The following is a 60014-nucleotide window of genomic DNA, read 5'->3' on the forward strand; positions in this document are numbered from 1 at the left end:
CAAATGGGATATCTAAATTGGTTCGGATGGAGTATATTAATAAAGGGGTCAAAACCAAAATTACAAATATCACTATCTCGGCAAGAGGGTCAACCGGCCCTGGTGTGGATTCGCCTATGTATGCCACTAAATAACCTTCGCCTAGTCACAATGTCTAAACCCGACGATAAATCTTGGCTCCAAACAAACTCAAACTTCATCCATCACAAAAAAGATGGAGACAAAAAGAATGTGATTCCTCTTAATCTTGATCTGAATTTTCAAAAAGGTTCACTACTCCACTAAATGGGTTAACTTGGAATTCATTGTGATTGAAAATATTTAATCCATTTTTCTTTAAATGATTTATACAAGCAATACTAGAAATATATAATTAAAGATTCAGAAGAGCCGAACTATAATAAGTGTTATGAGAGGTGGCTTTGAAAATAGACTGTAAATTTCGGGTTCCTGTCAGCTTCTATATAGCTTCGTCACTGATTTATGCCTTGATAAACTAAGTGAGATGGGAGTTTTATTTTTATGATCTTTAATACGATTTTCTGTTTTACTTTATTAGCTACATATCTTTTTTTCGGGAAAGATTTTTAAGAAAATTGATTATAGTATTTTAAAAAAATTGATTATAGTATTTAAGTTTGTATTTGTATTTGTAAATGTGGATGCTCCTACATCATTCCCTCCTCCTAGGAATTGACCTCATCCTTAGGGATTTCATTTTCTAAATATGGATCTAAAGTACCCATGTTTTTTTTGTTATGATAGACTGAGAAAGGAGAAAGTTAGGTGAAAATCAAACTCATGACTTGTAAATTAAAAGTAATAAACGATATAAAAAGTGCTTAAAATCTTTGTTTTATAGCACTTGCAAAATCTTGGTTATGTCATATATGTATGTTTTGTACTCTTAAACAATATTTTGGCAGTTGGTTGTTTTGAATATTTGATCCTTCGATCAGACTTTTGAAATTCAAATAAAATTATCGTTTTTCAATTTTAGGATTTGTTTAACATTTGATGAATTCAAAATATTTTATTCATTCTTCTCCTTAAAAACCTATAAAACTTATCAATATAACGAGTTTAATATATAGAATTAAAATGATTATAATTCTAAAATAAATTAACAACCATTTGAATTGTTTGAACCACAATTACATCAATTATTATGTTGTTGTCTATTGTTGTTTGAATTTTAAAACAAATTATTGACTCATTCACATCTTTAATAAATAATATATCCATTAAATTATATCATTAACTAGTCCGAATAGCTAGAAAATAAACAAAGAATATGTATCAAATTACATCACACTCCTAGTATATATTCAAACAAATAGGCCTTAATTTATTGTTTTACTTTTTATAGAATATGGTAAACGCCTAACGTGATTAGGGTATTATATCTCACGTTCAAACTCGATTTCTAATTTTCCGTATTAAAATTTTACTAATTTTTATTTAACTTTCTATAAAAAATAGTTTTTATTTAATTTATTTTTTATTATTTACATTTATACTTAAGACTCTTTCTATTTTTACAATTTATCTTTATATTTATATTAAACAGATCAATTCTATACTTTTAAATTTTGACATTCATTTTATATTATATATTTTTAATAATATTTTTACATGATGAGTTGGCGGACCATTATTATTGGGCAAAGAAAAAATTATGAAACTTGCCTCATTTCAAGAATATTGCAAGATTAGTATTGTTCTAAAAACTTTAAATATAAGGGACTTAAGTTTTTTTAATATATTTGCAAGGAAGTACAGGGTTCAAGTGATCATGCTTTTTTTAAAAAAAAGTTTAATTTCAAATGATCATGCTTAGAGTATAATAATACACGAAAGTCGGTTCTAATTAGCTGATCGTCTAAAGCCTCCAGAAATAAGAGGTTTCAAATATTTTTTAAAGCATATAGCAATTGAAAGCCATATTTTGGAGGAAGTTAATGTTGAATGTGTTATGGATGATTTTGTTTTCAGACATGTGAAAAGAACAATACTTTTTAAGTGATTTGTTTGTAAATTAAACTTTTTTTATACTTTAAGTAATTTTATAATATAATATTACAATAAATTTTGTCTTAAAATATTTTTCTTAAAGGGAAAAGTTTTTATCTTTTAATATAATAAAGGGCTCCATTTAATTTTAAAACATAGCAAAAATAAATAGAACCTCCAAAATATTTACTCCACCACGTAATACACTAAAGCATGAGGGTTTAATATATAGTACTAATCATGTTATTATATTAATAAAGTGGAATTGAAGACAAATTAGAACATGCTACTTTATGTTATTCCATTCCATCCAATAGAGAATATGCTCTTCTTATTACATGTATTATTATTCAGGATTACTCCATAATAAGAGAATTTAATTTTAATTACTAATTAGTATAGTAAAAAGCTAATTATGTGTCAGAGATTACGGCATTCTTTTCCAAGTTCTCCAACCAATCAAATACTTGTAGTAGTTGCTGAGGATATTTTAACGTACGTGACACCAAACAAAGGGCTATTAAAAGAGAATAAACCTTAAAAGTCCTACTTTTTGAATTGTTCATTTTGATCTACACAATATTCATTATTAAATTCATTACACATAGGAGTTGGTATGTCATGATTACAAAAGACATTGAGTTCATACATACAAAGCTGGTTATTAGATTGAGTTTTGAATTGCGTTTTATTGGGTGTAAATATTTTCGAATTTGAGGTTTGCCGTCGAATCACGTCAATTTAGTTACATGTCAATTTGAATACGTGTCTATGTCAAGTCAATACCACACTGAATTAGATTCAATTTCGAGTCGTATCAAATTCAGTTCAAATTTGATCATGTGATAAAAAACATTTCAATAGAACTTCCTCCCAATATTTCTCGTTCGAGCATTTTACTACGCATTCGAGCAAAATGCCACTCAGAACACACTGCCTTCAACTGCTTTATTTTCTCGTTTGAGCATATCATATACTTCAAGCACATACCACTTAAGAGTTAAAAGCACCACTCAAAAGAGCCATATAATAATTTCCATCTTAACTTGAGTTTCATAAGCTGTATTTATATTCTCTTTGGCATCAAACACAATATATAAACAATTATCCACCAACACATACACATCCACCTTTACATGTATAAATTACATACACATTTCCACAACCCCAACAGCATTATATCATGTAAGGTGAAAGACTAAACAAGTTCAAATCATATTTGTTGGCAAAGTCTTAGTCATCATATATGTCAGATTTTCTTCTTTTATTATATTCACCAAGTTAAAACGCTTCATCTCAATTTCATTTCGAATAAAATGATACTCAATGTTTATATTTTTCGTTCTATGGAATGTAATGGAAAATTTGAAATGAATAAATGAAAAAATTAAAAAAATTAACAAAATAATCTAAGTTTCAAACTTATTCCAAAAGTAAGCGTGAAATTTTCAAACCCGAGGTTTGGGGTCGTTCGCAGTTACTAACTGCGAACAGGTCAAAAAAGACAAAATAACTGTTCCTAGTTAGTAACTGCGAATAACTATTTTGACTTGTTCGCAGTTAGTAACTGCGAACAGATAACTGCACAAATACACAGATAGTTGTTCGCAGTTAGTAACTGCGAACAGGTCAAAAAAGTCAAAGTTGTTCCCAGTTACTAAGTGGGAACAACTATTTTTGTCTTTTTTGACCTGTTCGCAGTTAGTAACTGCGAACAGCCCCAAACCTCAGATTTGAAAATTTCACGCTTACTTTTGAAATAAGTCTGAAACTTAGATTATTTTGTTAATTTTTTTTATTTTTTCACTTATTGATTTCAAATTTTCATTCATAATGCACAATTGCACATTCACCAAACTAAAGTTAGACACTATTCAACATATGGTCTTGTTCATGCTTAGACTAACTGCGGTCACGTATCGTTTGAGAGCTTAAATAAAAAACCTAGTGCGATGGACACAACTAATGTATTATCCATAGAGAAGAGTTACAACACCTTCTCAATGTATTTGCTTTGGCAAATATACAATATTGCCTCAATTCTTTCCCTTATTATCTCATATCCTATGCTCTTTCGAGCATGTGATAAAAAACAGTCCAATAACTTTTAGCCTAATATTGTGCGTTTGAATATTATACTACTCGTCTAAGAATAACATCTTCTCGTTTGAACACAACTGCTCGTTCAAGCAAATTGCTACTTGAACACATTGCCTCTAGATACTTTATTTTGTCGCATAGCTCGTGCTCGTAAAAAAGCCTCCTTCAAGCCTAAATATCCTTTCTTGGAGCCTACTACTTCATTAGACAAAGCACAACTCAAAACACCCACATAAATTAATTTACTTGATCCATTTCACTTAGTTTATGATGATATGCCTTAATTGAACATATTAGTTTGAAGTCTTTTATTAAAATTAAATAAATAAAAATAATAATCTAATTTTAAATACTTTTATCTCCTCTATTTCACTAAAATTACAATGTTATATTTTCAATGCTGACAAGTATTATAATTTTAAAGAGAAACTCAAACGACCTCTTTAAATTTTCTAAAAACATCATTTTAATAGATATCTATGATTTTTTGTTTTTTATTTTTTTTTTACATTTTTTAACAATTTTTTTTTTTGAAACGAGCATTTATTAAAAACTCAATAAATCAAAATAAGACTTACCCCATCAAAAATCGGCGGCTTGCACGATGGTATCATACGTTGGATGATTTAGATGTGGAAAAAAAGATAGAGGTGGAACTAAACAATTAAAGTAGAAAATTGCATAATAATTAATTAATTTAGTAGAAGTAAAACGGAAGTAATGTATAATTAAAGATAAGTTTAATGATTAAGCTTAAATTAATTAATGAATAAAAAAGTTGGTTCAAAGTGGAGAACCACGGCCATTAAGAATGAAAGACATTCATCCACGTGATATTTGGTGGAACTTCGCCTTCATTGTTTCCTTTTCATTCTTCTATTCAAACATTACGGCTTATGAACTCTTCATTTGTTTTTTTACTATTTTTTGCACTCTTAATTTTATATGTTTAGGCCTAAAAATAGCATAATATTTGTAGAAAAACAAGTTTAATTGTCAAAAATTCTTAAGTTGAGTTGGTTGACTTATTGTAAATGTCAGCATACAATCGAAAAATACGAGGTACATACACTTTATAAGCCAAGATGATATCATCCCAGAACCATATGACAATGAAAAGAAGAGCTCAAATGACTTATAAAGTGTATACACTATTTTTAATTTATCAATATGGGACAAAATATTTCAACACAGACACATATGAATTCAATAACTCAAGATAGTGATGGAATTGAATAGTCATACACTAGCAAAATAATTATAATCTAAGAAGTAACTAATAGCAAAATCATTATATAAAATTAAAAATCTAATGTTTTTAAATAGAAAATTAATTTTAGACTAAGTTCTATTATATTATTACACAATATTAAATATATACTCCCTCCGTTTCTTTTTTATCTTCCACATTACTATAATGGGTAGTTTTAAAAGTTCTTCCTCTTTAGAATACTTTCTATTTTTAGAAAGTTTTTATCCCACTTTTACCCCTTAAAACCCCACTTTTACCCCTTTTCTTTTATTTATAATTATTTTCTCTCTCATACTTTCAATCCAATTGTTACTTCACATTACTATTTAATTAAAATAATACCCACTACAACCTCATATTTCCAATACAATCATTACTTCCCACTATTATATAATTAAAATAATACCCACTACCACCAAAAATTCTCTTTTTCTTAATCTTTGTGAAATACCCAAATAGGAAGATCAAATAGAAACGGAGGGAGTAGTTTGTATAAATGTTTGAACTATACAAATTTAAAGGTTTCATATCTACTAATTTAACCCTTTAATTTTACTTAATTTTGTAATATTTATTCAATTTTTATATTATAGTGTTCATATATGGAGACGTTTTAAATTCAAAGGCATGACTAAAAGTGGGAGAACATTTCCACCTTATGTCCCGCTATTTATAGATAATTATTCCAAATAAAAATGATAGTTGGAGAATGTTACACCCGTTAAGTCATTGTGTTAAGCATAAACTAAGATCGAACGAGTTGATCAGTATATAATATAAAAATGAGACATTTTAGAAAGATGTTTAAAAATTAATTTGAGCTCAGTCCAAAGCGATAGTCATTAATTAATATTGGAGATTATTACAAGGATAACAAAAAAAAAAAGAATTTTATGGATTAAATTCGAATGCTTATACTTTTTTCTAAGCAATTGATCAGAACATTTCTTTAAGTTTTATTTCATTCCCTGGATGCTTGGAACAAAACGAGATAAGTACGAATTGTTAATACAAGTGGCAAAACATTTAATAATGATGATGGATTTGATCATTTAATCGAATATGTCTTAATATGTACTTTGGAGAGGAATGATGTGGATGTGTCATATGTGAGTGAATTAAGGTTTAAAACGATTGATGAGGTGCTTAATGTGAGGTAAATGAAGCTTCACTAAAGGGTGGAACCATGTCTTGAACAAGGCAAGATATGGTTTGAAGGTTGCTCGAACAAGGCTATATGAAAACTAAGTCAAAAGTGGGCTGGAGAGGTGTGCTCGTTCAAGGCACAATGTGCAGGTGGGTTTTGAACTAAGTGCTCATTCGAGCATTGTGCCTCGAATTCCTTTTTGGTCAGTTTGGCCACTTGAAAGACATTGAAAGGTTGTGTAACTCCTTGTTTATTGTGATGTTTATTGTCATATTTAATTGGTATGTTAATTGTGTGATGTAATTGTGCTTTATGGTGCATTGAAGTGTGACTCTAAGAATGACACTAAGTGCTCATTCGAGCATTGTGCCTCGAATTCCTTTTTGGTCAGTTTGGCCACTTGAAAGACATTGAAAGGTTGTGTAACTCCTTGTTTATTGTGATGTTTATTGTCATATTTAATTGGTATGTTAATTGTGTGATGTAATTGTGCTTTATGGTGCATTGAAGTGTGACTCTAAGAATGACACTCACCCTCCTCCATAAAAGGGAGTATCATTTATAGAGCAAAAGACATGACAAACACACTTTGAGAGAGAACTATTACTTTGATTGAAACTTGAGAGTGTTCATCTTTGTTTTAGCATTTTGTGATCTTGAGAGCACTGTTCTCAAGATAAGGGGATGTTTACTATACTTGTAATTATTGAATCCAATATAATAAACTACATTTGAGGGAAAGGTATCCAAGATACCTCATAAACACTGGTGTTCATCTTTGTTTATATTTTTCATTTGTTTTTCATTGTTAAACCTATTGGAGGCTTTCATTTCACGAATAATTTGAATAAGATCTATTCACAACCCTAAAGCAATCAAAATCATAGATTCTAGGTTCAAAATTTACAGACCCTAAAAATTCGAATATAATTAGTTGAACCTGATTAAAACCTTACACATAGAATAAATCAAATTATATACAAACAATATATATTGTTGGAATATATTAAAACTTTTGGTTATTTATTGCAAATTTAACTTTATTAATTATTATAACTAATTTTTATGGAAAAAATAAACTTAAGATGTTAAAGAGAGAAAATCAAATAGTACTACTAGAGAGTAGAGACTAGAGTACTAGTGTTATCTTTTCATTTCTTTTCTTTTTTTTTTTCAGAGTTCCCCCGGGGCTTTCTCTATGAAGAGTACAGAGTATAGACGCATTTATTGGAGTATTATGAGATAAGACTAAAAGGGAATAGAACCATTATAATTAGACCACGTGGCATTATATAAAATGTAATTTTCATTACTCACATAAAAAAATAATGGAGCATTACACGTAGGATTATCCTATTGGTTTTGAGACAGAGAATCGGTGCTCTAACGTGTCACGTCTTTGTCAATGCAGAAATTTTATAAGAACAACAATCCCACCGCTTCAACCAGTACATTATTCCCACTACTCTTTACTCCTTCCTTCTCTTCTCTTCCCTTCAGACTTTGGATAATAAAATCATATAAATGAGTACCCAATACATGTATTTTTTACATTTTAAAATACTTATAATTTTTTAATTTTTACGGTTAATTTATTTTTAAATATTTCTAATGTACTTTTGAAAAATCATAAAATTTAATATTAATAATTTTTGTATTGAAACGAATTAAATAAAATTACATTTAACTATGTTTTCACTTATAAATTATAGACTAATCACAAATTAAAGATTGTGAATAATGTTATTTTTTGTAAAATTGCAAATAATTTGAAACGGAGAAAGTATTAAACATACTCCTTACCTTAATTTCACCTATAATAAAGATGAAGATGTAAGTTATACTCCTATATAATAGATGAAAATAAGAGAAAAAACATTGAGTTATGACAAAAAATAGAAACAAAACAAATTCAAGAAAATAAACAAAAAATATGACTAATTTTTTGAGACATAAAAGTATTAACCATTGTAAATATAAATGGTCTCTATGACAAATTATTGGTTTGAACTATTACATCATTACTTAAAAGAAAAAGGAGTGATTTTGCAATCTTCTATCTATCTATATTCTTCTATATTATATGCTAATAAAGCATTTAATTTCAATTATATGTATTATATTTATAAATTTTTTTTCATCAAAAAAATTTATGATAAAATAATAAAATATTCAAAAATATTAACAAATATTTTTTATATACTGACATATGACCCAATTTTTGATTTTATGTGATAAATGTATATACTGACATATGACCTAATTTTGGATTTTATATCACTTATTTTAGGAAAAATAAATTCAAGCGAGTTCAATGAAATTCAAATGACTAGAAGAAAAAATTAGAAATGGGTTAATGAGATTAAAAATGAATTACTAAGTTAAGATTAATTCTAACACGTGTCAATGAATAAAAAAAATTGATCAAATAAATTAAATTAGACTAAAGTTAGGTCAAGTAAGCAATATTATAAAAAAACACTCATAATCGCCGTTTTCAAAACCTTTTCAACTAACCCAATTAAGATCATCAAAACTAGGAATTGAAAATTTAGTATGAAATGAGTGGGTATATTAGGCAAATAAACAAGACTTGAGAGGAAATTACCTAATTCCGTGTGCATTCTTAATTGTGAACTCAATGCCACCTTTTTTTTTTACATAAGTAAATAGTGTCCCCACATTGTTATTGGTTTTAATTTTTAATCTATAAATTAAAAATATAGTTAAGTGTGATTTTATTAAAATTATTATAATAAAATTTTATTACTAAGGTATTTGGCAAATAACTGATAGTTGATTGTAGTAGCTGATTTTAATAATTGATTTGACCAGCTAATTTTGAACCACCTGCTATGAGTAGATTGTTCAAAAACAGTTCATAACAATTAGCTGTTTTAATTAGTTCATTTATCAAACATTAGCATTAATTGGTTTGATTACCCAGCCTTTTAATTGTATCAAAAAAAAAAGTTAAAATTACTTAATAAGTTATTTTATCAAATATCTCCGATATTAGATTTCTTATTTTTTGATGGAATACAATCATAAATATTTTAAATAAAAATAACGTTAATAAATGTCTAAATTTAAATGGAATACTTATTTGATTGGAAAAAGAGGGGGAGTAGTAAAAGACAAAAGTTAAACACCGGCACCCAAATGTGGACTTTCTTCATGTTATTAGACACAAGTGTGTTTGTTGCAACTACATTCATGACCCCTTTTTTAAATATCATTGGTGGGCTTTTACCTTAATTCTTGAGATGACACACATACATATGACTTCTCATTCAAAAACATGCATCATTATATGTTTATTATAGACTTGAATGTGGGTTTTGTTATTCTATCACAAAAACATCCACCCATATGTACTTACTGACAAACTCAAAAATTGTAGTAAATGAAAGTACAAATTAATAGTAAATATAAAAATAATCTAAAACAATAATTTAAAATTTATTGTAAAAACATTTACAAGTTTATACGTTTTTGATATATCCCTCTATAATATACGGATTCAGATTCTAAAACACTAAAGCAAAGTAGCTACCATATTTTTAAGAACATTTCAATTAAAGAAATCACGAAATACAACAATTGTATTAATCGATGATCTCATATTCCTAGCTAAGTGATGTATTGCAGACAAGAAGAGGTGATTCTGGGCATGTGTAAGAATAGTATTCAATTGCATAGGGCCTTCTAAATGAAGGAGCCTCAAATATTAGTTAATCTTAGTTTACAGTTTACAATTTACACTACCTTTAATTTTGTCTAATTACTTTTTTTTAGACCCCAAAATTATGAAAAAATATAAAATAAATAGACCTATAAAATTATTATGTATTTTTGCTCCGTCTTGACAGACAAGAAAACATAGATAAATTCTTTGATTAATCGGTAAATATCACATTTTATTTTTATTACAAGCAAAGATAGTTACATTCGTTGATATAAAATAAATTTAAACAACATATTTCACTCAAAAAATCCTAGAAAAGAATATATAAATCAAAAGTGTTAAAACAAGTAGCTAATTTCTTTTTTAAAAAAAACAAGTAGCTAATTAGAATACATGAAACTCTTGAATTAAAGAGTTTTCAACGTTAGACTAGTAGTTAAACGTTACCATAAAATATATGGCATAGACTTTAAAAAACATTTTCTCGTGATATAAAAATGACTACTTGTAAAGATTCCGGTCGTTTGCATTATTTTTTAGGCATCAAAGTGAAGTGAGTTATATTAATAATGAATTTTAATACTTAATCAAGTCAAGCATACAAAAGAATTATTGGTAGTAAGTGTCAAGGAATCAACTCAACCAAAAGCTTCGGCTGATGTTTGAAGCTCCAGGATATGTTATATACTCTAACACGCCCCTTTACACAAGAGCCCTTTAGGCTAGAAGTGTGGATGCAGCATAGACTCTCCTCATACCTGGTGCTAAATATTCCACTTAAATAAGGGGTGATTGAGATTCGAACCCGTGACCTCTTGTCACGTTGGCTCTGATACCATGTCAAGGAACCAACTCAACCAAAAATTTAAGCTGATGTTTGAGGCTCCAGAATATGTTATATACTCTAACAATAAGTGGTGTAACTTTCTTTAAAGTTGTAGCACCTCTTTCTATGCATGCTAAACTCACCGGTGAAGAAGGAAATCTTTTAGATGATCCTAGTTTTTACAAAAGCATGGATGAAAATCTTAGTTACTTGACAAACACCAGGCTTGATCTGTCTTCATATAATGCAAATGATTCGTTTAGTTATTGGTATCAAATGAGTAGTGATGAAAATGACTTGCAGTATAAATTTTCGTGAAATGTACTATGTCATCCCCATGGTAAAGAAAAGTTGATTCATAAAAAAGTTTTTTTATTCACAATTTTTATTACGACCAAATATTATATCTCCAAATGATAACGTATTGAAATGAATTTTGTGAAAAATATGAAATGATTGAATTAGAAAAAAACTTGTAAAAAGAACTTTCCACCAAAATTACACTAAATTTTCATTACAATTTAAAACATATATTTATATGTATGTATGTATATATATATGATCCTATTTTTCATTGTAACTACAAAATAAACAACATAAACTAAAAGGGATTAACTGGATCGAAACTAGGTCTATTTGATCAGTTACAAATCAAGTCACGATTCAACCCAATTAAGTAAATGGGTTAGATTATATATAACCCAAATCCAAACTCGATCCTATCTAATCTGTTTGACAAGCTTACCTCTATATGGTGAGAATTGAACATTTATCACTAGAGTGAAAGGAAAACTGTCAATCACCAGCAAACCTATGATTCTTAATTCATTATTTTATAGTTATTTTTTGAAAAAATTGTCCTGAATAATTTCACATACTGTCCATTTGCTGTGAATAATTTCAACTATTGATAAATTTTAAATCTGTTTTCTTTATATTTATTTGAGCATATTTAAACAGAAATTCAACCGATATAATTATTTACAGTCCAAAAGTAAAATAATATGGTCAAGACTCGATAAATTAACATCCGAATCAACTCAAAATAAATATATTCAAGTTCAATTTTAGTTATATTCTCATCATAAATTTAACGGAAGTTCTATTCTCACCAGAAACGATTAAACAATTTGGCAATTTTTTTATCCGAACCATGTATACCCCTAATTAGTGGTTGTTACTTGTTACCTTGACTCTAGAGAGTTCAAGCAAGTTGTGAACAGGTTTTAACTATTCCAAGTCACAAGCCTATCTTTTCGACGTCGTCCGACACTCCCCCCAAAAAGAAAAAAAAGAAAATGATATACTCAAGTATTTCATGATATTATCCCTCTAAATTTTTAAATAATTTATTTGGACGTAATGGACAACGATAATGGCTTGTAGCTAGCAGACATTTTCACAACCATATTCTTCTAATCTTATTCTTATTACAATTATTTTTTACACTCGAATTTATATATTACAATACAAATTAAAATTACAAATACAATACAAAATACTCCTACTCTTTTATACTTTTTATTTATTACTCTTTATTACCAATATCCATATCATCTTTCATCAATATTTTTGTTGTTCTTAATTTGTTTTCCTTCTGATTCTTCTATATTTTAATCAAACACTTACCATATATTAAGAGTAATTTTCATTTATTATTATTATTATTATTAGTAGTAGTAGTGGTATTATCTCCTTTGCCTAAGCTTCAATTTACAGCTTTCAAAATGTCAAAATCTGTAACAACCGACCACATGTTTGATTTATTGCTTCATCTTCCTAATTTAGTACTTCTCAAACCAGATAAGCTTTGATTTTCCTTGTTTGATTGCTACTTTTTCTGGGTTTTACCTTAATTTTGATCATAAAGCTTGATTTTTTAGCTTCTTGATTCTGTTTTACCCCATTTCTTGATCTGGGTTGTGGTTAGTTTCTAAGAGGATAAGCCCAAATTCTGTCTGTTTGGTAAAGGAAAGTTGGAATCTTTTTGTTTTTGGGATTCTTTGATTCTTCCTTTATTTTTGTTTTGGTGTAGTCCTTAGCTTAATTTTGCTTGTTCTTTCACTCTCTCTCTCCCTCTCTTGTTTTCTCCTCTCCTTTCTTCATTAATCTCATTAGCTTATTGTTTGATGGAGGAAAAGTTGGCATCTTTCAAGGAAGTGGGTTAGTTCTTGGATTGCTTAATTAATTTTCCCTGTATTTATTCTCTTCAAAATTGGAATTTTCCTGAATTTTCTGGGTTTATATAATAAATCCCTATTTTCTTCAAACTTTAGTCTATATTGGGTTAAAATATTACTGTTGATGAGTTTGCTACATGTTCTTGGTTTTGGGTTAAAGGCTGGTCATGTTCTTCTGTTAATATGTTGCTGGTTTACATCAGTGATCCCCATGAAGAATTGGCTGACTGATAGTGGAGTAATGGATGGTAAACCTAATATAGTTGGTGATGGTGGGAAGGTTTTATGTGATTGGTGGAAAAGTTTTATGAAAACTTGTAAGATCCATAAACTTAAACCCTACTTTGAGCCTAAAAAGTTAGTCAGACAACCATGGTGGAAGTATCTATGGATTGCTTGGGTCATTTTTTGGGTTATAATCTGTCTTTCAATCTTTTGGTTTATGCATTTGTATGCTTCAGAAAGAAGGAAAGAAGGACTTGGTAGTATGTGTGATGAGAGAGCTAGGATGTTGCAAGATCAGTTTAATGTCAGTATGAATCATATTCAAGCTATGTCCATCCTAATCTCTACTTTTCACCATGGAAAAAACCCATCTGCTATTGATCAGGTAAAGAGAATTCAAGTTTGTTTATGAATTTTTCTCATGATTCTATCTTGAAATGTTGTGGGTTTAATGGTGTAAATATGTTAGATTAACTAATGTATTACGTTTTTTGTGTATGGGTTTACTTCTATTCTGGTTTTTGGTGTATGTATTTACTTGAATTATGTGTTTTGGTGTATGTTTTTACTTCAATTATGGGGTTTGGTGTATGTTTTTACTTCAGAAATAATGGCATAGGGGTTTTGTTTCTAGCTTGAGTTTGAACTAGATCCTACTTGTATTTTGTTCCATGTTCTAATATAAGGTGTTATATGCTAACAAGGTGAACTTTGAACAAATATGTTGTCAATGGTGAACTAAAAGGATTAGTACAACGCTTAGAAGGAGAGTGGTTCAAAACAGACCTGAAAACCCGATATTTACTGACCTTGGACTCAACCCGACTTCAATGTAAAAAGGAATGTGGACACACGACCCGATTTTGAACCGACCCAAAACATTTGACCCCACGACCCGAATGGACACCTATACTTAGAAGCCTTTAAAGTTGTCTAATTTTGAAATATATGATGCCAAAAGCTTGGTTATGTGGGTTAGTGCATAACTTCTTCCTTTCAAGAATTTGTTATGTTACAAGTAGAATAGCTTAGGCGTAATTATGACGTCCTTTTTTTTTTTTTTTTTTTTTCTTTCAGCTGTATTGTTTTGGATTAATTTTGAACGTAGACATGTTCGATCGAATTGCTAGTATTTTTGGCCATTAGTAGCTAACTGTATAGTTAACCTTGAACAGCAAACCTTTTCAAGATACACAGAAAGAACTGCTTTTGAGCGGCCGTTAACAAGTGGGGTGGCATATGCTGTGAAAGTTCTCCATCCTGAAAGAGAACAATTTGAGAAACAACATGGCTGGGCAATTAAGAGGATGGATACCATTGAACAAGAACATTTTCAAAAGGCTGATAATGCCGAGCCTTCTCCAGTTCAAGAAGAATACGCCCCGGTAATCTTTGCACAAGATACCATTTCACATATGGTTTCCGTAGATGTGCTTACTGGCAAGGTGACTTTTTATTCTTTTGACATCGATACTCATTAGCTATACAAATACAAGCTGGCTAACTTGAATGTGCTGCGTTTCCGTAGGAGGATCGTGAAAATGTTTTGCGAGCAAGAGCTTCCGGAAAGGGAGTTCTCACAGCCCCTTTCCCGTTGCTTAAGACTGGCCGCCTTGGAGTTATATTAACTTTTGCTGTGTATAAAAGAGAGCTTCCCTCCAATGCTACCCCAGACGAACGAATTCAAGCCGCTGATGGGTATGTCCGACTGTTCCCTACATTGATGTTGGTGCTAGTCTCAAACAGTAGCTTGTTTGTTTTGTTCCGTAGGCTATACCTTGTTCACAGTATCAAGAATCAAATTCCTGATACTTTCAACTGCAAGCATATAGCAACATTACACAATAAAATATTCACAAATCCTTGTATGAGACGGTCTCACCGTGAAACGTGCCTCGTACTTGGGTTAAATAGTCCAATAATAGAAACTTTTAGCTTATGAACTTCTTGTTCTAACGTCGTTTTAATGTCTCACCGTGAGACGGTCTCATACAAGACGGGCCGTAAAAATTTCCTTTTGATTTGTGCTCAATAGGCATAAAGAGAATAGAAACTTTCATATGGATGCAATGTAAACATCCATGTTGTCTTCGTTTAAATCAATTTAGCATAATTCACCAGCCTTTTGAATTGGCGATTCTCTTAAAATGGCCCAAAAATAGCCAAAAACCTATCCAGTTCACTTTCCTTGACTCGCGATTCATGAGGAGATTAGCGAATCATGTGACACTTATCTAAATTTGCCGTGCCAATGAATCATGTAATAGTCATGCAGCAATGACTTGTAAAATTCGCAGCGCCAGTGGTGTATCATGAGTGATAATAAGTAACAAAGAAAGTTTCTGCCAGGTATCTAGGAGGGGTTTTCGACATAGAGTCATTGGTGGAGAAATTACTTCAGCAGCTTGCTAGCAAACAGACTATCCTCGTGAATGTGTATGATACAACTAATTCCTTGCAACCCATCAGTATGTATGGCTCAGATGAATATGTTGATGAATTGGAGCATGTCAGCCCACTAAACTTTGGAGATCCTTTTAGAAGCCATGAAATGCGCTGCAGGTACGAAGGTTTTCCCACTAGTAACATTTATTCAGCACATTGATATGACTTGTATACTGTGTTACTTGGACTCGGTACTAATGTCGGATACTGGTACGTGTCTAACTGTCGGATACGTCTAAATATTCAATTTTACGTCTAAAATGAAGAATGTAAGTGCCATACCAATGTCCGAGCATCAAGGACCGGACACGGGTACGTGAACCAAAATGAAAAGTCCAAGTAACATAGCTTGTATATTAGTGCGTGAGAGAATTGTTTTTAGAATCTTGTTCTTTTTTTTCAAAGAACTCACTATCTATCTCATTGCTCATGATTTTACAGATTTAAACAAAAACCTCCATGGCCGTGGGTAGCCACTGCGCTTGCTATTGGGATATTGGTGATTGCTTTACTTGTTGGTCACATATTCCATGCAACTGTAAATAGGATCGCTAAAGTAGAGGAAGACTATAATGATATGATGGAGCTTAAGAAACGAGCTGAGGCAGCAGATATTGCCAAGTCCCAGGTAAATGCTTCTTCTGTTGCCATTAACAAACGATGTTTCAAAAAAACTACTCCAATTGTTCCGTTTTTACTCAAACGCTAGCTTAATAGGTTGTAGAGTTTTTGGGACAAATATTTATCTAGGCCTGTTCAAAAAAAAAAAGTGTTCAATCTAAGTTGGGATGGGGGAGTCTTTGATCGGATTATACATAATCATTTTAATTACTTTTTCCACTTGAGTTGGGTCCCAAAGATTTTTATGGGACACGGGGAAATTCTTATTTAACAAGAGGTTTTTGAACATTTTCTATATTTTCTTTATCTGATAATTTGTTGAACATCCTGCAGTTCCTTGCGACAGTTTCACACGAGATCAGAACCCCTATGAATGGTGTTCTAGGTAATTGTTTCGGATAATCTGTTGTATCAGCGTAAAAGTATGAAATGTGAACGCGTAATTAATAAATATATGTATTTCTTTTATCAGGAATGCTTCACATGCTTATGGACACTAACTTGGATGTTACGCAAGAAGATTATGTAAGGACAGCTCAGGCAAGCGGGAAAGCTCTAGTTTCTCTTATTAATGAGGTTCTTGACCAGGCAAAAATTGAGTCTGGTAAAGTTGAGCTAGAGGCTGTTACTTTTGATTTGCGTGCAATTCTCGATGATGTTTCATCCCTCTTTTCGGGGAAATCTCAAGAGAAAGGAGTAGAGGTAATCTTCACTAAGCCCTTATGTTCAGTCTCATGGCTTTTACGTCCTGTTTGGTAATTAATATTATACGGTGGTAATGACCATGTTTGTCCAACTTCAAACATTTTTAGTTGAAAACTAGTGTAATTTTAGTTGAAAAATCTCTTGCTACCTTGATGGCCATGTTTGTCCAACTTCAATCTCATTTTTTTCATAAATTTCATTCCAATGCCATTGGAAGAAGTGGTATTAGGTGGTAATGAAAATTTATAAACAAAATTTTTTGTTGTAATTAAAGTTTCATTACCATGGGAATACAAGGAACTTTTGATGAAATTTTACTCTATAAATAATTCCCATTACCATTATTTAGTATCACTGACCAAACTGACTGTTATTGGTTTGTCATATTTTATTTATTTTCTGAAAATTTTCACGTTTGCGTTTTTTCTCTACAGCTTGCAGTTTATATTTCCGAGCAAGTTCCAGAGTTGGTTGTTGGTGATCCCGGAAGGTTCCGTCAAATTATTACAAATCTTATAGGAAACTCGATTAAAGTAAGTAGCAAGTCTCAGGATAGACTTCTTTTCGTATATATATATATATATATATACATTTATATATATATATACATTTATATATATATATACATATATATATATATATATATATATACATATATATGTATATGTATATGTATATATATGTATATGTATATGTATATATATATATATGTATATGTATATATATGTATTCTATTATATAGCCTCATTCTATTTGCTGTTCTGAGTTGTTCTTTAATATGGCAGTTCACGGAGAGAGGACACATTTTTGTGACGGTCCATCACGTGGAGGAGGTGAGAAACGCAGTAGATTTGGAAACGGAGTTTTCATCGAGGAACACATTGAGTGGCCTGCCTGTTGCCGACAGACGAGAAAGCTGGGCTGGATTCAATGCGTTTTCTAAAGATGTAGCATCTAGTTCTTTATCATTGTCTTCCACTAATCTTGTCAACCTAATTATCTCAGTTGAAGATACAGGTTGTGGCATCCCCTATGATGCACAACCTCGCATCTTCACACCCTTCATGCAAGTGGGTCCGAGAAACGGAGGCACAGGCATAGGATTGAGCATAAGCAAGTGCTTGGTTGGATTGATGAATGGGGAGATCGGGTTTGCGAGTAAGCCCAAATGTGGTTCTACCTTTACATTCACTGCAGTTTTTGGCAACGCTTCCTTAAGTTCAAATGTAATAAACAAAATACCAATCAAAAATCGTACTAATTCAGCATCGGCCGAATTTCATGGTATGACGGCATTAATCATAGACCCAAGACATGTTCGAGTTAAAGTGGCCCGATATCATATCCAACGACTAGGTATCAATGTTGAAGTAGCTTCCAATTTGAACCAAGGTTTTGTTATTATTAGTTCCGGAAAGCGCATCGATGTGGTGCTTATTGAGCAGGAAGTGAGGAATACGGATTATGAAGATGTCTCCGTATTCATCACTAAATTGCGAAACGTCAAGAATGGGAAAGAACCTCCAAAACCTTTTATTTTAGCTAATAGTCTAAGCTGTGGTAGAGCGAATTCGGCTTCTAGTGGTGTCGATACTCCTTGTATCATCATTAAACCGCTGAGGGCAAGCATGTTAGCTGCGTCACTACAGCGAGTGATGGGTGTTGGGAACAAAGGAAACATCCCGAACGGACAGTTGCCGACTTTACCTCTCCAAAACCTCCTTCGCGGGAGAAAAGTTCTTGTTGTTGATGACAATAGTATTAACCTAAAAGTGGCTGCCGGGGCTTTGAAGAAGTATGGAGCTGAAGTTGTTTGTGTAGATAGCGGGAAGAAAGCTATCGAGAAGCTTTGTCCACCACATTCTTTCGACGCCTGCTTCATGGACATACAAATGCCGGAAATGGATGGGTATGTATATTTTGACTTCTACTTTAGATAATTGTCTATCGCCAATTTCTAACTTACCGAGTAGGCCTGTGCAACGGGCTGGAAAAGGGCCGGGTTGGGCTCTAGTAGAAATAGAAAGCGGACTTTAAACAGTTTGGGCCCATCAAGCCCAATGCGGCCTGACATGGCCTGACCTGTTTATCTACATGATCTTCAACCTAAACAACAACACTATCATTAAATCAGCCTAAACATTAACACCTTAAACAAATACAATCCTAACTATACAATTTACAAAAATATGAGACTGAATCTCTTTTTGCAGTTTTGAGGCTACACAGAAAATCCGAGAAAAAGAGCATATCATCAATGATCGAATTCAACAAGGTGAAGCAGTCACTGAAGCCGTTGAAAAGAAATCAAACTGGCACGTGCCTATTTTGGCAATGACTGCAGATGTTATCCAGGCAACTCATGAGGAATGCCTCAAGTGTGGAATGGACGGGTATGTCTCGAAACCATTCGAAGCAGAACAACTTTATCGAGAAGTATCACGCTTTTTCCAAACAAGTGCTGCTCCTGCTCATCACAGTGAGTAGGCCTCTTAGCTTCACATCGAGTTTTTCAGATGGCACGAGCGTAAGCTTCTTGCCTGCTGGATGCTCAGGTCTCAAAAGCAGCCCGCAGTCTTCTATTTTGCATATAAGTAAGCTTTCCATTTCTTTACTCTACAATTTCGGGTCCACAGCTCGCTCTTTTAGCATCATCGTGCGTTTTTTTTTTCCGAAAATCATATGAATACCTTCCTAATTTATTCCTTAAAATCCGAATTTGAAATATTGATTTTGTGTTTTTGTTCAACACAATGCAACGTAATATGCCAGCTAATTTGTTTTTGAATCCGCAATTCGTTCAAAATGACCCGAAAATAATCCAAAACTGACCATTTTCACCTTTTCGATTTGCAAGTCGCAATTATATTAGTGAATCATGTGATTCTGGTCCGTAGCATTTAAAGAATTATATAGGTCTATCTAGTGTCGGATGTATGTTATCATCATACTTACCGTTTCTTAATCCATATAACCTGCAGAAACGATTAATTTCGCATTAGGGATGACATATACACCATTCTTGATTGGGTGACGTTTGATTGCTCTATTGAGCTGGTACGGGCACATTTGTAAGTTTCTTTTTCACAGCGAGACGGGCATATAGGATGAATTACCCATGTAAGTGAAGAGCAAGCCTTCTTGGACCTTTTTTTGGAGTCGTAGCTCCTTAACACGGGGCTTCGGAAGGCTCGAGCTTGCTGCCCTCATTTGGACAGGTATTTGTATCATAGATTAGCGTTTGCATAGCATTGGCAGAGTGTGTAAAGAATGCGCCTTGTATAGATTTTACTCGAATAAAAGACTTAGATATCTTGTTATATAGTGTCACATTTCCTTCCCTCACAGAGTTCGTGACCGAGAAGGAAAATAGTGTATAAACTCCATTCGAATGTAACTATTCAGCCTGTATGTTGAGTATAGCTTGTAGATATCCTACTTCTAGTCTAGTTTAAAATGTGAGTAACTTTTTGTAATTTTCTCGTGTGTTCGATTATCAACTTTCCTCGTGTGTTGAGTGGCCGACTGAGCTTGATCTATGGCGTCTTGAGTTGGTGGTCATGCACGCTATGCTTCTACAATGTTGCTTCAGTAGGAGTTCTCGGTATGTCATGACATATCGCTCGCCCAATGCTGATCTTTTGTGCTTGTTATCAGATCAGGTCGAACCTTGTACTTGGTCAATAGTGTATGGCTTTTTTAAAACAAATTATCATAACATATATCTTTAAAGTGGTGAACGTATATTATGCAATTTTGGTGCATTCATATCAATAATTCATATTAGAGATAGCAGAAGTGAGCATGATAAGCTCTAACAGTCTTTCGTATGAGAGTTATTTGGGTTAGAAGTGTGGATGCAACATTTCTTGTCCTCATTCCTAACACTAAATATTTCACTTTGAGGGGTAGTTAAGATTCAAACCTATGATCTCTTGTCACGCTGACTTTTGATATTATAATGATGAACATACGCTTATAAGGGATTATTAATATGTTTTTGGTGAGTGTTGATTTGTCGCTAAAATTAATTTATAAAAGTTGAGAGTGATTTTGTTACATCATATTCTATCACTTGGCGCAATTTTGGTCTATAAAAAAATTTGAGAGTCTATCATGCTCAAAAATAAGAGTTTGAGTGAGAGAAGATGATAGACAATTCATACTCCTACATCTTCAAAGATACTATATCAAATCCCCGCTCCATTGAGTCTTTTTAGTAATATCAACCAATCAATTACACACCCTAAATAAATAATAACAATAACAATATGCGATAAAACTAGATTCACATGTCAGTAATTTTTCAAAGAAAAAGATTAAAAACGAAAAAAAATGTTAACAAACTTTAATTTGTGATAAAACATTTTAAAGCCTTTTTTTTATACTTCACCTATGTTTTGAAATAGTTGATACGTAACTATTTTTGATGTTGATTGATAGTTTGTTAGTTAAACTTATTTTATATATTATGGTTAATGTTGAAGAAAAAGTTAAAGTGAAATTTTGTTTAAATCGTATAAACACTATTTTCATAATATTAAATTTTTGTTAATACATAACTCAAGAGATAAATGACCAAAACATAAACAAAATCCTTTTATTAAAGAAACTTTTAATAAATAAACTTTTATTATAGAAAGAAAAAACAACATCACTTGTCTAAGAATTTCAGCTTTATTTTTACACTTGCTTTGGCGTCATAGTCATATTTTTCAAGTCTGAATTGCGTAAATCTGAGGCTACTACCAAGTATTAATAATGTTATCCCAATTTGCCCTCATTATTTCATTCTCATTTATGTCTCTCTCTGTCTGATCTTCGGACGAACAAGAGAGAGAAAACCCTAATTTGACAAATTAGGGCTCAAAAACCATGGATCCAGATGCACTTGCTAAGGCATTCGTCGAACACTACTACTCAACTTTCGATGCTAATCGTCCTGGATTGGCGTCCTTGTACCAGGATTCATCTATGTTGACCTTTGAAGGTCAGAAGATTCAAGGTTCTCAGAATATCACTGCAAAGCTTACTAGTCTTCCTTTTCAGCAGTGTCAACACGCCATCACTACTGTTGATTGTCAGCCTTCTGGTGGAACTGGTGGCATGCTTGTTTTTGTTTCTGGTAATCTTCAACTTGCTGGCGAACAACATGCTCTTAAGTTCAGTCAGGTATTCGTCTTTTGAAGGCTAATTTTGTTATAATTAGTTCAGGATGATCAATTGATTGATTGCGGATTGGTTTGATATTGTTGATTTGTTTTTTTGTTGTTGCTGATTTTGTGGAATTTGGGTAATTGATGGGTTAGTCGACAATGAGTTTGCAAATTAGGGTTTTAGAAAATTATTTCGTTGTAAACTGTTGATATTGATTAATTGATTGATTGCGAATTGGTTTCATATTGTTAATTTGTTTTATTTGTTGCTTATTTTGTGGAATTTGTTTAATTGATTGGTTAATCGACAATGAGTTTGTGGATTTCATTTGACGGTTGTAGTTTTTGGATCATTTTTGTTGCTTTGATTTAATAGTGCATGATCTTGAAATTGGATCCCCTTCATTCTTTTTGGTGGTAATGGATGTTGAATATGCTCTACTTTGCTAGGTTTTGTGTTTTGATTATGTGGAAGTACTCAATATTGATCATTTCGTATTACTATCAGTCTCTGGTTAGGTTGCTTACGAAATAGATTTGTGGTTTTTTTGTTTCATCACGGAGAACTTGAAGTTAGATTTGTATATTCTCTAGTAATAGTACTAAAGTTATGGCATGAAATGCATGTGGAAATTTTTATCACAAATTCACAAATTCTTAAATGAGAAGGTCTCGATGGTGAGACCATTTCTATATGGCTCGTCTCATGGTGAGACGCTCTCATACAAGATGAGCTGTTTTATTAAGGTGTTCTTAATAAATATCATCGGCATAGCTGTATATAATGCCATTTACCCTTGCAAAATTCACTCTTATAAGTTGTACTTACATACTTGCAAAATTCTATGTGTAAATGGTTTGCTATTCTATTTTTCAGATACTAATTTTACAGATCAATAACATTTACCCTTTAGAATGTCTATTGATAAATGACCAATATAATGCCAATATAATAGGGGGTAGTTCAATTTTTATAAGTTTCACATTTTACCTAGTCTCAATTGGCTGTAATCAAATTTTTTAATGTAGAGTATTTGATGAATTTAGTGCTAATATCAGCTCATGAGTTGATGCTTAGCTCTTCTGGTGCTATCAGCATAAAAAATATGTTGTTGAGTAATCTTGACAAGACATGGGTTGGTTTGCTCCTTGTTGAAGTTGAGTAATCTTGAGTAATCTCTGTAAACATTGAATGTTGTTATGTACCTTGTAGAAGTGCTTTGTGATAGCCGGTGTTGTGTTTCTCTTGCTATAGCTGCTTTTTTTTTCTTGTTAACTTCATCTAATTTGCTTTTTCTTCAGCTATGTATTCTTGCACCAAGTTTCTCATTACTGGAAAGAGCAAATAGCTGTGTTTAACTGTTTTATTCAATTGATTTTGACATCACATTTCTACTTTGATGAATGCATGATTTATCTTTCTCATGTTTAGTTGTGTTGTTTAATCTTTCTCACTAACACGTACTTGTACCAGATGTTCCATTTGATGCCAACACCGCAGGGAAGCTATTATGTGCAAAATGACATTTTCCGGTTGAACTATGCTTAAATACAGTGATGGCCTGATGATTATTCAGTTTGGACATTTTCTCTGATTATTCAAGAATTGAATCAAATGTTTCTTATGTGTTTTAGTTCCACAAGACCATAACTTTGGATCGAAATGGGTATATTTTTGGCTGGTTATATTTATCATTTGTCTGAATTATGCATTTTACATCTGTACCAATGATTTAGATCTGGGATTTGTATGAAACGTTCTTTGGAATTTGGATGTTACCCTGAAGTCTGAACAATCGCCTTCAGCCTTTCAAATTTCATGAAGTATTCAGAGTTATTCTTGTTCATTGTTTTCTTTTGTTTTTGTCTTTCCCCCTCTCCCAGTCAACATTTACGCGTTTTATGCAGAATGTGATTTGTCATTTTAATTGAGATGCTGTAGCCTGTAGCATCATAAGAACCAACACCAATGCTTCACATGTCTTTGGGCCATAGCAAGTAGCAAGCACTTCGTATAGATTTTATTACCCGCAATATTTCCTTTTTTTTTTTTTTGTTATTTAAATTCTTTTACACTATGTTTCTTTTTATTTATTTATCAAAAAATAAATATATTTATATTTATTTAATTCAATTACCCTTTATATAGTGCATTTAAAGTTATCCACTCCTAATTTTCTCCGACCATATATTACACTATCTAATTCAATTACCCTTATTATAGTGCGTTTAAAGTAACTTTTGGCCCCTAATCCTTAATGACTTAAACAAATGTGTTGAAATTTTTAAGCATTGAATTATGATTTTATAACAATTCCAATAATATGGCCATAATAATCAAAGTACGTGACTTGAATTAGACTGATTTCAAAAATTGCAAATCATCCAATCTTGTATTTCAAAAAAGTATTTATCTGCATTTCTTTCGGTGCTTGCAAAAGATACTCATAAATCATCAAAAAACGCAATTGGCATACAAGTTTCCTGATCAATGTACAATAAAACTTGTACAGAAAAACCAATGTTTGACAGTGAACAGAGCTAAATCAACACCATCATGCTTCATCACCATTTATTAACCCTGATATGTCCATGCTATCATTTACCTTTGTTAACAAAGATTTTGTGTCGCTTTCTTCCTTGATTGGTTTCGGACGTTTGATCATTCCGACCACCATGTTCGTGAACGATTTTAATGGATGAGAAAAGCCTTCTTTCAGCTTTAGTAAAAGGGAGACCTCTGAGGCTTGCCAAGCTATCGTAAGAACAATTAGAGCCGAAAGCAACCAATGAGTAGTTTTGTTTTGTTTCTCGATTTTCTTCAGTCGTTTATTGACATCTTCTGCTCTGATTTCTATGTCTTCTTTCAAAGTCTCGGTTTCGTTATCGATCTTTGTTTCTACTTCATCAGCAGGCACCGATTTCAGTTCAACCATGGATTCTGATTGGATCACGAGTTCATCTTCTTTCAGGGATTCTAACTGTTCATAAAAGATAAACTTAATCAGAAACCTTTGAACAACTTGTTTTCTTGAATGCAGATTGAGTACAATTTGCACATGTCCCCATGGTTTGTATTAGACTAACACAAATTCTTGGGTGAGACGGTCTCATTATGAGACACCCTCCATACATGGCTGAATAGCCCAAAAAATACTATTATTAGCATATAGACTCCTTATTTTAATATCGTCTCATCGAGAGATAGTCTTTCACAGAAGTAGCTCATAGACTAATTCATGACCTATGGCTACTAGCCTACTACAGCAAACAGATACTATTCACCTTATATTTTCAGAATAATGTTATTTGGTATCCAGTACTGATAAGCAAGGTAATCTAGGCTCGAGCGCAGATCATTTAATTAAAAATCTTATTAATACAGAATTGTATAATATATAATACAGTATCAAAAGTATATAGAATCTAAAGAACACATGATTCAGGCTCAATATCCTGCTTCCTGAACCTATTTAATGTAGATTGATCATGCAAAATAGTGAACACTTGCCCAATTCAGGTCAGAGTACCCAAAAGTCCCTATCTATGGAATGTACAACTGTTAAGACTTGGAAAACGAAATCCACCTTAACGGTCTTTCTGAGTGTTGGTACTAAACGGTGATATTTATTTCGAAAATAACTGCATAATACATATGCCAGAATCACATTTTTTTCAAAAATAATTTCGCTAAAGCCGGGATTGAAAACCTATTAATATTGAATAATATAACATTTAACCGGTGCAAATGACAGCAATTTTACATTAAAAATGAATGTTCGGCTGTCTAAGATTCCCCTCTGATTATAACAAAATTGAATTTCGCATAGAGAGATTATGTTTACCTGAGAAATCAATTTGATAAGTTGTTGATGTTCATCATCAACGCCATTGATGGAGGTTAGGGTGGCTGAGGGTTGTTTAGATTCAATAAGTTGATGGATAGCTTCCTGAATTTGATCAATCTTTTTGCAGGGGATTGCTGAGCTTTCCATTATTAGTAGGGATTGAAATACTACCATGGAAAGGAAGGAGAAGAACAAATAAAGACCAATCGGTTATAGAAGGATGTTGTCGTGTCGTGTCGTGTTCTTTTGCACTTGCAACGCTGCGAATAAAACAAATGAGATTTCATGTCATGATGGGATATTTTCTTTCCTTTTTTAGTAGATAATGGTATTAGTCCTTATTTTGGAGATTGGTGGGGTATTTTAAGAATTTCAACAAACTTTTAATAAAAATTATTTTTTGATAAAAAGGTGCTAATTTTTTATTCGGAATCTCTATAGACAAAGAAAAAGCAAAATTAGTTGTTGTTATGGATGATAAAATTAAACCCCATGTTGTAAAATTATAAAATAAAAAACACTCAACCACTAGATAAACTTATCATGTTAAGTTTATTGTAAGAGTAACAATATGAAAAAAAGGTTTTCAATATGTTCAACATGTTCAATTGCACAGGTTTTTAAAAAATTAAAAGTCTTAATATTAAAATAATTATAGTATATATTAAGTGTTTAAGAAAACAAAGTTGTTGGAAAAATATTATAATTTTTAAAATTGCACAAGTAATCTAAAGAATTATCAATTTTTATTCCGCCTATATTTGTATGTTGATATTCATGTTTATAAAGAATTATATTGATACTCCTATTTCTTTGATATTGTGATGTTAAAATAAAATTGTATTTGTAATGATGTTATAAAACAGGTTTGATATGATAAAAAAATAAATTATTTATTTTTATATAATTTTTTTGTTAAGGGAAGAAGTTAGGCAGGAGTCCTTCGCATAAGAATAACCAGAGCTCATACTTTCAGATAATAGAAGAAAAACCATTACAAAAAATCTTACCAATATAGCATTGAGGAATGGTGATGTGCGAGATTAAACCACACAGCCAACAGCAGACATTAAACCGCGGTGCCAGCCACCAAAGCACCTCGCTCAAGTCGACAAAGCAGGTCGGCAGCCAATGTAATACAATCAATGCACAAGCTGAATTTCATACAAAACAAAAACATCCTCCAGACTCTAACAAGAATCATCATTAGCTTGCAGCAAATATATGTTTTCCTTGACTATATAATAAAAAGTATTAGATACACCAACTCTTATCTACAAAAATTTACACCTAAGTCATGGACAGTCTTACAGTACTAAAACCCATCTAGTGGGTAGTTTAGTTCCGCGATGGAATTGGTATAAAACAGTAAAAAAGTCCAGCAGAACACGATTCATCTACCATATACAAGTATTCGATATATACCTGATACCCCATAGTAAACTAATCACATCTAACTGATTTAGCAAAGTTCTAGTTGGACAAATCTTCATAGCAAGCTCTAGTCAAGACCAGCCAGATGATTCACTAATCTCCTTGCGAATTGCGGATTATGGTCAGTTTTGGGCTATTTTAGGGTCAGTTTGAGTGAATAGCGAATTCGAATAGCGAATTATGTTACACTGGTCAAGACTTCTTGGGAGAGGTAAAAATATCATCTTTATCCATGTAACGAACATCATCTTGGAAGCCTGAGGTCCCTGAACTTGTGATGCCTTGCAGCTCAGCCTGCAACACAAGGAATAGAGAAGACAATCAGATACCCATATACAAGTTGATCTGGAGATCTTATGAAGTTCGTTCCCAAAACGCAAGGTGAATCACAATTGTGGACAGCCCCATCTACCAAATTTTAAAAGCTTTTAAAAAAGAAAAGCTAATTTAGATTCAATACCAGAAATGAATAACATTCACAATCCATACTGCATTCATCTGTTATACATATGGGGTCGCTTACATGAACTCAACTCAAAATGCCCACGACAACATGAAACCCTTAATTTCAACATATGGGGTCGGCTAATGAACCAAAACAAACTCATACCCTGGATTGACAGTAGCCACATAAACAGCTTAAGATATAACTTTGAACTACATGAAGAAACCCACATTAACAGCTTAAGATATGCCATATAAAAATACTTTGAAGTGTAGTCAACAAGGACATATTCCCAATTGACAGTAGCCACAATTTTCTTACTATATGACTATATCAGTAGGCAAATAAAGCATATTGTAATGAAGTTCAGGAGGTATCAAAATCACTACCTTAGCTTCTTGTGTTCTTGCAAGCATTCGTTGATATTGCTGGCGGGCTTCTGGAGATGCAGCCATAGATAGCACTCTTGTCACAGCCTCGTCAATAGCAACATCGACTTTCTCTTTTCTAAAGACCTTGATAATATCATCATCATCTTCATCATCACAAAATTCTGATCTAAATCCACGCAAACCAGCTCCTTTACGACGCCAACGCAGTACAGCCTTGTCAAGAATACCAACTGCCCAACATATAACTTTGAACTGCTTTCGAGCCTGATAACCTCGAACATGAGCCTGCCAGAAGAAAAATAACAAAATATAGTGATTCACTGATTCCTATGCTAAAGAAATGTTGAAGAGTAAAAATTTTCCAGCTCCAGCTCCAGTTTCCATTTCCCTTCTAGAATTTGAGCGATGAGAAAAAAAGATGGTGGAAGAGTCATGGTCATCCAAAAAAATCATAACAATACATGATGATCGATGTATAAAAATCTACCACAAGAGGGTTAATGTCTTAATGATGTTGGATAATGTGGATGAGAAGGGTAAGAGATTAAGTTCAAGAATGGCATCGATGAAAGGTGAAAGAGCAGTTCGGGAAAGACAACATGAGCAGCAGAAAGGTGAAGAAAACTACTTGTATACTACAAAGTACAAGCAGATTTTTCAATAGGTTGATAATGAAGCAAGAATGAGCTAAAATCTCATGCTACATGGAAAACATTTGTACCTGTATCTTTACTACTTTCTGTTGCATTGTTAGGAAGTCCTTCCGGCCTTTCCAACCCGGAAAGTTTTTCTGAATAAACAATGCAGCTTTTTGACGATCATGCGAATTGTGAAACGCCAATTTTGATGCAGCTGAAAGTACTGGAATATCATTTACAGTGAAACCATACTCATCTAGATCAGAAGCAGCCCTTGAACAAGCAGCTTCTTTAAGTTGCCTCTTTCTGGAGGAATGTGCACGAAATGCAGCTTGAATACGAGCAGCAGCTTGAGCTGCGTTTCTAACAGCAATCAAGATTTGTTTCAATGTAACTTTATCCTCACATGACTTGACCTCCTCCTTTGATAGGTTATTAACAGTTGATTCAGCCCCAACATCAGCAGCATCTTTGGAAATTTCGCTTTGTTCCAGTGCGAGGCATGAGAGATGGCTAGTTAGAGCCAATTCTGACAGATAACCTGCAAGTCCCTTGTGCCCATTTTCAGCAGCGATGTATGCTGCACTTCTACCGGTGGGATCATGTGAACTAGGATCATCAATGCTACGGCTGATGCTCCTGAAGCTGAAAGAGCAGCAACCATCTTTTCCCTGAGAATTTCCATAGAAACAATCTAGCATAGGAACAGAAATTTAATATCCATGTATTTCCTGAAAGTTGGGACTATAAGCATAAAACAATTAAAACAGCAACAAAACAATAATATGCCATCACCCGGATGCCAATTGGCTCCCGCCTAGATCAAACGGTCGGATGTACGCAACCTAACCCTTGTAATAACAAAGAGATAGTTTCCGAGTGACCCTTGATTGAAATCATCATCCAAAACTTCAAATAAGTGGAAATGAATTAATAAATCACTTTTTAATAGTCCGTAATAATCCAAAACCAAAGATTATAAATTTTTGGTTCCATCCGAGAATAGTCATACATAAAACAATTATAACCACCAAAAAGGAGAAATTTGATTAAAGCCTCCAACTTCCAAGGGTTAGAAATCCTTGTGTCTAAGTGCAGATAACACTTGATTCGATGCCACACTTAAATTTCCCTATTATCGGATGAGGTTATTTTCCTCCCGTTTACTTGCCAGCATTCCATTCAGGGACTTCTTTATATATTTAGTGGAGAAAGGAAATGCAAAGTTTGTAAGGTTCTATTCCATATGGCTTATTGCAACTTATTTTGATTCACATAAGCTGTAAATAAGGGTTTTCGGAGTCCAATTCACTAGTATAAGTTCAAATAAGATAAGGTATAATAAGTTCAAATAGTATAGTTCAGACACGTTACATAGAGTAATCCATAATGCATTGACACCATAACCAGAAAATTTAAAGAGTGTCATGCAGCACATTTCACAGTGAGAGTCTAACTTAATATATAACCAAACACCGCAAAAGCTACATCAGCTCAAAATATATTAGACTCATCTTAAAACCTACTCACTCAGGCACATGATGACAGAAAATCATATCCCAAGTTCCCAAATCCTTAGGAAACAGAAGAAACAATATGAAACATCAGATTAAAGAAAGTCTTTGACCATTTCCCTTATGTTATCTAATAAGCTTTCCCCAAAGTTTCCAACTTGGGCCAATTTAAGATGCTGAAACAAAAAATAACTACGTAGTTATACACTAAGAATTTAGGAATTACCAGGAAAAATGTTGCTATGTCTACTTGGGCAATACTTAAGAAGGTTTTTTAAAAATACAAATCATGTATGTACGTGTCTGTTTTAGAGACATAATCCTCTCTCAAGTTCCACCCCATTACATATCAAAACTGTCACTCTGTTTCAACAAAAATTCAGAATCATTTTTTAGCACACATAAATCTCTTGAACTACGATATAAACTACGACAAATTTTCAATAAAAAAATGGAGCAATTAATAACCCATAAATTACAGTCAACCGTATGTCCAAAAATCAGATCCACAATTCAGGATTATACAAATTCAGAATATATATATATATATATATATATATATATATATATATATATATATATATATAGAATCAAAAATTCAATCACTTTTTTACCTCTAGTTCAAATTAGTTGCTACTCTTTTTTTCTTTCCGGCTATCCAATGCACTATTTTGACCTTTAATATATTCAGTTGCTCATAGTTAAAAATTATATAAAAGTTCATATTATGTAAATATGCATTGAGATGAAAGAAATAAGCTCTCGTTTAACTATGTTTTGTCCTATACACAACGCATACGAAGTAAAACAATATTGATTGATGAGTAATGGTTATTATGCAAGTGTAGCAACTAATTTGAACAACATGTAGTATGATTGCTCAAGGGCAGTGCAGGGCAATCCAACAGTTAATTGCTGGTTAGATTTACCTTCCAAATTTTGCAGCCCAGTGCAGAGCAGTCCAGCCATTTATATCACGGAAATTGATGCCAACTCCACAACCCAAAATTGGAATTAAAGCCCACTTATAGCCTAAACCAGCAATCAAGTGACTTATTCCTTGTTCTTTTCTTGACAAAGAGCATTTTCCACATCGTCCTCTTTCCATGGATCTTGAGGAAAGCCATTGTTGCAGCTTGTCTTTCAGAAGTTGCTGTAATAGCCAATTAAGGGTATCCATTAAAGAAGTTCCATCAACTAACAGATCTTCAATGATTTTATTCCACATATCATCATTACACTTCTGAATGTCAGCTCCCAAATTATTGTTTTCTCGTTATAAAGATGAATTAGAGAGAAGCATCTGCACCAATTTGATGAGCAACAACATCTCTTCTGTACTTCTGTTTGTTTCTCCTTGTTTATTGTGATTTACCCGTGTAATGTCCTTATCAAGGTATTCAAATTCTCTACTTTCACTGCGGGGCTCTCGGTTCCCAGACGTGATGCAGAGGGCAACCTTTCCGGAAACGTGTGGAGGAGCTCGACAACTAAAGACACCATTTTGGATAAATTGTAGTGGAACTTCAACATCACCAAACATGCAATGCCACTCAGACTCCGAGGGATCACAAAGAAATGATCCAATGATAATGACCTGCATCAGAAAATATATACCTAATTAATTAAACACTGCGGGAAGAAAAATAATAGCCACTACTTACACCACCCCAGAAAGAAAAATTGAATAAAGGCATGCACCCCAAAACAGCTTCCACCTAGTAAAAAGAAAGGTGTGGAGAAACAAAGAGAATGGAATGGGACTGAGAAATCACAAAATAACATTCCAGACAACATGAGATGATTAATAATCATGTGTCGAGCAACAAAATGATAATATGCACAACATAGTGACATCCCCAAGAAAAATATCATTACAATTGAAAATCTGTGAGATACTCGAATTTACCTTTGTTGAATCATTCGTGTATCCCCATTCTGGACATAACTCGTGAATGGAAAATTTCGGCTCCTTTTTAACTGTCCAGCTTGAACCTGTTCTAAGAGGCATTCCAAGACTTGGATCAAGAAACATAGTGGACATCTTAGGGGCGGCAGAATATGTTGGAGAGGAATAAGCAAGGGTATTGATATCTTCGTGTGCTTCAGTCCCTATTTTAATAGTTTCAAACAAACAAATAGCTAGTAGTTAGAACAGAATACTTTTTTATTATGGACGGAGTTAGAACAGAACACTTATTCCAACTTCAAATTATAAAAGAGTATGTACATTTTCCAGTAGCGAGAGCTCCAGAATGCTGAGGTTGATGTTCAACTGGCCTCTCACAGGAAAATAGATCTTTACCCTGGCATAAAAATTATTCTCAAATAAGATTTAATCAACAGGTACATACTAAAATCCCCAAATGAAACAATTTCATCCATGTTTAAGTTTGAACTCCAAAAGAATAGGAGAGGCTTGCAATACCAAAAGATGAAATACGAAAACAAAGGCAATAACTTAGATCAATACTAACCCTTGCATTTAGATCACACTAGGACATCTGTGCTACTGACATACCAAAAAGGCAATAATTTCTGCAGTGATGTCAGATTCTGTAATTTGGTAACTTAAAATCTGATATAAAGGCGACATTTACCCTTTCTCTCTGAAGTCTAAAATTTTCCCCCAATTCTTCTCTTGGAGGAACCCTATCCAATGCATAACGCCTTACAGCCAAATCCACCCACCCATCCAGCCTCCTGATACCATATATTACTGTCTGTAATTTTTCTGTTTGCAATAGAAAGATGCAAAAGTGACAGGCGTTTTGTGTCCTACTATCATGTATATGTTTATACAATAGAAACATAAAAAAAAATCAAGGTCAAAGACAAACCCTATGATTATACTCCTTTTATCCCATTTAATTTGCACCTAATTTTTGTTTTGGGTTGTCCAACTGACTTGGCACCCTTTCCTTTTTTAGTCATGGTCCCCAAAGCTTTCTTTCGATCTCAACCAAGCATCATTCACTCTTATAATCTCATCCACTCATTTCTCAACCCCACTTAATATACCTATTACAAATTAATATTTGTACCTCTTTTAAAGAGGTGCAAATCAAATGGGACGAAGGGAGTAGCTGTTATGGAAAGTATGGTAAAGACAACAGTAAGTGTTGACGCACCATTTTAGCTTGGTAAAAGAACAAAATGTAAATAAAAATTAGACAGCTGCAAGAAAACACCTCATTAAGCCTAGATTCAGTAAGCTTTGAAAAGACATTTATTTGCATAACTTCAACTTGTCTCACTTATTTCATCACCGTCACTCTACACATCCACCATACATTAAGCTTGTTGCTAGAGTGGTTAAGCAGCTGCTTATCACTTGCAATTTAAAGATATATGGTTCAATTTTTCTGTTCATACACAGTTGCGTTTTCATTCCAGCTGTTATAAGATCATGCTTCCATGGCTCAGCAAACATCAATCACAAACTTATCAATTCTCAATTTGATTTTAAGTAACATCTTATGATTAGACAAAGAAATTTCAGTTATTAAATTTTCCAAGCAATGAGTAAAAGCATAACCAGGAACCTACATTTACATTCAGAGCGTCTCCTTTCTCCTCTTCTGCATTCTGATCCAGGGGACCACTGTAAAGGAGATCATTCCACATGAAAGATTCTCCATCATCAATACTTCGTGCCATGCCAGAAGTAGCATGGTGATGCACTTCAATCCCACCTAAAAGAAACGAGTTTTCAGGGACTTGTGTCTTTGGATCAATATGCATTGATTAATAATTACCATTATATCTTAAAAAGTAAAATTCATATTAAGACCAAGCATAACAATCATGTTTTTAGAAGTAGCAAATAGCAATATTTTTAAAAAGTATGATGTATGAACAATGCTACTCTACTACCACATGTATTCGTATTCGTGTGTGTGTGTGTGTGTCACTCAAACTCATCAATATGATTATCTAAGTATCATATATAGTACATGATCATGTTTATGTCATGGAAATTGATTATGTAAAGATACTATATGAAATTGATTATAACATGTATGGTATTCGGAGTCCTAATCATTCAGCTTAGCAGCATCATTGTGTAACTTCGCTTTTCCAATGCAAGGGCACATAAATATTGAAACGAAATTATTAGCATATGTTTATTGATCTACATTATACAGCCAACAAACAGCGCTCTTAGCCTCTTACTACTCGAATACAGCTCCCTCCCCCTAAGTACTAGTTTGTTAACAATTAAAAATCTCCAACAATTTAAAACTATCTCCTTGTTTTCTTCCAATTTGAATCCAGTCCAACCAATCCTTATCAGATCTTCAATGTTTAGCCCACCAGCTATATTCAACCCAACCTCTTTGAACATACTAAAGAGTGTGATAATCGACATACCTAATGTAATGGAATTCATCTCTTTCTTATTTGACAGATGTAGTAACAGTTATTTTACATTTCATATGTTATTTATGTTATCAATTGAAATTCATCTCTCATGTCGATTTGTTTTGCTTCATGTAACCGACTCCATATGTTGGGGTAAGGATTTGGCATTGCTGTTGAAACACTAGCTAACATATGTACAAAACAGTTCAAAAGTAAGGATTAAACCGTGACAGGGAAGACCCGGCAGCCCTTGCAAGATATACTGAACTTAAATATCACATTGATTTTGGCAAAATACTAGCAACACAGCCCTAGCAAAGTTTTATCTCAGTTAGTGTTAAAATGTTAGAAGTTTCATGATGGCACAACTTTTATGAATGAAAACTAGAAGACCTAAAGACATCACTACTGGCTACAGCAGATCAACAGATACAACATGAGAAACCTAAAGGAAGTTGGATTTGCATAGTAAATCTACAGATGAAAATTTTGAACCTGAGTCAAAGACCATTTGGAATAGTTGACACTCCTAAATAACTACTGTCACACAGATCATTCAGAGTCAATATGTCTTCATTCTCATCGTGATCATCAACTGGAACATACTTTTGCAGACTGTCATCATCATCCAAGCTCAGTTGTACTTCTAGTCTCCGAAGTGCCTGATCAACAGACATCATACTTGAAGTTCCAGTTAGATTTGACCCATTTAAGCACTCAATCCTTTTCTCCATAGTGGCATCAGAGCTGACTTCTATTGAAACAGGACTCATATGACTCTGGTATGATTCATTAATGGCCAAACTAGATGATCCTAGGTTTCGTATAGTGTATGCAGTGGGGCTTTGACTGATTGTTGAAGATGCTCCTGGTCGAAATTCTAAAGTGGGTCCAGAACTAAGCCTCTCCTGCAAAACATGAAAGCAATGACTATATCAAAGCTAGGTTTCGGCATGCAGACTTTGACTTATAGTAATCTGTGCTAGCACTTGTACTCGCAGTTAAAATTTCATCCAGACGAAGAATTGGAGCCGGATTTTTATTACTTTATCGGATAGAATGAAATCTCCTCACCTTAAAAATAATTCAAAATACTATCTCTTCCATATTTGGTTTGTAGTAAGTGGTTAATTCTGTAACCTCACTTTCTTTCTCTTCCCTTTTGGCATATTTTCACTAATGAAAATCTGCAATCACAACACCCGCCACCATACATGCAGTTAGTTGCATTGCATCTACCACAAACACTAGTCATAGTCATCAATCTAGTATTCCCGCACGAAGTCAAGGTCAACCTATGTCATGGGTCAATTTCAACAAGAATAATTTATGCTCATTTTTAACTGTCAACACCCACACCATATTCCATGGATTTTGTTGTTGCCACCATATATCACAACATTGACTTTAAATTAAGGTATGAATTGTTCTATATCTACTCTCCTACTTTTGGATAATTATCATGGCCAGAAGGTTCACCATTGGTGGTTCTGGTGAGGGAACAGGTGCAAATTATAAGTGTCAATGTTGTTCACTACGTTCTTGGAATTGCAAAAAAGGTTGACCATGGTAGGCTGGTAGCTGGTGGCTGTTGGTGGAAAAGACTTGCCGGTCGGCCAGAAGCAATGATTGTTGTTGGCCTTTTGGTAAGAGTTTAGGGGTAATCAAGCATGATCAACAGTAATATAGTGTAGAGGAGCTAAAGTAGAGGCATTTGGAGTAGCTAGAGAAAGAAAAGTGGGGAATGATACAAAAACACTCAACAAAATAAATGTGAGAGTTGACTACCTACCCTTTCTTGAAACTACCAAAGGCCCCCAAATTTCCTATAGTCCAAATAAAATACATTTCCAATAAAATAATGTAACATTACATATTAAGACTTTAAGAGTACAAACTACAAACTACAAAATAATACCAATGTAGAATTAAAGGTCATTTCAAACTTCCAACAGAATGTTTAACAAATCCATAACCCATTGCAAAGTTAAATAGGTTTGACAAAATTTAAATATCCAGACGAGCAAAAGAAACACCTTTTTCAATAGAAGGTGCAAAAAAGGCGAACCTTACTGTTAGGTGGATTTTACTTATAGATTGATCCGCAAGAAAAATAAAAAGAAAAAAAATGCAAAAAAGCTTCACATAAGATTTATGGACCAAAGTTGTGGTCACACCCATCACCACAATCTATTTAATGGAGGCAGGAAAAAATATTGAAAGGCAAATTGCAACACAAATTGCAGAATTTATGAGCTTTTCAGAACCTCCTAGTGGCAGTGGTAGCCAGCCAAGATTTTGTCAAAAAAACCATTAGTAAAAAAGATGAAAACAAGAGCCTTAATCCCAAAATATTGGGGTTGGATAATAAACTAATATATTAGTACCAATGGTCATCCACGTGGATTCTGTTTCCCAATTCATTTCGGTTTTCTACCATCTCGACCTCTAAATCTAAATTTACATATTATTTTCCACTTCTACAGCACTACCCTCCAAGTCATCTTCGGTCTTCCCCACCCTCGTTTTAAATCTCCCACGTTCCAACTTTATATATATTCCTTGCCAGTTCTTCAATACTCAGTCATCGCACATGCTCGAACCATCTTACGCAACTCTCTTTCATCTTATGCTCAATAACTGCGACAACAAAATCTTTTCTTATGTCTTCGTTTCTAATTCTATCCCTCAAAGTATGTCCACTCCTCCATCTAAGCATTCACATTTGTACTACTCCCATCTTTCGACAATAATCATTTTTTAAAAGCTCAACATTCCATTTAGTAGTGTCGGTCTAATAGATGAATAAAACCTTTCCCTTTAGTTTTAGAGGCACACCTCGATCACATAATACCCCCAATAGCCACTCTCAATTTTGCCTGGGTCACATCATGATTAGTAAAAAAAAAGAAAAAAAAAGGAAAAAAAAGAACTTCTCAAGTCAGATTATTTTACACACTAAAATTTAGATAATGGAGAACATGCACATATCATTAGCAAGCAGTTTCAGAATAAAATAGAAATCCACCATGCTTCTCAACTTACCTCTGTTATCGCTCTGTAATGAACAAGAACAATGTGCTCATATACCCTACAAAAAGAGCATTGAAATATTAGATTAGCCAAGCATAATTCACATAAATAATTCTCAATTAGCTTAGCTTTTGGTAGATTTCAGTGGCACCTGTAGATAATATTTTACAAGAAAATAAGATGTAACCCATTTGAAACAGAACTAATGGCACCTAGTCAGCCAAATGAGTTGATAAGCTCTAGTCCTCCAACCTAATGTGACAATAATCCTAAGGGAGGACAACCATTCGATAAGGAGCGTCCCTGACCTGGACAATTTTCTATTTAGTTAAGAGTACTTGATTTGAATTCCACGGAGAAGTATGAATCAACTTTTTAGATAATAACACTTTCAAGAAAACCAGAACTGAACAAAGGATGCAGTGAACTCACGGGTCCAACATCCAGTAACTTCGCCTTTGGAAATTCGGATTAATATCTCCATGTGCGTAATAGCAATTCAAGGCTTCAGTATTTCCAACCTAGCCATATACAAATTGACATTCAAAACTCTAAAATCCTTACAAACAACTGGAAGGAAAAAAAAAAAAGATTAAGAGAACTTTATCTCATGAAAGCAGGAAAGCATTAGCGATTAATCAATGTTTAAAAAACATAAACCTGCTATTTCCATTCACATAATATTGTTTTAGTACTTTGTAAATATAATATTTTCATATTAATTGTCCGTTACCCTTCTTTTTGTTCATCCACTTCAACAACGTTCTACTGTTAGCATGTGAAATTTTCAAACATACTCCTTCCTTATTGCTTCCACCAATTCTACCCACTCTCTGATTAATCTAAAACCTAAATCTATTATAACTATCCTCCCAAGCCCACTCCCTTTCCTTCAAAATACAGTTTATCTCTACTCCCTCCCTTATAGCACCACACACAGCAAACCAACCATCATCACCAAACCTTTCTCAACAACTCCACACCAATAAGACACCAACATCCACCCAATAACCTAGTACACCTAGACCCACGTCAAATCAATAGCCACCACCCTCCTCCGAGCCCCTATCAAATAAGGGGCCACCTTTCCCCTCCTCAAATTCACTGACTTCCACCCTCCTCCCTCTCGCAAATAGACTACCTTCTCCCTCGACAAGAAAGGCGAACTCCTCCCTCACCATGAAAGAAAAAATCTAAAGGCTAAGATTTTAGAATTGGAAGTTTAGCCATAAAACTTGACAGTTTCAAGGAGATATTAAAGGTGGTTTTGACCGACAAAAATAGTGGCAACTCACCAAAAGTAATGATTCTTAAGCTTATTTTTCAATTAATTTTTAGTTCTAGACATGATGGCTAACAAAGTGGTGGTTGTGCAACATGAGGGGAGATGTCGAGGGTAAAAAAATCCAAAATCGAATTTGATCTGAACCAAACTAGCAAAGCAGATCGAACTCATACTATAATCATATTAAATTTGGATTGAATATTTTGAAAAATTGGAGTATGATATTGGACCCAATATATCCAAATAAACATAATTTATACAATCTATATTCATTTTGATTGGACCTATGTTAAAAGAATAAAACAGAAAAGGAAAAAAGGCCATAAGCCTTAAAAAAGACATTCACTACTCTATCTATCTACCAAAACCCCAACTTGTCCATGCCTAAGTCCAACTATCAATTACCTTAATCAATCACTAATTGGCTTATGGGAGAAGGTTAGGCCTAAGTCCATATCATACACCAAACTTTCACCCTTATATAGACATTGGTGATTGTGAAATTATGAAGGTCATTAGGCAATATTGCAGAGGTGGGGAAGATAGAAACTTTAGATTTTAATTTGAAATGTTGGTAGATGTGCAACTTGTGATGGTGACAAATACTATAGAAGTGATTTGGTGGATCACTAGATGGTTAACTTAAAGGTATTATTTATAGTGTCACGTTGTTGTAAAGGTTTTCCAAAAAACAAACCGATATTTCCTGCGTTGTAATGGTGTAAAAAAATGCATTTTGGGTCATATCAAAGGATATCTTATGGTTTCAGTAAATATTTAGGTGTTATGATAACTGCATCACTATCTTTAGCGCATTTTACACTATGGTCTTATCTACAAATTTTTTTTCTTTTTCTCTTCTCCAAATTCCCCTCCCACGTGGTTGTGACGTTAGTTACCTTACAAAATCCTCCATGAGATGCGTTGCTTAAATTTATGTGACAAACAAAAGAATATATCGGTAGAAGAAGTACTTAATAATTTACAAAATTAATATTCATTAAAAATTGTAAGATTTACGTGGAGGTGAAGGCTTTGTCATAACAAAGAAAATTGGTGGAAACTTCCTTTAAAAAGAAAACATTTCTCATAAAAACATTACATTGGCCTAATACCACAAAAGTGATTTCAAGCAAGACACGATAAGGGAGGTAGGAAGTACGAATGCAACCTTCAAACATCACATTCTTCAGTAACATGAAAAAAATGAGGATTGACCGATTCTCATCTTAAACCAAAACCACAATATTACTTTTAATAAATAAGAAAAAGATAGGATGAAGGAAATGTGAAAAAAAGGTAATAATCACAAACAGAAAAATAAGAGCACAATATAAAGTACACATTTTACAAAATCAATCATTATTGCAATTAGATAGAATAGGAAATTTCATGCCAGAAAGCACCAACAAAGAATTACATTGGTTATGGGAAACATAATTGAACATATTCACCATTAACTGCAACATTGAAAAGTAATCTTGTGCATAATATGAATTCATCAAAATATTTTTATTAGGAGGGATAGTGTGATATGGATCATAAGATATGTGATTGATGTGAATCCTATGAAAATTTACACTTTAATAAGACCATTTAAGAAAACAAAACAAAGCACAAACTGAAAAAGAAAAAGTCTATCATTTTCTGAAAGAGATTAATTCTCAACAAACTATAACTATCTCAAAACCCAACAAATGTTCTCGAATAAAATGGCCAATTTTTTATCTACCTTAAGAGATTACTCATTCTATGTAAAAAGTCCGCAAGTACAACCCTAAAGAACCTTTGACATATGTTCCAAACAAACGAAAAGTCAAAGGCTTCAACTACTAGTAACATCATTAAGCAAATCATAAGCAACAAAAGCAAACCTTGAGACGTTCATGAGCTTCCCCAACACTTCTGTCATCCTTCTTTTTCCTCCAACTATGCCCATCTTTGCGGAAAAACCTAAGAACCCTCTTGTTGAAAAGATATAAAGAACCACCTATCGAAGTCATGGTTAGTGCTGTCAAAGTCTTGGCGCAGTGATGCTATCTATCAAAGAATACCATAAATAAGAACGACACATATATGCTTAGTAGAACTACTTACTAGGTGGCTTTTGAGGAGCCTCCTGAGTGATTTTGTAGTTTGCATGATTTTGTAAAATGAAGAACACTTCTGCGGGCTTCAGCCAACATGTATGAGCTACTTGTAGCAGTTCATTCATATCAAATTCTGAAATATCCAACAAGATATATATGAAGTAGCAGATTCGACCATCCAATTCCAAACAGGAATGATACAATCAAATAGTAGTTATTAAGCAACTAATAAAACTACAAATATACAATGGCCTCAAAAACGAAACATTCAGCATATATATGTGTCAGTAATATATATATCAGTAATATCATGCTTTAGAAACAAGCATCTTGTAGTTTTGTTTACAGAAAAAACTGCATTATAAGACCCTTCAATTTAAAAAATATTTAGTATTTCCCTATTGTCATGAGCTTCAACTATTAAGTAAGGCCCACAAAATAAAGATCATTAACATGTCCATGAAAGGAAAAAGGAAATAAATGTTTTCAGTGATTCATTCTTAACAAAACACAATAACTATCTAACAGAACTGCAAGGAAAAGAACTATTTTTGTTATTTGTAAATCTAATACAGCTAGCAATTCCCTAAAAGAAAGGTGGATGCAAGTATTTAAAGATCTCTAAAAAATTTGGAAGTCCTATGAAGTTGCGTTCCTAGAAAATGAATCTAAGTAATTGACAACCTTCACTTAAGCAACTTCCAGCATCGAGATGAGTCGATGAACCAACAATTTGTACCTATGTTCTAGTCCATAATAACTTCAAGTAACCTACTCAGAGATGAGCCAAATTAGGTTTTGACTAGGTGACTATCAAAGGTGCTACTTCAAGTTTTTTGTATTACAGGGTAGGCGGCTGAAGGAAAGATAGGCATAGGTGAAATTCGAACCAAAGATCTTGCCTAGGAAAGACAATATTTGTTCAAACTGAGACAAAACCCGATTCTCAAGGTGCTACTTCAATTTAGTTCTTCAAGCCACATCTCCAAACAACTTCTTGCATCTCATATTAACAATCACAACAACTTTTTGGGGACAAGTTAATAAAATTTTAACCGTAAGTTTCTTTTTTAAAAAAAAGAACCACAATACCAACTTTAAAGGCTTCTTTGGATGAAAAAATAAAGTGAAGGACTAGCATATAGACAAATTTTACTTCATCAAATTAAATATTAATTGCATTCTAAAATTTATAATGCAATGCATCCTACAATCACATTCCTGTTTCATAAGCATTCTCCACATGTGAGACCATAGGAAAGGAGTATATGTCACCCACAATAGGTTGTGAGGCTGATTCCAAAATCCCACCAAATACCTAGCTCAATCAATTTCATATACAAGTGGCAATAAACATCATACTCATGCTATTCATGACTCAAATACATCTTCATCCCAGGATCTTAAGTTATGAACAATGTTAAATTTACACTCCATCCATCCATTTAGTAACAAGTATACACAATTTTGAGGATCATATTACATATATATTACATTGTACCTCTATTATGCAATGTGTATTACTTAAAAGAATTAGTTTTTCTTTGAACATGATTATACTTCTATATCTTTACCAAGTAAAGATAAAAATTAAGAAACTCCAATACTCCATTTACTAATCACTATTCAAAAGTCAAAACCTTGCAATAAAAATTTACATGGTAGGACATTAATCAAATATAAATGATAAAGAATTCAAAAACCTAATATTAGAGAATTTGTGAAGACCCTACAAAAAGTAAAGGCATTTCAAGTTTCCAACCCATTGCTACATGTTCACACTATATCAAAATGACTCATGAAATTATGAGGTGATTACTATCAATGTTTGTTAGACCCTCAAACAACTTCTTTTATCGATGTTTGTTAGACCCTTAAACAACCTCTTTGTCATCACTTGTGTACATACGACCCCAAACTCCACCTATGTAAGAGCCACTAATGGCATTGGCATAAATCATAATGATTATATCTCTCCTACCTACCCTATGAATGAACAACTCATATTCAAGCAATAAATAAACAAAAAAATCTCAAGTTTACAAATTCCAATCCTAAGATAGCTAATTGATACAATTCCATAAAATTGCATGATTCAATTATTTACTTAACAATTGAAAATTATACCATTCACACAAATTACAAAATTTAATGTGAAATGCGTGGAAAATCGAAGAAAAATTGAAAAGGGACAAGAGAAATTAGGTTATAAAATAGTATACCAGACTACATGATAGCGACTTAGGCGCGAGTGAAGACAAAAACACAGTGACTCTGACTTTTCATCCAAAAAACAACAAGATTTGAGAAGAAGCGAAAATTGAACTCCCCCGTTGACTAAACCTACAGACGAAATCTTTTTTGGTTGTGGATTGAAGAAAGACCAGTAATTTGATAATGGAGAAACGAATAAAGGAAGAAATGAGGGAGGAAATTTCCAAGTCTGATAGAAACGAGGATGAACAAGGGACAAAAGTGAGTAGTGTCTACTATGGCCTATGGGATAGTCGGATAGTCAATAGTGGCACACCAACGTGGCAACAATGTCTATTTTGATTTTTTAAAGACGTCTTTTAAATGTGCTTATTTGGTTGAAAATTTTTAGCCAAATTTTTAGCCAACTATATCCTAAGATAAATAGTTTAACAAATATAATTATTAGCATATAATTTTTTATTTTGAAGTTGTTTAAGAAGAGAAGATGGTCTCTCACAAAAGTAATGAAAATTTTAAGTGTTGATAGACATAAAAATTATGTCGTGTATTGAAAGGGTCACGTGGTTGGTGTGTTGTGTTGAGTTGTTGTTCCTGCAGAAGTGGGTCGCGTGTTGGTATGTCGTGTTGAGTATTGTGCTGAAGGGGGTGTCATGTATTTGGGTGTCGTGTTAAGTTAGTTGTCGAAGATTATGCTGAAGGGGGTCATGTGTTTGGTGTGTTGTGTTGAGCCGTTGAGGATTGCGCTAAAGGGAGTCAAGTGTTTGGTATGTCGTGAATTAGCAAGTAATAATGAGTCGTGTTGTATTATGGCTAAGAATGGTCATGGGTCTAAGAATCAATTTTGCCCTAAAACTGACCCTGATATTTAGGATATGAATTTAATTTTTTAAAAATTGGCGGATACGAATCTAAAAAAATAATTGGATCTGATTCTTGGTTTATGGGCTTCAGCCTTCAAACCTACACTTTCTACCTAAATATGTTTATGACTCGAACCCGCCAAACTCATTGTAGACTCAACCTGTTATATAACTCAAAAACATTTTAAAACTTGTTTCTAACCTATTATGAAGTATTTATTAAGACCCTATTCAACATATAAACTCATTTTATACTAATAATAAAACCATTAAAAATGTAAAAACTAAAAAAAAATATGAATAATCAAATTAAGAACATTTAAGAATCCACTAAAATCTAAATAAGTCAGTTTCTAGTAAAAAATTACAACAATAATAACAATGTTCAAAAATTATTTTGTAGGGTTCACGTTTATTTGTTGGACTACTTATTGTCTTTCAAAACTACATATTTCCTTTTTTTTTTTTTCTTCTCATTTACTTTTTGCACAGTTTTCAAAGTAACTTTCAAGCCTCAATATCTTTAAATACGCATTATAAAAAATTTTTAAAAATATATGATAAAAAAATATACATTAAGACGAATCTAAAGAAATCTCACATGAATAAATTTTATCATCTATATATGTCTCAAAAGTCTTAATCCAAATTCTCTCTTCAAAATAAAATATTCTAAACGGAAAGAATATTAAGAAATGGATGAAATATGTAGTTTTAAATGGTATTTTTACAACATATTTCCCACAAACAACCATAAAGTAGCCAACAAACTTATAAAATCAATTGTCATTTAATCACTTTTTATGAGAGTCGTTTTAATTGAATGGAACAAATAGTTTATTTTCATAAACAATTGATTTCATAAAAATAAAGTATACCTAAGTATTAAAGTCTTTTCCTTTCAAAAAAATATTAAAGTCTTTTATACATACATGATGGCAACACAAAAATCTAATAAACCCCATTAAAAGAAAAAGGGGAATAACCCAATGACTAATTACTACACTTTTCCTCAATATATTTTAAAATCTAGTAAGACTTAATGCATCATTTTATTTACACAACTAATTCCACAATCCAAAAATTGTATTGGAAAATTAAAAATGAGCCACTAAAACAAGTTATTCCCCCACAAACATCACATACCATTTTCAATCTTAGTGTTTTTAATGCAAGTGGGGCGGCAACAATAGTGAATCCTGGATAACTTGCACCATAAAAAATCCTCAATATTAGAATTGTAATCTTCTTTTCTTCTCCTCAAAGTATCTCTACTATTTCTACTACTTAAACACCCCCATGCATACTACAATCTCAAATCATCCCAAAAAAATAATCCATCTATCGATCTGTCTATCTATCTATCTGTCTATTTATCTAATCGTCGGAAATTGAGGATGGGGCATAGCCATGGGCATGATTGGGGTCCAGTTTTCATTGCAACAATCTTGTTTGTGTTACTTTCTCCTGGATTGTTGTTTCAAGTGCCTGGTGGGCAAAGGTGTATTGAGTTTGGAAGCTTTCGTACTGGTGGGGCTGCTATTTTGTTCCATGCCCTTCTCTATTTTGGTCTCATTTGTATTTTCTTGATTGCACTTGGTATTCATATGTATTGGGGTTAGAACATTTTCTTGTATTTTAAGTCCTTTTTGTAAACCACTCAAATTTAATTTGATTGAATCAAAGTTATCATCATTTCCGAGTAATTTTTATGTTAATGAAATTAATATTTCTAAATGATGGTTTATGATCACATGTATTGTCTTGATAAAATTTTTGAATTGGAGGAGTAAAATCAAAATATGTATTTTGTTGATGTTGGAGTGTTTATTATTACTCATATGGGTAAAACATAAGAGAATCTATCACTTTATAAAGTTACGGAGTAAATTTTATTACTATTATTAATTAGTGTTAGTTGTGAACTTTTTTGAGGGGTCATTGAAATTGTGGAAATATGATATTTTTACGTATAGCTTTAAATGCTAGGTTGTAAATAAATTTACATTAAACAATCAAATAAAATTCTATTTGACTATAATCAACTTATGTTTTAAGAATACAATATAATTCAATAGTGATTGATGAATAGCGTAACATCCTAAATAGATCACTTGAAATGGATAGAAGGAGTAAAAAATATTTAAATACATTGAGCAAGAATTTTTTTTAAAATAGATTGAGCAAGACTTAATTTTAAGTAAAATATATCGAATCAACTTAAATACATAAACGTATTATCTAATACTTAAACATACATCAAGCCAAGTATTCATGCAACCAAGTATTTAAGTAAAGTACTACGAATCAGCTTGGCAAATAATTATTAGTTGTTGGATGTGAATTGATTCATTTACTTGTTTGATTGTTTGTTAGTATTGATTATTATTTTGTAGTTAAGTCAATTGCTAAAAGCAATATTTATAAATTATAATAATATTAGTTTGTTGGTTGTTTATTATTAGAATAAAAGAAAGGCAATAAGTTAAGAGTTAATAAAAAAAACTGCTTATTTTGATGTAAAAACTAATTTTCCTATTGACTTAAAAATCAAATGACATTTACAAAATATTTTTTCCGTATTTTATCAACTAATAGATAAATCAAAATCCAATCAACAAGATAGCTAAAAAAACTTGTTATCTATCAAGTCCAATACTGAACTACATATTTTTATGTCTCTACAGATTATATATATATATATATATATATATATATATATATATATATATATATATATATATATATATATATATATAAATATAAGGTTAATCAAAATGAGAGTTTTTAAAAAGTATATAGCAAATTAAAAAAATACCGAGCTTATAGTCTTTTATTACCATCTTAAGTTGATTTAGGATTAACAGTTCAACATAACATATAATGTGATTGATCATTATTTTTATCTCTATAAAAAGTACTTTTTCCGTTTGATTGAGGATGACATGTTTACGTAGAGATTTATGGAAAATTTCGAAATATATCTCATGTATATATATCAAAATTCCCATTTTGACTTGACTTTCACTTTCATAGTTAGTAAAGTCACCCAATTTTAGAGTACGAGAAACGCTTAATGCTAGAGTTCAAAGTTGAAACTATTGATAATTCATGGACATACTAGAATACTAGTATAAAAATTTATGCAATGTACGAAATTATTAATATAAAATTATATAAATATAAATTTTAAATAGAGATGTAATTATTTATTATCTATATAAAATTATAATATAGGAGTATCTTATAAAATAGATAGAGAATTTAGTATATATAGTGCTTTAAATGAAAAGAAATATGGTTGTTAATATAAGTATTAACTATAGTTCTCATACTTTTTAAGGGAAATTTAGGTAGTCACTATCTTCCAACAACGTTATTATAATTATTTTTTATCATTTTTAAAATTATTTTTGATTATTATGTATTTTTTGTTTCTTGATGAAATATATTAGAAATTAAGATTTTAATGAAGAAACTTTATTGATTAGCAAATACTTCAACAATAAAAAATATATATATTTTTTAAGAAAAATTAATTATGTAGCTTTTAAATTTAAAAATATCATATACCGAGAAAATTTTAAAAAACATATCTAATTGTTATATATTACTCATATATTAAGGAATAAGTTTATGTTAAAATTTAGTAAGAATTATTTTATATGGAAAAGCACTATAACAATGCCATATGAAATTTTACAGTTTTTTAATTGGATTATATGATCATTCATTCAATTATATCAAGAGGTAGACTTAAAAGGGGTTTTGGGCATGAGCCCCATGCCCCATCAACTTTAGGAAAGGATTATTAATTACAATAAAAAAAATTGAAAAGTGAACCTTAGAATAACTTCTAGGCTCATAATATTTGAAGACTGGATTCGCCTTCAAATATAAACTTTCTATGAAGATCAAAAGAAAAGGATTGAATAATTAAGGGAAGAGAGGTTGGAGAAGAATACATTCAGAAATAAAATATAAAAATTGATAAAATTTGAAGGTGTGTTCTTTGATTGAGTTGAGTTATATTGAATAAAATCAAAGTAAATTGTATAATTGGTATGCTAAACCAAGTGAAATTTATAGGGTTGAACTAAAGTCTAAAATAAATACTTCTATAAAAAAACTAATTGTATGATAATAATTAAATTTTTGCTTATGATAATGTTCACTAAGATAACAAGATACACTTTTAAAATATTTTCTCTTAAATTCCGACCATCTAAGTATGACACTTGAGTTAAAAGGGCAACCATTAATAAAGGCAAATAACACATTTGAACATATTTTCTTTGATTCGAGGTAAACTAATGAATCTCTATAAGTATAGGGGAGGAAATTAATCCATTCTGTTATTCTATAAATATTAAAAATTGAGCTCATGTCACAAAGGTGAAAAAAAACACTCGACTTACAAAATTGATTCAAGATTCTCAATACATTTGTTCTTCAAAAACCATCAACATTTAACAAGTAACATAATAGAAGTATATTTATTTTGCTTCCCTTAATAATAATTGAAATATGATAAAACAAAAAAAAAAAAAAAAAAAAAAAAAAAAAAAAAAAAACCCTATAATGGTGGCCACCTTCTCAATATGTTCCTTTCAATTATCTTCAAAATCAGCCTACTCATCACTCACAATGAAAAAAAGACAATATTACAATACTTTATTGACAACCTAACATATAAAAAAATAAAAAAAATAAAAAATCATTTTATTCATTCAACAAAACTCCATAAAAAAAAGTGCCACATTTCAGTTAAGTATTGCCTTATTTCCATCTACTAGTAAGTAATACCCTTACGACCCGTTTAGTTGATGGTAATGAAGTAATAGAAATGAAATGTTGTAATGGCAATAATAATGAAGGAATGGATATGAGAATTGGTAATGAAGATTCTTTTGTTTGGTGTGCATGACTAAAAAATGGTAATGGAAAATAATATTCCATTGATTGCATTTGGTTGTTAGTAATAAAAAATGGTAATGACTCTTAGTTTTATTATTGTATATTTGTATCTAAAAGCATTATTGTATCTAAATTATTCTATCTAATGATTCTTTTTTTAATAATAATATTTTTTTGGATAATTACATACATTACCTTTTTTTCTTCATTATTTTTTTTTTCTTCAGCTCGAAACAAAATTACCTTATTTTATTACCACAGTAATACTTTATTACCATTACAGCCTATACCAGGTTGTTTGATGGTAATAAAAATGGCCCTTTTTGGTAATTTCATTACCTTATTTTATTACCATCCATTACTATTGAAGACATCCAAACAACCAAATTTTTTATTATTTAATTTTATTACCATTACCGCCCTTTAATACTATATTCCAAACGGGCCGTTAATGTCCAAGAATTCATTTAAATTAATTTTGATATTCCTTGCTCCTCTAAAATACTACTACATTATTCTTTTCTTTGCCACTACACAACACATATGCTAAGAATGCCGAACACGCCAAAACAACAGAATGCATAATTCATTCTATATATAGCAACACTTGAGAGAAGTCCACTTTCCTGCAATACATTCTCATTCTAAGTGTAAGATAGTATCAGTATGGCAGACTGGGGCCCGGTGGTGATCGCGTTGGTGCTGTTCGTGCTGTTGTCACCGGGGCTGCTTTGTCAGATCCCCGGCAAGGGGAGAATGGTTGAGTTTGCTAATATGCAGACCAGCGGCGTTTCCATACTAGTTCATACCATCATCTTCTTTGGTCTCATCACTATTTTCCTCATTGCTATTGGTGTTCATATCTATACTGGTTGATTTATATAAGCTTACTTCTTTCACTTTTTGTCATTTTTGGTATTCAATTGGCTATGTTTTTCATTCAATTGTGTATTGTTTAAGTCTTTAAAATTCGGTTGTCATACTAGTTTCTTGGGGTATAATTTTTCTCAAGCCAAAGTATTCTTTGGTAGCATTTTTTTTTATGAGTATGATTTGTTGTCTGTCATACTTCTCCCGATGATGATCATAGTTTTAATGAGCGGAATACACTGAATATACTGATGATGATGGAATGATTTAATTACATAGTTATTAAACATAATATAGTTCTGTGGAGAACGTGTGATATGTACTAATCAGAACAATTTTTTTCAATTGTGTATGATACTTTTATGTGAAAATCTATATTCTATCCTATTCTCACTAAGTGCACTTTCTTAGCTTGGTTCCACGATGTTACCTCCTACAAAAGTTTTCGAGATCTCTTAATTAGGTTGAATAGCAAAAGATTAATTACTAGAAAATTAAATATTATAAGATTTATGCACATAAAAAAATCCCATTTCAACAATAATAATTTTATTTAAAAATAAAATGACAAAAACATAAACCCAATTTAAAATTTTAAAAAATCACATGAGCCAACTAACCAGAGCTTTCTTAAACGTAAGAGCAATTCATGAATAAGTGTACTTTAGCAAAAATAAGTTTGTTTTAAAATAAAGTAACAGGAATAAAAACAAACATAAAACAATCACATGAACCAACCAACAAGAGAACACAAGATCATGAATCACGAGTTCCATACAACAATTACGCAACAACGATAACAATAAATCAGTACAAAATTATTTGTGAAGGGACAAAAGATTCAACTAAATTTGTTTTTACTGATGTTCATGAATGTCCGGAAACAAGTTGTTTCCTATGTATTCTTTCCCGAAAATATCCGAAAATAAGAACTACATATGGTAGTGCCTCATGGCATTAATTATTTACATTATATAGAGCAACATTTTCATCATATGAAAAATAACAAGTTTGACATGAAAGAACCTTCATTGTTCTCCACACTAGTATAATAATAGCACTGTAGTAGGCAATTTTGAAAACGTGATAAAGAAAATTGCCCCCCTACTGCACGAAGAAGCCATATTCAGTTATTCACAAGTTCCACCAACAATCTTCAAATAAGTTTACACCGACGTTCCAAATTCCAGTTTGCCGGCTCATAGCCATTTCCCCAAACATTAAATGAGGAGTCCATGATTACAAGTCCTTGTTTGATGCCGTTGCAATAGCACTGTATGTCTCTACCATCTTCACAAGAACTTCCATGCTGCATCAATGCAAGTTATTAAAAAAACCAGTCATTTTTCAAAAAAAAAAAAAAACACTTTGATATGCAACAAACTAAAGTCATTAAAATCACTGAATCATACAGAGCAAAACCAACATAAAAAGTACAACATCTTTTATTATTACTAATAAGGGTAAAATTACGCACATTTGAGCCTCACAAACCTCAACTAGCTGGAAGCCATTTAAAGGCACTGGGGTAGCGGAATGTTGTTTCACACTGATTATTCCAAAACTAATCACAATCATTATACAGATACCTCCATAGTCGCTTAGCAGACGAGAACAAAAATTCAACCAAAAAGTCTTTCAACGCCATCCAATTCATGGTTCTGATTGGAACTGACAACTAAAGGCACTAAACTAATAGCCCAAATACTGGTAACACTTAAAACCAATTAGAGATGTGCTTCAATATCTAACAGATTCAGATCCATCTAAGATGACATGTTCAACGAACTTCAAGTGCTCATCACAAGCTTATCATCCAAAAAGTCACCAAAGGAAACATCAACCAACCACAAGTGAATACAGAACACCTAGCGAAAGAGACATCACAAACAACAAAAGAATTTTGAAATTTTTGCATTGCCATTTCCTCATTCTCCAATGGGCTTATCTATAATCATTTCACTCGCAAATCACAAACTTCAAGACTACAAAACTCGATGCTCCACAATGAAATAATTTCTCCAGGAATCTAAAGAGGTTTGCAACCAGCTAGAATTCACTAGTAGCAAAAGGCTTTGCAATATCAGAGCATGCACTAAACTAATATACTGAATACATTACTTTTAAGCTTCATTATGTTAAACATGAGATATCAATCAACCAATACACACTGGATAGTAGCTGTCAACCCAAAGTAGATAGCATAGTACTATGCTAGTAATACCAATTCACTAATCCTGCAATGTCAAGAGATAAATTGACATGACTTAATGCCCAAATCCACTTAAACATCCTAACAGCATTATCATGCAACAATGAGTCCATGATGTAAAAACAATTTAAACATCAGAAATATTATTTTAATTTCTGATCTGGGCCAAATCCTTTATGAAAGGTATAGTATAACCAAGTAAAATAACTGAGAGTTGTAAGTAACCCTTACATTCAAAAACAAATGTCAAGGTCCTCATAAATTCAGATTTTCAATGGCACATATTGACTCCTGAAACACATTCTGTCCTTCCTAGAAAGATACTCCAATATCTAAATGGAGATAAAATGATGATACGAGGATCTGGCCTTTCCCAGCTAAACACACCCACAATGAATAAGCTCTTCACTAGATAAAATGTACTCCCAAATCAATTCCTGGTGTTTCAGATAAAAATACAGGAAACAGGTAAAGCTCCTCAAATTGTACAAAATATGCGATCAAATTCTTATTTAGTGAGTCACATTATATCAATAACAATGCCAAAATATCAATTCCAAAGATGGGTCTGTATCTGTCATCTACATGTATTAGGAAATCACACATTAAAACAGAAAACACAGGGAATTACGCATATGGACAAGTTCAAGATGTAGAAGTACCAGCTGTTATCTACCCAGCGAAAAAAGCACATACGCAAAGTCAATTGGCTTGTTTAACCAAAACAAGCAACTCATATACACGCCATAATATAAAAATTGTACAAACAAACAAGAAATGCTACCAAATCAGCAATAATCATCTCCAATCCCAACTCTAAAATAATTTGTATATTGAAGTAGAATTCATATACTTAATATTCTTTCTCTCCATCAGAGTGTTATTGCAATCAAATTCTATCATTTCCATTTTCCCCCATAACACAAAACAAACTCCAAAATCATTAAAGAATAACAGCCAAAAACTCAAAATCATGAGATTACAGAGCAATTGTATTGTTCTTTAACCTACCATGGAAAAGTATAAAAAACGATCTACTTAAAGATTAGAGCTGTTTAAATTTGACCATATTGACCGGAATAGAACTCAACTCGATCCCAACTGACCCATATAAAAAATATTTTATCCGACCTGAAATAGAGTACCCCGAAACCCTCTATGTACACCTCAAGTAATTGCAATCAAATTTTAACATTTTCCCTCAACACAGTTCAAAGTCCCAATATCATAACAAATAAGCAAAATCAAAAGCATGAAATTACAGAACAATTATATGCCTTGACTATATAGTTATAATCACGCCAAAGGAGTACGAATAACAAAAAAACAAACGAAGACAATACTGTGAGTTCTACTTTTTAAGAAAATATCATACCAGAAAAATCCTTTCCATGAGAATACGGTGAAGAGGTTGCGTAACAGAAAAAAGTTCTTCCCAAAACCGATATGCTCGTAACAAGACCAATAAAATAGAACATCATCACCAAACCAATAACCCAAGGCAACAACATAAACCCTATAAAAAAAGTCACCGATCCACAAAGCATCAAAGCCAAAGAAATCCCTAACATTAAAGATGCGAATCCTGCAGGCGTTATTTGTGACGGAAACCTAACAGAAGATGCAGACGATGATCGCGTCGATGAAATCGCTGGAGGTGGATAGAGAAAATCAGAGAGATTCAACGTTGACGGTGATGGAGGATGACGTAAAATGTTGAATACTAATGAAGATAATTCTTGTAAAGCCCTAGATTGTTGTTGATTATGTTGTTGATGATGATCATTTTGAGTCGTCAACATTTTGAAGATATTGATGTTGAATTTTGGAATTGGTAATGAAGTGAATTTTCCCCGGAAATTTATACAAGAACCCTAAAAATTTAGGGGAAAACCAATTGGGGGGAAATCTTGCTCGAATCGAGGCAAATGGATAATTGAGAAATTTTGGAGGTGGATTTATGTGATATTAAGAAACAATCAACAAATGGAAAGCTATAATTGGGTGAAACGTAGAGAGAGAAAATAGATTGGGAGCTTATCTGATGAATGGTGATGAAGAGGAAGATGGAAGAAGAAAAAGGGAAGGATGTGGGGGCAAAAGCGGAAAAAGTTAAAATTGAAAATAATTGGAATTTGGTTTTGATTTTGAATATACTCCCGTCCAACTGTCCCATTTGACTTTTCATACTTAGCGAAGTAATATTTTAATTTTTAATATCTCAAATTATTTTTAATTAAAAATTATAAAAATTGATATTAATAATTCTTGTATTGAGACAAATCAAATAAGATCCCGCATGACTATGTTTTAACTTATAGATTAAGAGTAAATATAAATTAAAAGTGATAGGTGAAATAGTGCCAAAAAAATGGGACAATTAAGCTAAATAGGAGGTATTAATATTTTCTCCATTTTTGTTGTTTGAATTTATTGAAAATTTACTCAAATTATCTCAAACTATCGTATCCTCTAATTGGATTGCAAACTTGTATATTCATAACTATTGGTCACGGATTTAAAATACTCTTTAAAAAATTGTTTGAAAATAATATATATAGATGTATAGTGTTTAAAATTAAATATCCCAATACTTGGGATCGGGGTATATAAAGTTAAATAATAGTTTGGGGTAGTCGAGTCAATGAACAATAGTTAAGAGTATTATATACAAGTTTTTTTTAATTAATATAATAAAAGGAAATAAAGCTTTTTTAGGAAATTAATTAAAAGGGTAAATTGTGTGAACATATTAAAAGAATTTGTCAAAAATAATAAAAATAGTGCAAAATAAATAGGACAAACTAAATAGTAAATGATGCAAAATAAATAGGACAAGAGAGTATGAGTTATGAGAGAATTTTCCCAAAATAATGCCTAAGACAAAAATATTTCCCAATGTACATGAAAGGGAAAAATATTTCCCTCAATACTGTCCACGTAGGACAGGTGGGAGAATATTTTTTTTCCTTTTTTTTATAAAACCGCTACCTCACTTAGCGGTTTGCTTAGAAATTTTAAGAAAACAGTTACATGAAATAGCAACTTGTATTAGATGGATTTTTTTATAAAAAACAAAAAAAATTAGAGTAAACCGCTTATGAGATGGCGGTTTTGTAGCTGTACAAAACGCAACCTGCTGCCTCATTCTTCACTTCATCCCATTTGTTCCTCATTGCTGCTAGTTTTATTAAAAAAAAATTCTACACTCCTCAGTCCTCATTTACTTCATATTTACAATTTCTCTCATTGAACTAAATTAATCAACTACATTGCCATCTTCTCCTTCTTTACTTGTTCATTTTCATCCTCATTTAAGGTATGAGTACAACTCTAAATTTTTTTCAATTTGCAAATTGATTTTTTTGTTTTATTGTTGTCATTTGAAGTTATAAGTAGATTGATTGTTTGTTACATTCTCTTGATTTCATGATTTAAGCTTACATTTTACACATTTGTAGTTGAATTTTATGATTTGGTTGGTAAGCATATAAAGTGTTTGATGAAATGCTTCAATGAAAGTTTATTACTGTGTAGGGTTAGTTTAATGGTTTTAGTATATATTCATGGTATTGTTAGCTTTATATTTGAATTGACCCTTCTGATAAGTGTTGTAATACTTTAATATTATACATTCTTCTATTCACATTTATACTTCCCTTACTCACAATCAACAATAAAGTGTATGTGAAATCACATTAAAACATACTTGTGTGTGCAGAATATGGCTCATTATCTCGTTATAGTATATTGGGGTGGGGAAGTAAGTTATATTGGATCCGATGTTGTGTATAATGCATGATTGAATGCAGTGATGTTTATCCATCGTCAGAATACTACTTTGAGGTGTTTTATAGCAAAGTCTATGATGTAATTGGTTGTGATCGCAACTCTTTTATGTTAAAAATTGAGATGAAATATTCGGTGACTGGGAAAAATGTGTTAGTCCCAATTAAGAATGATGAAAGCATAAGTGCTCTTGCTTATGTGGCATCACAAACCCCTGGAACGACAATGGAGGTTTATGTCGAAATGGTTGCAAATTTGGGTAATGTGAGGGAAGTCATGACTAGCATGAAACTTCTAGAATCAGGTCCTAGTATACGCCATGATACATTCACAGAAATGTTAACTAACCCAAATTACGTTAATGAGCACTTAGATGAGTTTACTTCTCCAACTCATTCATGTGGCATTGGTGGTGGTGTAATGAACACCTTCTCCACGAATCACTTAGGTAAGCGTAATGCCAATAAGGTTGACTCTTTAGATTAGGAGGATGAGCATAGATTCAGAGGAGGATGATGAAAAAAGAGAAGCTCTAGATGCAACGATTAGAGATGGTGCTCCATGTCAAGATTAATTTAGAATTGATGAGGTTGATTAAAGATTGATTGATGCATGGATGACCTGGAAGAATGACAACTTCATGACTGAAAATGGTGACTTTAGGATGGAGCAAGAGTTTAGCTCCTTAGACCACCTTAAGAAGAATGTCAAAGCATGGGTGATATCTAATAATAGAAACTTTCGTGTAATTGAGTCTGAGCCTTCAAAATATGTTATCCAATGTACTAATGCGGAGGAGAAAGGTTGTGAATGGAGGATGCGAGCTATCATGGCCGCCACTGGTTCATTTAAGATTGTACGATATAAGTGTCATAATCAAGATTGCACAACACATTACAGTGACGACTATCCCCTCCTTACTTTTGATTTTGTCGCTGATCTTATTGTGGATATAATCTAAATAATTGATTTGGAGAATGATATAATCTAAAAATAATATGCATGAATTATTAATTTGTGATCGGAAAATGAATAATCTAAATAATAAAATAATTGAAAGAATCGGATGACACAAAGTTGGAGAATATTTTTGTGAATTAATAATAAAAGCTGTGAAAATCATTGTAAAATAATTGTAAAATAAAATATTTTCATCTTTAAGTTCTTTAATAACTTATGTAATAAATATATATTTAATAATAAAAGATGTGAAAATCTTGTCTCAATTTGGAGTAAATCTTACTTTTTAGATAATGTGATTGATTCTATTTAATAAAAAAATTCATTTTATTATTTTAAAAATAAATTAGTATGATTTTCATGCATTATCCACTACTTTTATTTTAAATTTTAATAAAAATACTTCCTCCGTTCCATTATACTTGCTACATTTGACTTTTTATGCAATTCGATGCATTATTTTGATCATTTATATATTAAACTATACACGTCTAAAAATTACAAAAATTAATATTATGAAACTAAGCGATTAGACGATTCAAACAAGATTTCGTTTGACCAATGACGGACGTATATTGGAGCCTACGGGTCACGTGCCTCTTGGCGTCTTTTTATAATATAAAGTAGACTTTTCTATTGGTAAGAGTAAAAGTGTAAAATTAATACTAAAGTCTTTTGATTATAACACTCACTCATTTTAGTATTTTTGTCTTATTTATTTATTTTGTCTCATTTTTTATTAGGCCAGTTGATTTATTTTGTTCCATTTTTTTATGGTATGTCTTATTTAAAATTTTAGCAAGTAAGGAAATAATCGTTAATTTTACTAACAAAATTTTGCCGAAATTTCGTCAATTAATTGGTGCTTTCTGGGACTCTGAACCTTAAATTCGCCATTACATTTAATTATATTTTTTTTCTTACACATTAGTCGTAATATATAAAATAAGCTTGAATATAAATCGTGCCGATAATAAAAATGTAGCCGAGTATTTTAGAAGTACTTCGTATTTAATCTATTATTAAAGGTGACGGCTTCATCTGAAAGTAGAAGCAAACGTGGAGTTGATGTAAGGACGACGCGAGGGATATAGCGGCGTGGCAGACACGCTTTGGTTTGATTGACGATTGTCTTTGTGTAGACAAAACTAATAGTTGTATGTTGATTGTTGATAAAATGATAAGTCAAGAATAAAGATTGGTGGGCCCTACATAGACGTGGACCTTATCTTCTCCGGATTCTTATTTGTCGCCACCCTTTTCATTTTATCGCCACCCCCCTCCTAATGAAATTACGAATTTGCCTCTGATCTTTAAAAATTTACAAATTTGCCATTGAGTTAATAACTTTTCATTTTCATTTTTTTTAATTTTTTTTAATTATTCTTATTTATATTATTATTGTTATTATTATTATTATTATTACGGTTATTATTATTATTATAACGGTTATTATTATTACGGTTAATAATAATAATAATAATAATAATAATAATGATAATAAAATTAATAATAAAAATAATAATAAAAAAAAAATTAAAAAAAAATACCAGTCGCACAAACCAGTCAGTATTTTTTTTTTAATTTTTTTTTTTATTATTATTATTAATATTGTGGTTGTTATTATTATTATTATTAAATTATTATTTTTGTTTTAATTATTATTGTTATAATTGATGTAAGAAAGAAAGCGTAAAATTTTATTACTAGAGGAAACCTAAAATACAAATATTGGCTAGATTATAGAAATTAGGAGTTTATAAATTACTCCAATACAGAAAACCTTAGCCAAAACAAATTTTTTTTGGGATGATGCAAAACTAATGCCCAACACTCCTTTTATAAGGAGAAGAATAACAAGCCTTTGTTATTCTTCCGATTTGGGATAATGATAAACATTAATCTTCCAATGTGGGATAATGAAAAACATTAATCTTTCAATGTGGGATAATGACAAACATCAATCTTCCAATGTGGGATTCAAGACATAACCTTAGAAGATTGATGTTTGTCATTATTCCACATTGGAAGATTAATGTTTTTCATTATCCCACATTGGAAGATTAATGTTTATCATTATCCCACATCGGAAGAATAACAAAGGCTTGTTATTCTTCTCCTTATAAAAGGAGTCTTGGGCATTAGTTTTGCATCATCCCAAAAAAATCTATTTTGGCTAAGATTTTATGTATTAGAGTAATTTATAAACTCTTATTTTCTATAATCTAGCCAATATTTGTATTTTGGGTTTCTTCTAGTAATAAAATTTTTCTCTCCTCTGCATGTGGACTTAGTCGACACATTGTTGGTGAACCACGTAAATTTTGTGTGTTTTGTGTTTGTCAATTTTTATGCTTTCTTTCTTACATCAGTTATAACAATTATAATTAAAACAAAAATAATAATTTAATAATAATAATAACAACAACAATATTAATAATAATAATAATACTAATAATAAAATTAATAATAATAACCGTAATAATAATAATAATAAAATTAATAATAATAAAAAAAAATATATATATATATCAGTCGCACAAAACGTGCGACTGTTTTGTGCGACTGATATTTTTTTTTTAATTTTTTTTTTATTATTATTTTTATTAATGTTATTATTATTATTATTATTATTATTATTAACCGTAATAATAATAACCGTTATAATAATAATAATAACCGTAATAATAATAATAATAATAATAACCGTAATAATAATAATAATAATAATAATAATAATAATAATAATAATAACTATGATAATAATAATAACAATAATAATATAAA

The 60014-nt window shown here is 31.9% G+C and overlaps 6 protein-coding genes and 1 pseudogene across 7 annotated transcripts; 4 read left to right on the top strand and 3 right to left on the bottom strand.

Annotated features, from left to right (window-relative positions):
- Positions 1–12509: 12509 nt before the first annotated feature.
- On the top strand, positions 12510–20741 carry LOC130807787 (histidine kinase 3). The gene is made up of 11 exons (XM_057673121.1): positions 12510–13816; positions 14607–14876; positions 14960–15129; positions 15781–15993; positions 16318–16504; positions 16831–16882; positions 16970–17199; positions 17637–17735; positions 17988–19111; positions 19416–19796; positions 20184–20741. The coding sequence occupies exons 1-10, from the start codon at positions 13331–13333 to the stop codon at positions 19687–19689; spliced, it is 3105 nt and encodes a 1034-aa protein (XP_057529104.1). The 5' UTR covers positions 12510–13330; the 3' UTR covers positions 19690–19796; positions 20184–20741.
- Positions 20742–21862: 1121 nt separating this feature from the next.
- LOC130809158 (nuclear transport factor 2A) lies at positions 21863–24213 on the top strand. Its single transcript, XM_057674810.1, has 2 exons — positions 21863–22374; positions 23833–24213. Exons 1-2 carry the CDS (start codon positions 22078–22080, stop codon positions 23905–23907), a joined length of 372 nt encoding a protein of 123 aa, XP_057530793.1. The 5' UTR covers positions 21863–22077; the 3' UTR covers positions 23908–24213.
- Positions 24214–24566: 353 nt separating this feature from the next.
- Positions 24567–26596, bottom strand: LOC130809157 (uncharacterized). The gene is made up of 2 exons (XM_057674809.1): positions 26204–26596; positions 24567–25339 (listed from the first exon to the last, which is right to left on the bottom strand). The coding sequence occupies exons 1-2, from the start codon at positions 26378–26380 to the stop codon at positions 24914–24916; spliced, it is 603 nt and encodes a 200-aa protein (XP_057530792.1). The 5' UTR covers positions 26381–26596; the 3' UTR covers positions 24567–24913.
- Positions 26597–26967: 371 nt separating this feature from the next.
- LOC130808549 (calmodulin-binding transcription activator 4-like) lies at positions 26968–43938 on the bottom strand (annotated as a pseudogene).
- Positions 43939–45803: 1865 nt separating this feature from the next.
- LOC130808619 (uncharacterized) lies at positions 45804–46288 on the top strand. Its single transcript, XM_057674074.1, has one exon. The coding sequence runs from the start codon at positions 45877–45879 to the stop codon at positions 46099–46101; it is 225 nt and encodes a 74-aa protein (XP_057530057.1). The 5' UTR covers positions 45804–45876; the 3' UTR covers positions 46102–46288.
- A 3710-nt stretch (positions 46289–49998) lies between these two features.
- LOC130808620 (uncharacterized) lies at positions 49999–50660 on the top strand. Its single transcript, XM_057674075.1, has one exon. The coding sequence runs from the start codon at positions 50063–50065 to the stop codon at positions 50270–50272; it is 210 nt and encodes a 69-aa protein (XP_057530058.1). The 5' UTR covers positions 49999–50062; the 3' UTR covers positions 50273–50660.
- A 446-nt stretch (positions 50661–51106) lies between these two features.
- LOC130808618 (uncharacterized) lies at positions 51107–54569 on the bottom strand. 2 transcript variants are annotated; one of them, XR_009040708.1, is made up of 3 exons: positions 53854–54549; positions 52710–52915; positions 51107–51575 (listed from the first exon to the last, which is right to left on the bottom strand). XR_009040708.1 is itself a non-coding variant. In XM_057674073.1 (2 exons), the coding sequence occupies exons 1-2, from the start codon at positions 54278–54280 to the stop codon at positions 51559–51561; spliced, it is 444 nt and encodes a 147-aa protein (XP_057530056.1). In that variant the 5' UTR covers positions 54281–54569; the 3' UTR covers positions 51107–51558. The 2 variants fall into 2 exon arrangements, 1 of the variants encoding a protein (XP_057530056.1); XM_057674073.1 differs by lacking the exon at positions 52710–52915 and having other exon boundaries at positions 53854–54569.
- Between the last annotated feature and the right edge of the window lie 5445 nt (positions 54570–60014).

The sequence above is a fragment of the Amaranthus tricolor genome, chromosome 3 (assembly GCF_026212465.1).
Source record: "Amaranthus tricolor cultivar Red isolate AtriRed21 chromosome 3, ASM2621246v1, whole genome shotgun sequence".
Taxonomy (NCBI): domain Eukaryota; kingdom Viridiplantae; phylum Streptophyta; class Magnoliopsida; order Caryophyllales; family Amaranthaceae; genus Amaranthus; species Amaranthus tricolor.

What these genes read in the sequence shown, in the direction of transcription:
- LOC130808620 (XM_057674075.1), top strand. Translation starts at nt 50,063, where the DNA reads ATGGCAGACTGGGGCCCGGTGGTGATCGCGTTGGTGCTGTTCGTGCTG.
- LOC130809158 (XM_057674810.1), top strand. Translation starts at nt 22,078, where the DNA reads ATGGATCCAGATGCACTTGCTAAGGCATTCGTCGAACACTACTACTCA. An exon ending in ATGCTCTTAAGTTCAGTCAG is followed by an intron (nt 22,375 to 23,832) that starts GTATTCGTCTTT and finishes TACTTGTACCAG; the next exon opens with ATGTTCCATTTGATGCCAAC.
- LOC130808619 (XM_057674074.1), top strand. Translation starts at nt 45,877, where the DNA reads ATGGGGCATAGCCATGGGCATGATTGGGGTCCAGTTTTCATTGCAACA.
- LOC130807787 (XM_057673121.1), top strand. Translation starts at nt 13,331, where the DNA reads ATGAGTTTGCTACATGTTCTTGGTTTTGGGTTAAAGGCTGGTCATGTT. An exon ending in TAGATGTGCTTACTGGCAAG is followed by an intron (nt 14,877 to 14,959) that starts GTGACTTTTTAT and finishes GCGTTTCCGTAG; the next exon opens with GAGGATCGTGAAAATGTTTT. An exon ending in CTCAAGAGAAAGGAGTAGAG is followed by an intron (nt 17,200 to 17,636) that starts GTAATCTTCACT and finishes TTTTCTCTACAG; the next exon opens with CTTGCAGTTTATATTTCCGA.
- LOC130808618 (XM_057674073.1), bottom strand. Translation starts at nt 54,280, where the DNA reads ATGTTGACGACTCAAAATGATCATCATCAACAACATAATCAACAACAA.
- LOC130809157 (XM_057674809.1), bottom strand. Translation starts at nt 26,380, where the DNA reads ATGGTAGTATTTCAATCCCTACTAATAATGGAAAGCTCAGCAATCCCC. An exon ending in TTATCAAATTGATTTCTCAG is followed by an intron (nt 25,340 to 26,203) that starts GTAAACATAATC and finishes TTTTATGAACAG; the next exon opens with TTAGAATCCCTGAAAGAAGA.